The sequence below is a fragment of the Strongylocentrotus purpuratus genome, unplaced genomic scaffold, assembly GCF_000002235.5.
Source record: "Strongylocentrotus purpuratus isolate Spur 01 unplaced genomic scaffold, Spur_5.0 spur5_contig_867, whole genome shotgun sequence".
Taxonomy (NCBI): Eukaryota; Metazoa; Echinodermata; class Echinoidea; order Camarodonta; family Strongylocentrotidae; genus Strongylocentrotus; species Strongylocentrotus purpuratus.
The window spans coordinates 1,919,556-1,991,644 of NW_022145576.1; the positions used below are offsets into that span (position 1 = coordinate 1,919,556).

At 36.2% G+C, this 72,089-nt stretch overlaps 4 protein-coding genes across 4 annotated transcripts; 2 read left to right on the forward strand and 2 right to left on the reverse strand.

The window, feature by feature from the left end:
- Positions 1-1,518: 1,518 nt before the first annotated feature.
- LOC100889220 (DNA polymerase delta subunit 4) lies at positions 1,519-4,952 on the reverse strand. Its single transcript, XM_003726009.3, has 4 exons — positions 4,734-4,952; positions 4,258-4,344; positions 3,332-3,443; positions 1,519-2,451 (listed from the first exon to the last, which is right to left on the reverse strand). The coding sequence occupies exons 1-4, from the start codon at positions 4,885-4,887 to the stop codon at positions 2,427-2,429; spliced, it is 378 nt and encodes a 125-aa protein (XP_003726057.2). The 5' UTR covers positions 4,888-4,952; the 3' UTR covers positions 1,519-2,426.
- A 5,687-nt stretch (positions 4,953-10,639) lies between these two features.
- Positions 10,640-35,359, reverse strand: LOC585032 (rab GTPase-binding effector protein 1). Its single transcript, XM_784873.5, has 21 exons — positions 35,229-35,359; positions 32,447-32,584; positions 31,919-32,092; positions 30,191-30,317; positions 29,566-29,737; positions 28,546-28,668; positions 27,128-27,226; positions 25,868-26,003; positions 21,009-21,274; positions 20,057-20,423; positions 19,120-19,244; positions 18,074-18,196; positions 17,449-17,547; positions 16,945-17,043; positions 16,366-16,404; positions 15,483-15,584; positions 14,699-14,888; positions 13,862-14,028; positions 12,654-12,770; positions 11,709-11,822; positions 10,640-10,954 (listed from the first exon to the last, which is right to left on the reverse strand). Exons 1-21 carry the CDS (start codon positions 35,278-35,280, stop codon positions 10,790-10,792), a joined length of 2,994 nt encoding a protein of 997 aa, XP_789966.4. The 5' UTR covers positions 35,281-35,359; the 3' UTR covers positions 10,640-10,789.
- Positions 35,360-40,488: 5,129 nt separating this feature from the next.
- Positions 40,489-52,096, forward strand: LOC115920055. Its single transcript, XM_030974989.1, has 10 exons — positions 40,489-40,695; positions 41,446-41,851; positions 42,536-42,662; positions 43,816-43,923; positions 45,660-45,702; positions 46,094-46,329; positions 47,621-47,731; positions 48,681-48,908; positions 49,714-49,848; positions 51,839-52,096. The coding sequence occupies exons 1-10, from the start codon at positions 40,593-40,595 to the stop codon at positions 52,070-52,072; spliced, it is 1,731 nt and encodes a 576-aa protein (XP_030830849.1). The 5' UTR covers positions 40,489-40,592; the 3' UTR covers positions 52,073-52,096.
- A 653-nt stretch (positions 52,097-52,749) lies between these two features.
- On the forward strand, positions 52,750-58,944 carry LOC100890373 (glutamic acid-rich protein). The gene is made up of 4 exons (XM_030975436.1): positions 52,750-52,836; positions 53,823-54,059; positions 55,298-55,408; positions 55,929-58,944. Exons 1-4 carry the CDS (start codon positions 52,818-52,820, stop codon positions 56,663-56,665), a joined length of 1,104 nt encoding a protein of 367 aa, XP_030831296.1. The 5' UTR covers positions 52,750-52,817; the 3' UTR covers positions 56,666-58,944.
- Positions 58,945-72,089: the final 13,145 nt, after the last annotated feature.

Sequence of the window (72,089 nt, forward strand, 5' to 3'; positions counted from 1 at the left end):
AACACTAAAAACTTAGTGAGATACATATTTTACATAGATAATCACTGCTTTTAACGAAAAAATGTAGTAAATAGCATACATTTATTTGAGAGAAAGATGACAGCTGCATAATGTTATAAAATTTTTCAATGTGTTAAATCATATTAAAGCTTGTACATGTATGTGAAAAAGAAGCATAATATCTTAAACACAAAAAAACATCAGAAGCATATACATGTATATGATGTAGTCAAGCTTAAGTTTTCAAATATCTCTTTTTATATACTTTAGCACATAATCAAATAAAGCTGAAAAATGCAAAAGATAAAGAGAATAATACAATAATACAATAATACAATAATACAACACTGTTTATTAAGGAATACAAAATACATGAACACATAGTTTAGTTTTAGTACAATAAAAATATAATAAGTAAAAGCATTAGTAAATGCAATGAAACTTTACATTAAAATTAAACCTCAACAAATCCTTCAGATTAAAGAATACAACGAGCAGCTTAGATGGATGAATTTAGAATAAAACTCTATTTTATGCACATATTTGTTTCTGAAATATATTTCTTCATATTCTTCATAATTAATAATTACATGTACATGTGTATTCCAAGCCCTAAACTTTAAAACCATTTTAATACACAAAAGTTCCACATCTTTAAATTATTTCACCATACACTATATAAAATGTTTATAAAAATATCAAAGCATTGTTTATTAAATCTTATTGATAGAATACCTGCAATGCTCCCTATAATTCTCACAAAATTGCAAAGGTGCACAGCAGTAAAAGACATCCAAAAGTGAATAAATAGCTCTTTTATTGAAATACCCTACCAGATTAAAGGTAAAGACCAGTTTTTGAAATGCCCCCACCCCTCTCAAAAATGAAATGGAAGCTCTTATTACCAATCATGTGAAAGAATATGTTTTGACTAATACATGATGATACAAATTTTGCCGGGAAACCGTCTGCTAATTGATATATTTTGTAAATTATTATATCTATCCGGACTGGATAGACATAGGGTAGTCCAAAATATATATCTTTCTGTGTACAGTGCTTGTAACTTTACCAAGACTGGGCCAAATTTCTTATCAGTTTTATGATTTTAAAACCTTGCAGTACACACTAATACTTATATGCTAGATGATCAACCTTTTCTAATCGATTCCACAAAAATTTCTTTCACAATGCAATCGCATGACCAGAACTGGTCTATACCTTTAAAAGACAGTCATGTTACAAGACACATGATTGTGAATATAAAAATTTAACAGGCAATATAAAACTTGTATGAACAGTACAAAGTTCTGGGTCACTCTAAGAGTAATGCTGGGAGCAACTAAACTTTTAGTTTAATATTTCATTCTTAAAAACCTTTAATACCAAGTAAATTATGAACAAAGTGACATTCTATCTGTACAGGAATGTAACATTTTTATGTATTTTAAAGAAAACTCTCTGTTTATTTCCCACAGACAACCTAAAATGCTACTCACAGTACATAGAAAATGGCACAGATGTTATCAAATTTGACCAACACCTAATGTATGCACTTGAATACTATGACAACAATGATGCATGCACTTTTTATTCTTATATTATTCTTATATTATTATTAGAATTTGTTATTTTCAAACTGGGCAAGTGAAAGATACTTGGAATATATCAGACCTAAAAAAGAAATTTAAAAAATATTAAAAATCTGGTAACTATCCAGGAAGATACTGTATCTACTGTAACATGATATTCTTTGATCAATAAGAATGTTCTTCTAAACCATAAACAAATATCCTGTAATATGATAAAAATTAAAATGCTCAGTATTTCAGGAAAAGCTTAGAATTACAAGTGGCTTGTAATTCAATGCAGCATTGACCACAGTTGGCCTTCATTCACATTAAAAACTTAAAACTGCAATACTTCATGAGCATGTAACTATAATACCATTATCAAGTAGATAATATACATTATTGTGCGACACGACTTTGAAATAGTCCTCAAGCAAATATAATAAATCCATCCTGTCAAAATTGATGGTCCACATGAATTCAGTTAAAACTTGCTTTAGATCTAAATTTTTGTTTTAAAAGAATCAACCCTCAGCCTATTAAAGTTCCTTTGCTAAACCTGATTTTGGACAAAATATTTAACCCAGCGTCAGGTTTAAATTTTGGACAGAATATGATTCCACGAGTTCAAATAAATTTACTGAAAAGAGAGAAAAAATACCAATACCATGATAATGCCCTGAGATATCTCTACCGTAGTATCAGAAGGGTTTAGATGAGGCTTACGTGTAAACATTGCATTCAGATGACGGTTGGAATTTCAGTTCTTGTAGGTACAGTATACAGATGTCACAGAAGAGCCAATAGTATCTTTGGCACAGTCACACATGTGAACAAGGCTTCAAGTCTTGCCAATCATAGAGGGTAAGAAGACCAGGTGCTGAAAATTAAAAAAAAATAAAAATAATAATAACATAACAAACATCAATTTTTATGATTTATGAAGGAATATACATTTGATGCATGATTCATAGTGTAAAATTTATACATGAACAAATTGCAGGGAAAATGGTTTGGAATTTCAAAAAAAGTTTCAGGAAAATCAGTACAAAAGCCTGAGAAATGGCACTGTTGCACATGTATATGTTGCACATGTATATATTGCATATGAATTAATAATACAATACACACTGATACGATTTACTTAGCAAGAAACACAGGATTTATACGTCTTTCAAATGGCAGTGATTTGATAGAGCTTGAGAATTTGGCACCATGCCGATATTTGTGTTTTGGAAAAATTAAAATGATGCTGGAAATTGTAGTATCCATTCCACACAAAAAGGTACTAATTTCTTAATTGATCTTGAGTGGCTTTATATATCATCCTTTTGAGCATGTATGTGAAATAAATTTTATTCGCTTTTTTTCAAAATATATCAGAATATTTTATTCATATGTAAATGTAAGAATCAATTTAGATACTATACTGTAGCTCTCATATAAAACTTAAATATAATCAAAGCAAGAAGTGAAGAGACTGACTTAAGAAAAAGTGAAGAACAAAATTAAACAAAAGGAAATTAAAGCTTATCTGCCGTAGTTTACAGGAGGGATTACACCGCTCTGCAAGGTCACTGGACAGGTGGTTATCTCATCAACTCAGCTCTCAGTTAACATAAGAAAAAGAGGATCATGGGGGACCAATGGCCACCGATTAGGCATTGTTTGTTATATAGAGGGCGCAAGTAGCTACCAGTAGTGCAGTGGGTCTTTAAGGGAAGAAAATTAAAGAAGGAAAGAAAGGGTGTTTCACTTACTTTTGGACATAATCCTCATCATCTTCATGTTCTAAGATGAGATCTTTGATTTGAGGTGAAGGATTCTGATCATGGCTCTCTGCTCTCTCCCACCTCTCTAAACGAGTGATTCCTACAAACCAAGAGCAAATCATAAGCAATAATGATAAATATTATGTTGAATAAAGCACTATGCACACTAGGTGTGTGTATATATATATATATATATATGTATATATATATATATATATATATATGAATAAATATGATCCACTAGAATTCTATTTTTTTAAAGAAACAGGAATAGGTCTATCATTAGATTTGAAAATCAAATATTTAAACAAGTAATGGAGATTCTCAAATGAGAATATTTTAAATAAAATATAAATTGAAGGGTATACTGCAATAAAAATCAAATTGCCTGGTATGGTAGTCCTTCAAGATGGAGGAAATACCAAGTCTGCTCAGAACCATATAGAATGTTCACACAAATAATTGAGGTTCCCACATGAGAATATTTTAAGTAAAATAAAAACTTGAAGGGTATATATACTACATGCAGCTATACAATTCAAATTACATTGTTCTACTTTGCCCATTATGTCTACATATTTTGAAATTTCGTACTTATTTTCCATAGATCTACATTATATTTGTTTTTAAATCTTTGATTTTTTTATTTTTTCTTCTTGTGTGAAATCTACTCTTATAATAATATATGCCTGTATACAAAAAATTAAAAAAAGAATATAAACTGTTTTTCTATGTAAAATGTGGAATAAATAAAACTTCAAAACTTCAAACTTCAAATTGCCTGGTAATGTGAAGGAAATAACAATCTGCTCAGCTCAGAACTGTACGGTCACTGTATTGCAATTTTGTATTTCCTCTATTTTACAGAAATATCCTCTTTAATAATACATCATAACGCAGGGTGATAAACCTACCGGTGCAAGGCCCATATCTCCAATTCAGATCAAATTCTCTTAGTGTTTGGAGATGCTTCTTCCTAATCAAATCCTCTGCACTCTCAACTGAAAAAAACAACAACAAAGTAATATACAAAGATTAGAGGGCTTACTTTGAATCATCAGGTCATTACGTCTAGTCCGGAGTTTGCTTTACATGTCCTTTTTTCGAATGAAAGCAAAAGATCATGTGAAGATGTGAGGACACAAATTTTTTGAGATTTGCTGTAAGTTTATCGCAAAGTCAAGTGTCAGGTAAATTGGACCCAAACATTTGTTCAATTGTTGTATCTAGTATGAGAGGGGTTTATTTCACAAATATTATCTCCAACATTTCGTGAATAAAGATTTGCATTAGTTACAACACAAGTTTCATAACGCCTGCCCATTTACACTAGAAACATGGCAGTCCGGCCCAGCCCGCTGCTGCTGCGCCCCAAGCGTCGGGTACTCACCTTCGACTTGTGCCTCTGCAGATTTTCTCGGGCTCCCGGCAGGACTTCCAACTATTTGCTTGCCTTTTCCTTTAGATTTCTCAAGACTTCGCCCTGATCTTTGCTGGCTGAATTGATCAGTGATTAACTGCTGTGATACTACCTTGCTCGACATTTTCAAAAAGTTAAACCTCACTCACTGACTTCACTTGTAAATTGTAATGACAAATAGATCTAGTTGTTCTTGATAATGCGCTACTTCTATATAGGAATCCGGATGGGCTAATACATATGTAAACAACATGTCGTAACATGTGGCGTACGGCATTTAAATATAACAAATTAAGAAAATAGACAGCTGATTGGATTCCCTTATTGTAAAGCGCTATTGTATACGTTTTGCTTACTTTCAATCACAACTTTACAAACAAAATTATCAAATTACAATAACGTCTGCTGATACACGTATTTAAATGATCAAAATTAGTAGCCCGTATTGATTATCAAGCCTGAAGTCAGGGGATGAATTTCTATTAGTTCTTTAACAACTGTCTATTCTTTATTCTCCTAGTAGCGTCGTCTGCTAGTGGTCTTTTCAAACTATTTCGACGGATTTATTGTTGTTCCAAAGTACTAGTAAATTTCTAGATGAGTAAACATTTTACTCTGGTTGCTAGCCTAATTGTTGTAGTGATGGACTTTGATCATGTAAAAGTTCAGTGCATGTAAGTCAAATAGATAGTTAGGGACGCTTTTTTGTATTTTTTGTATTATGCGCTACTATAGCATTTTGTTATGCTTCTTAATTTTAAAATCTACTCACATTAGAAAGCTCCCCCCCTGTGTGCGTCTCTGTCCTTGCTCTAACTCTTTCTCTCTCTCTCCTTTTGGATCTATACATCTCTCTCTCCCTTGGGATCTCTCTCTCTCTCCTTTCGGATCTATATCTCTCTCTCTCCCATGGGATCTCTATCTCTCTCTTTCTCTCTCTCCTTTCGGATCTATATATCTCTCTATCCCTTTGGATCTCTATCTCTCCCTCTTTCTCCATATAGGTGTTTCTACTTTCTATCTCTCAATCTTAAACATTGTACATGTTTAATATTTCAAATCAATATTAATTTATCTCAATGAAAACTGTAAAAGAAAACACAAATACACACAAATAAGTACTGAAATTCAGCCCTTTCAAATAAATTGCAGTTTTATCAAGTATTTTAATCACTAAATCTTGAACAAAACCTGAAAGTGTAACATTTCCTTTACAAGCACAAGTAGAGTATTAGACAAAGCCTGTTGAGTCATTCAAACAACATGGGATGTTGATTGCATATCAAATTAAATAGTTGACTAGCACATTGGTCAATGGGTGAAGTTTGCTCGAACAGTCAATCTGAAAATCTGATTCCTAAATTCAATACTAATACTAAACACTGACATTTTAGAGTTAAAACTCAAATAAATTTTGTTTTGATGCTACTTATATATCAGACACTAGAGGAAAGTATCTGGAAACCCCAATATCAAAAGCAGTTAGTTTTCTTTTTTAGTGTACTGTAAAAAGGGAATAATAAAAACGATTATTTACATCTGTCATTCCAGTGTAATAAGCCCAGGACTACAAAGCCTGGCAGTTTGGATTTTCATCTTCCTACAGCACGAAGAGAGCAAAATTGTATTTAAAAATAAGTAGATAACTTAACTTTTACAGCACTTCATCTATACAAGTAGACATAAATGCTCAACTATTTCAATACCTGTAGGAAGATTTGTAATTTTTGTGAACACATGATGCGTAGCATCTATCTGCGTCACATAGTGCAACAAACCTTAATGTCATCTTGAGTGTTGATAATGACAGAATCTAGGATTTTACAGAATTTACCAAAACTTATGTAGATTTAACAGACTATATACCTCTGCTGACATACAAACTTGTAAGAAAATGTAAACCAGCACTTGTTGTCCGACCACATGTACAGCTCAAAACAATGTAATTTCAGGGAGTTGTGATTTCCAGCAAAATTGTTGTGATTTTGTTCACATTTTGCTGATTCAAACAACCAAACTTCTGTCAGATAAACACTTAAGGTTTACTTTTTCTCAACCACCAGTACTTAAGATTAATGTTAAAACAAGAATTTTACAAACTGTGATATTGAAGTGATAACAATTAGAAATTAAAATTTCATGGAGCAAACTACTTAATTTGAATACAGGTGTATTGTAAATTATTGTGTGGTGTCAATATCTACACATCACAAAATGAACACATAAATATTGAATTTTATCCTCATATTGATGCACTCATCGCATAATAGTGTGTACCAGTATTTAGGTTTGTAGCTTTGACAAAATGTTGCATATCGAACTACAGTAGTTTAATACGTAGCAAATCTGACCAATCAACATCTGTCTTTTTCACCAGGGTAGGCATGAACTGAATTATTACATCCAGGACATGCCCGCCCTCTCTTGTCTTGTTGTACTTTCACAGGAAGGGCCCCTTTTATATATATATATATATATATATATATATATATATATAAAAAGGTTTTCAGTGAGGCTACAATTTGCCAAGATTCAACATGATCCAACATGAGCAAATAGTCTCTGCTACTTGTAAGTAGGTACCTTACTGACTGGAAGAGGATAAACAAAGAAAAGAATGAAATATAATTAAAATATACCGATTGCTATATCTACCAGGGATCTCTAACAGGTAGACATTTGTATTTGTAAAATTGCTCATGTCTTTACTGTTCTCACTCCTTTCTCTTATAGTATGAACCTAACTACCACTTGATGGAATTATTACTGTTAAAGACAAGATAAAGGGTAATAAATTAAATAATGACAACATTTACCTTTATATAACAAACAAAATTAATGAAGGATGCTAGTAAGGATACATTATAGGGGTACTTTCCACACAAATCTGACTATTACATGATACATTGCACGTGTTAATTGAATAATTTACAAATATACAAATATACTGCATATAACATAATATATGATCATGCTAGTTAATAGTTTATATACTAATATTTACACATATCAACACTCCTCCTGTGAAAAGAAGATCATTATCTCTACAGATGACAGAGACTAAAAGCATCTCAGTACAACATTGGAAGCCGATCCAAAATACATGTAGCAAATTATTTTAGCTCTGTCAAAGTATAATCATACAAAGAAATATTTTGCATGATAATGACACATAGTATAAGTGACCTTCAGGTGCATAAAAGATGAAAGAGTTAAAAAAGGAAAGAGACTAATTAAGTAGATGACAGACATGTATGTGGTAACAACGGCTTTAAAAGGTTCTTACACTAAACAGCTAGAAGAATAATGGACATACATGTATATCAAGAAGTGAAGATTAATAAATACTAAAAAGTAATGAGTTTGCTGTGACGTATGCAAACAATGGTTGATTATTGAGGGAAAAGCACATAATATATAGTATAACAAAAATATCAACATATATATTATCAGAATACAAATAATACTGAGGAAAATGATTTCTCAAACCACACATACAAGCAGCACTGAACATAATCTTGAGATACATCTTTCTTAAAGCCTATCTGCACTAGTTTGGCAAGGAGGTATTAGACCTCACTGCATGGTCACTGACATGTGGTTCTCTCATCAAATCAGCTCTCAATTAACATAAGGAAAAAAGGGGACCATGTGGGACCAACGGTCACCGCTTAGGCATTGTATGCTATAGAGGGCGCAAGTAGCTTTAAGTAGTGCAGTGGGGCTTTAGAAGAAAGATTAAGTTTAATAGACATTCAAAATCATGTACTTGTAGTAACTTCAATTTGACAATTCCAAACATCTAAAAAGCATAGTCTGGATTTCTATGAATGTAAAAATCCCTATACATACATGTTCGATCATGAAAACCGTTTTGTGGGTATCTATTTTGTTTCGAAACTCTATATATAATTAGTAAGAGAGCATCCTAAGCTTGCAATTGAGGAGTAATGATTAAGTGGGCTTGCATTACAGAAATGAGGAATTAAATGAATCGATGCTGCAGCGTCTCATATAGAAGAAACAAATATTTTAATAGCAAACAGAAGGGCCAAGGGAGCTACACTGAATTTTATCCAGGAAACAAAATTCCGACATTCAATTCAGGCAAACTAAACTTAATAACTTAAACACGAATGGCATACACATGTCACTAGAAATAGATATGCAATCACATAACTAAATTTGGTAATGAATACATTTGCCTTTGAACAAAAATATCTCAATCAAACACACTTGGAAATATTTTATGACCAAAACACAACACATTACTAATAAAAGCTAGATTTGCTATAACCCTTCCTTTACCCTTCTTTGGTAGTAGTGATACTAATTTTGTTTGAAAATGGTCATTACTTTGTGTGAGGCAAAAATGTAAATACATGGATAACTGTTTACTTAAAAAGTACATGTGTGCCTATAACGCATTAAACATCTTCTGCATGAGTCTATATTGCTGTGTATATCTTAACATGCTGAATACCAACCCCGCAAAACACATTTCTTCGGGGAATGACTGTTAAAGCAAAATAAAATGGCATCCGACCGGTTGAAGGATACAACTTTCATAAAGTGTATTAGGTATAGTTCGGAGCAGTGGACAGTATATGACTGACAAAAAATGATCATACTTTTTCAAACATGAATGGAAGGAATCAATATGGCAAATTTTTGAAAATTTGAATATAAAGCTCAAATATAGTCAGATAAGTTAAAATATAATGATCATAATATTACTATATCAACTATTCATATCTATTCAAAATTCAACTTGATCGAAAGAAAGGACACTATTGAGAGACAGTTTGGAAGCAAACTTTGAGAAATTTTAAATTGAATTTTTAGATGGCAACGAGACATATTCCTCATAGTTTAATGAGGAGAACTTTTGTTTATATCTCAATTCCGCGATTAAAAAAAGAAAAAAAAAAAGAAAGAAATTGTTACAAAGAAATAATGTCTGAGTGGAATTCAGAGGTGAACACTTGGCACTCCATAAGCTATGTGTATTCAATCTGTTGGCAAAAATACGGCTGATAATGTTAATCTTAATTTTAGAAAGTTGTTTTCTTTGAAATTGTGCATAATATCGTGTGTGAATATCATTTATAGAAAGTGACTAGTCAGCAATCAACAAGTGATTCCTACATGTGCAAATAAGGGGAGTAATACTATTAAAAAAAAAGCAATTCATATAGAATTCATTGAATACAACATGACAATGACTTACAAATGTAATAATGCCGTTGTCTACACTTTTGAGAAGAAACCATATTTGATAAAGTTTCATTCTTACCACATATCTATCATCACATTCCAACATGCTACTCTAAATTCTGTATCTCTATTCTTACAAACCTGCTAACTTACAAAGAAAAAGCTAACCATTTTATACAGTGCGTCCCAGAAAAAACGAAACGGAGAATCATCGATGTTTGATCATAATTTATTCACGATTATAATTAATAAATGACACATATTTGTAAAGCTTAAATCCTCTTCTTTCATTTCTTTCATAGACGAAAGACTTCATGCATGGCTGATTGTCAACGAAACGGAGTTAAGTCTTTTATCAATGCTGCTGGTTGCTATGGCAGGCAGCCAGTGAAAACGAATTGGTTTAATGAAATTATGTAAATGCAAGCACTACTTTAGACACACAGAACTTTGTTATTCCTAGCTCATTTTTCCTGATTGATGTGTCATATGAAAGGGCAGCAACTGAACTTTCTAGAACAGTGATTTCTTTTTGAAATTCAGATACCGTCCGCCAAATGACTTTTTGGTTCCCTCTCTTCAAATTAATTTTAATCACTCATGCCTAAAATAAGCATCATATGAGTTGCATCAAACGAAAGAGGAAGATCTAAGCTTTACAAATATGTGTCATTTATTAATTATAATTGTGATTAAGTTATGATAAAACATCAATAATTCTCGGTTTCGTTTTTTCTGGGCCGCACTGTATATTCTATGTCTACAATAAGAATTCTACTGGTTCTATTTCTACTACTGGGCTGGCTCTGCTACGTGTTGTCCGGCGCTTCTTTGCTAAAGTAAGGTGCTGACTCGTTGACCAGCAGTGTATGGCAGACATCACAGACGGGCATCTTCCTCCTCCTCGGCCCACTCTCAACAGACTTGGTCACACAGTCTGCGCAGAACAACTTCCCACAATGCTTACAGTGGTTCTGGAAATTAAGGAGGAAAAATTACTTTTTTAAAAGAAGAAACGGGGCATTGTGGGGTGCGCCTGTAATCCAGCTAACAATGGATGTTACCAACTGATTCAGCCGAAGACGCAGGTTCGAAACTGAGTCACGTCTTTCGGATGGTGACGTTAAAGGACGGTCCCCAGACGTAAATAATCATATCTGATTGATACACGCCTGTAAAAACCCAGTTACAGACACACACACCGAAAAAGAAATAAAATCTTATTAATGAATAGCGAGTCTTGTTATGCAATTGCACACACACTTGGTGCCATGAACATTTTTCACCAGTATTTGAATGTAGCTTTAGTAATAATCAGATGTTTTGTAACTTTTGAATTTTCTTACAATTATACATATATATATTGTTTAACAATGCCAAATCTGAGATGCATGGCCCTACGTGTTATCATCGTCTGTGATATGGTGTAATATTGACGCCGTAAAAAATTGCCCTTCAAAATGATCATGAAGTGCCTCAAAAAGTAAAAATATTTGAGTGACCGGTTTTACCATACTCATTTTTCCCAATAGACTGTAGTGTTATAAAAATATCTTGATAATCCGAGGGGTGATCGGCTTGTAAACATCATAGAATTCTTGACTGACCTAAAGGTTTATAATTATGAATGCAGCATGAGCTAAATCATTAAAATCAAGGATTTTGTTTAGAATCTGAGACACAGATACCCAATTCTTTTAAGTCTTCAAATATTGCAACAGTTCTCACCTTTTTCTTTTTGCTTGATCCAAAGGCTGTCTTACAATTATTGCACTTATCAGCATCATCTTCATGCTGCCATCTGACCTCATTGTCTTTCTGTCTAATGATCTCAAGCTGAACCTACATAGGAATGAATACCAACACAACTATTAGCTTGTGGGACTACAAACACATAAATAAGGGTATAGGACTATAAACAATTTTCAGTGAAACTATTTTTTAGAAAGAAATATAACAGAAGATTATCCATGAAAATACTGTGATGCTCAATTTTTTTTAGTACAGACCTCTTTACAGAGTATTATCGTACTATACTGGGGGTGTGTGCAGGTGGACCACTGCACCGAGGTTTCCCCCTACTCTTATACTAATAGTGCAGTGGGTTCTTAACGTGCAAAGGTAGTGACTCTTCTCTACACGGCGCCTCCATTTATGTCCTATCCGAGGGACAGAGTGTTTTCCACTTAACATAACCTCCGCCTGGATGGGAGTTGAACCCGGGATCTTTGGTTCGACAGGCAGACGCTTTAGAGACTGAGCCAACTTGCCTCCTATATAGATCTTGGAATAATTGTTTATATCAATAATGACAAATTCAAGAACTGTTCTGGGACCCGTTTCTCAAAGCCTTTTTTTAATGACAAATGACAAAAATCAGTGACAAATCTGTTGATAACCAATCAAAAGCAAGGATTTCAGTAGCTTATAACAAAAACTGTTATTTGTCACTGATGAAAAGTTTTGTGAAACACCCCCGTGTTCTCAAAATGTCAATTATGGAATTAGAAGAAGTGTTAGGTGTTCATTCAACTTTTTTCTTCCAAGACGACTGTAATGTCATTGCATTAGAATTACACATCTCACCAAAATTTATTTCTAAAATTGCACAACTGTGGGGAGGAATTTATACTGAAATCATTGCCAATTTAGATAGATCGATCAGCCACTGACCTGTAGTGATTGTGATAATTTGACAAAATCTTTCTGCACAGCCTCTGAGTTTTCTAGCTCTAACTGGAGGTTCTGAACCTTGTTCCTCCTATCCTGCAAATCGGCTTCTATATTTGCCTGAAAGAGAAAAAAAATAATCATCAAATGACTTGACCTGTTCCTCTCGTAATAACTCAACATTCCATTTTATTGGTTTGTTGATTACAAAAGAAGAAAAAGATTAGATATCAAATATCTAAATTGGGAGAAAATCATCTTACTGCATCTGATATTTCATAAACAGGCAGAGAATAGCAAATCAAGTTTTACTTATTTATTTGTACAATAAGTAAAATGCTTACAACGTGATAAAAATGCTGATACTCCGTAAAAAATTATTCAATTCAACTCAATTTGTATTTATTTCATTTCCAACAGAAAGATTAATAAAGGTATTACTGATATTATTACAGAAATTATGAAAAAAATATATGTACATATTAATTTCTTCTTGGTAACTATACAATTACACTTTACACATAATAAAATTATTACAAGAAATTCTTAGTTTCTTAATTATTGATAACTGCCACTAGGTAATCTATTCATAAACTGGAAACAACACCATCACAAGGCTGGATCCCAAAATTATATTTGACTTTTGGACCCCCAAGACCTGACTTTAAAAAAAGGTTGAGTTATGATAGTAACAAACATAAATATTGAGCTATTTTTTTTTTTACTTCCATGGTGATGTCGTGGCAGCAATGTAACACAAATAAGGTTACCTTCGATGTGATGAAATGTTCCAGATATGAGAAATGATTATAATATTTTTGACCAAATTCTGATGCCACATTTTGAGTGTAATCCCATATCTGTGTGAAGTACTTTTCACTATATGAGAGTGAACTTAATTGAGTTTATTTTACATAATTTTGATGAGTTCTACACCTCAAAATACACAATAATTCTTACGTACTACACAATTCTCACTGCATTGTTGGCAAGTTGAACATGAGATGGCGCTGTGCAATACACAGTATGCTAGGGCAGAAAGCTCATCAGTGTATCGCTTTAACTCTTTATCTGCTTTTGTGGACCAATGGAGCAAACAATGGACTGCCACAGTCGACTTTCGTCACACACAGTGTACGTGTTTAATGTACTCTTAACAAAGTGACAAGCCAGGGTTTCGATCTATGGTGACAAAAAGAGGTAGGCTTTACCTTATGGGCTGACAATTCTTCCACCTGTTCTCTAAGTGTGGTGATGACCTCTTTGGACTTGCCCTGCATAGATTTCTTAGATTCCTGGACCTCTTTCAAGGTCTCTTCCACCTCTCCTCTGGCTTTCTTCTCTTTCTCATATTCTTCCCTCAAGTTCCGGAATACAACTAAAATATGAACGATTAAAAACAATATTAAATATTAAAATTACGATCAGGATTTTATGAGCAAACATATTGCATGATTTTTACATGGCAGACTGTCAACCCATTCAAAACTTGTCTTAAGACACATTTATTCAAAATTGCTTTTGATGATTAACTTACTCTGTTCACATTGGTGTATATTTCATATGTATTGTAATTTGTAGGTTTATTTGTAATGTTTTGTTCTTTTTAATATGTAATTGTTTATCATTGTATTTTGATTGTTATAGCACTTATAGTTAGAGACTTTGGCGGTAAGCCCTTTATAAGCACTGTTTGTATTATTATTATTATTATAATCATTAGTTGCAGGTAGATTCTGGTAGATCACAATTTATATATGTACCTCATAACTATACAGAGTTGTGATTGATTCAAATTAATCGCAATAAGACGGGACCCAGAAATCTACTGGTTTAAAATTTGATCATGAATTCAATTGCGTTTCATTAATGCATAAACTGCTCAATCAGGAAGCATTGCTTGAATTAACCAAAGAGGCGTTTAACTGAATTGAATTGAAGAACTAAACCTGATACTTCTGGAAAGACAATCTAAAACCAGAATATGGATGTTTAGAATTTAGACGAGACCAGACGTGGATCTCTGGTAACAATCTAGTCCTACTCACGTAGTTCTTCCTTGTAATCGTCCAGCTCCGTCTGGTAGGTGTCTTCCATGGTCATGCGTTGATGCTGCTCTGATGATAGCTGCTCCTTGGTGAAGCTAAGCTCGCTTCGCAGTGAGCTCTCGGTGTGGTCAGCATTTACTCGGACCGTGATGATGTCGTCACGGTACTTCATGCACAGATGGGAAAGCTCCTGTGCAGAGTATACATAGTCACAACAATGTTTTAATATACAGTGAAACTTGTCTATAAAGACCACCTAAGGAAGGCAAGAAAAGTGGTCTTTACAGGCAGGTGGTCTTCATGTACAGGTTCCTTTAGTTCATGTTTCAATGAGAAACCATTTTCAAGGGAAAACAAAAAAGAGGTCTCTATAGACAGGTGTTTTTTTCTATATAGGGGGTCACTATAAAAAGCAGGTTTGACTGTAGTTACAGTATGCAGGTATGCAGACATTTGTCATTTATTTCTAATTGCCCGATCCAGTGACAAAAAATGAATTCATGCTCATAAAAGTGATGTAATTTTGTTTTCATTGATGACCTAGCCTTGCATTCCATGATACGGTACACAAGTGGAAGTATTGTTTTAAAAAGACACAACAACTTTTCACAGCAAAATATTTGTTGTGATTGGTCGTTCTTAGAGTGTACCTCTAACATATGTGAGCCTGTGGTGTTGATAGCAAATCAAATGTCTTGATGTTACAACCTCATCACCATTCATGATCATCAACTTGCTCCATTGAGCCTTTTAAACTACTTATTTCTGATTCTATCCTACAAACCTGTGGAGATGTTGGCAAGTCGAATGGCTCACTGCTCTGAAGTGACTGATGCAACGACCTTTTGGCACTGAGACTGTCGTTCTCTTTCTGTAATTTCATTACCTGTAAAACAAACAACAACAAAAAATAAGTTTTTTTGCAGAAATATTTCATCATTAAAAATATAGGTAAATATCACACACATAATCATGATAAAATGTAAAACAGTCATTAACATTTCCATTTTTTATTTCATTTCTATAGTTTCTCAGCAGAAATAGATCTGGGCCGGTATTCAATTCAACACTTAGCATAAGTAAGAAATTTACTAAGTAAATGGCTAAGTTAAGTAATTTACATATCTCGTATTCAAATCGCATTTTAGACTTATACTTACGTAAGACAAAATCTAAGTAAAAATGTACTGATAAGCATTGTCACACGGTCCATCAAAAGTAATGCGTGATTGATGCATTGCAATAAATGCGCGCTGATAGAATTTTGTGCAGGTTATAAGACTGCGTAAGAAAACCATATGCCTGCCAATCAAGGCCTCCAGATAATTGACTTAAGTCTGGTATGGAGTTGGCTTAGATTTAGAGTTAAATACCAAAAGTGTGAATTGAATACCAAAATTGGCTTAGTATTTTATCTAAGCCAAATACTAAGTAAAAAGCTTACATTTTGTACTTAAGTATTGAATTGGATACGGGCCCTGGAGAACACCATAAATAAATCAAGGTACAATCTTCAGATCTGCATATAAAATATCAAATGAGACAACAAAATTGATAAGTTGGGTTGTAAATATCCGTTTTCACAAACCCAATTTTGATGCTGGCCAAAACTACAACCCAACAAGTACATTTCACGATATGACTCTCAATTTCCACTTTTGACTAACCTCTTGGTAAAGTTGTTCTCTTGACTCAATTAGGATTTGCTGCAGAGAGAGAGAGAGAGAGAGAGAGTGAAATTACAATGTGGAAATGTAACAAGCTCTTGGCTATGAAATCAGAGTTCCGGTTTCAAGTTGGTTTTACCTTCCTGCATGTACATGTAGAAGGAGAAAAAACTAAAAAAAATGAAAGATTGATGGAATCACAAAATGCTCATTTTTCTCAATATTCCTCATGGAAGATCACATAAGTATGGGTATGTGATCACATCTGACGAGCAATTGGAGGGAAATTTCTTAATTTAGACAGGTCTGAATAAAAGCATTCAAGAATGGTCAAGAAGTTATAACAGCATTGCAGAATCACAAAAGAGTTATTCCCGTCATATATAGTTCCCAAGAAGTGGTGTGAGTAATGATTTTATTGGGATTATGGTACCTACTCCTCCCCCCTAAATAAAAATAATAAGAAATGAATAAGAAATTTAAAAAAACAAGACACCTTGAAGGTAAAACGATGTCAACTTTCTTAAATTAAAAGAAAAACACACTAAGGCCTGAAAGAAGATATAGGATGAAACTTACCATTTGGGAATGTATCTCATTTTGTGATTTTGAATATTGGAGTCTAAGATTTGATAAGAGTTCCTCTGACTCTCCATTCTTGGTGGTTAGTGTTTTGATCTGAAATGAAGAAGAAAAAAAAATAAATCAAATAAAAAATAATTTATCATTGATGGAATACAAATAATACGTGTGCCAACATCATACATTGTTGTTGGTGTTTGATCTTTAAAAAAAACAGTGAAATGCTATGTTTAAAGTTGCATCATACCTTTAAAAAATATATTTATTTAAGCTGTTTCCTTAAAAGCTAAGTCCACTCCAAATAATTTGCTGTTTTGGATGCAGAAATCCAAGAGAAACTCTATATGAGGACATTTTATTTTGGGGAAAGAATATTATGTGGTGAACTAATTGTATACAAAATAGTTCACCACATTAACATAAGAAAATTTTCATAATTTTTATCCAAAATCCACCCCCTCCCCCAATCAATATGCCAAATGAGTGTTATTATTTGATTACCTGTATCTGTGCATCTTCTGCAGCATTCTTTAAGCTCTCCTCCAACTCTGAACGAATCTTCTGCTCTCTCAATACATTGTCTATCTCCTGCTCGAGTTGCTAAAGATAAAATAAAGAGAAAAATATACATTTCCTTTCTTATGCCATTCTGCCAAGCATGATATCTTTTACTAACCTGCTTTAGAAACCACCGGCATAGAAGAAAAAAAACACATTCTTGGTTTTCCTTGAAGTAACTATTACGGTGTTTCTCATTGAGCAACAAACCTGTACACAAAGACCAACTACATACAGCCAATTTTTCTTGCCTCTCCTCAGTGGTCTTTCTATACAGGTTGCCATGATAGTAAGAGTGATACCTGGCTAAGGGTTGAACAATACCCCAAGAATTCTCTGATCAAGCGTATGCGGTCTTTATATACACGTTTACAGGGGCAGTAAGAGTGATACCTGTCTAAGGGTTCATGAATATTTCAGGGATTCTGACTTCTTGGTCTGAAGACTCTCTTAACTGAAACATGGATTAACTAAACCTGCACTTAAAGACCACCTCCCTAATGCTCATTTTTGTTATCAACCCTGTGTGGTCTTTATATACAGGTGTGTGGATTAGAAAGAGTACTACCTGTCTAAGGGTTCTTGAACCCTCCAAGGATTCTGAATACTTGGTTTGAAGACTCTGCAGCTGCTGCTCATAGTTGGTACACAAGTCGCATGGTCTGCCCAGCTTCTCTCTAGCAAACCGAACCTGGCAATCAGAGTAAATAAACATGTACATGTACAATCAATGTTAACTGTTCATAACATATCAAAGATGCTACGAGTTATCACCAAAGACTCCTTGGGGCTGTTTCACAAAGATCCTAAGTCGAACTTAACTCTAAGTTGAACTTTAACATTATGGAGAGCCATAAGTAGCCTTAAAATAAAATATGTTAAAGAGCAAAAATTCAAGTATTTTAGACTTTTTATAAATTCCACATCAAGGACATGAAATTTCCTTGATAATAGACAATATGAATGATTTGAATCAACATTGTATGCCTTTTAAAATATCTTTTGCAAAATATTTTCATAGACCCTTACCGCTTTCCATAATTGTTACCTCCAACTTAGGATCTTTGTGAAACATTGTGCATTATCACACATATATATTACATATCATAGAAGTAGTAAAGTAACTCACATCAATGGAAATACAAGCATGAAATAGATTGATTTATATGTAGATCGCCATGTTTGTTGACTTATACAATTGATTGTACAATAAAAGCTCAGGAAGTTCAGTATCTGAAGAGAAATCGTTACAAGACACAATCACATACATGGATATGTGTAAACTGGAGTGAAACTCAAAGCACAGGTGGTGATAGGGCTCAAAATATGGTATTGTAGGGGGTATTCCTCACTTTTCTCAAAAGAAATTTATGTTTTTGATTACACTCAGACTTTCAAAATGAAAGGATAATATTGCATTATCTGATATATCGTTAGGTATTTGGTTTATATCCTACAAACTATGGTTACCAACATATAATTACCATTAGTTCGCTCAGGTTAAGTAAAAACTACACATTGTAAACTACATAATAGTGTCACTCAGTTATAACCACTTCTCATTTTTATATAGTTATCTTATGTCATTGCCAGGATTTCATGACAAGAACTGACCTCTTCCTGTAGTTTTGTCCATTCCGTATCACTGACGACCCTCTTGCCTGCCAGCAGGGAGTAGAGATCAGTCTTGGACCGAGCACTGGCTAAAACACTCTTCATCTCTTCAGATTCAGGGGTTCCTACGAGTGTGAGAATTACAAAAATATATCAAGTTTTACATTCACTAATTAAGACAAGAGATACTGTATGACTGCTTCTTTGTAGTTTTGTCCATTCTGTATCACTGACGACTCTCTTGCCTGCCAGCAGGGAGTAGAGATCAGTCTCACTGGCTAGAACACTTTTCATCTCTCTGTTTCAGGGGTTCCTATTTGTTAACATGAGAAATGACTGTTAAAAGACGATTTTGAGTTCTGGTCACGAAACTGCATTTCAAGCGAATGTAGCTTTGAGAAACTGAATTGTAGCTCATGCCATGGATGGGTTGTATGGACCTGAAACAAACAAATCTGAGATCATCTGTGAAAATCAAAGTCCCTTCAAAGTACAACTCATATTTGCACTTACAGGAGATTAATCTGACAGTCCTTAATTGGCTCATACTGTTATAGTCCTCTTGCAATCATTCTACAAACTCTTACATCAACCATTTTGAGGTATATACTAGGAACTGACATTAACATTATTTTTCTTGTAAAAATTAAGGCAGTTATGTTTGTGACTATAAAAAAGAAAATATATGAACTATAATATACTGTGATATCAACCTAATAATAATAAGAGTAACAGAATTTTTAAACAAAATTTCAGCCGATTTTCACCACTATTCAAGTAGGCAGTGCCTAACTTTCCCTCTACAACTCAATCAGATTGTTGGTTGTTTACGTACATAATTTGGATGCAAATAACCTGCTCTAAAGACTGCTTCATAAGAAAACAATACTCCAAAGGAGTGTGGTTTTGTAGATATAAAGAGAAGTGACTTCTGTACCTGAGATAGCTCTTTCCTGTGCCTCCGTTAGACTGATATTCGAACATAGTGATACAGAATCATAACTGGTGCCCAGCATATCAGACGTGTTGTGTCCACTCTGCGCGCCTATCTCCGATATGCTGCCATGCACCGTCGTCTTCGCTCCACCGGACGAATCAGTGGTGTCGAACTGCAAGAGCTCTTCCGGGTCGACGTTGGGGCCGACAAAGTTGATGGATGGGTGGAGCCTGGAGGGGGTGGAGCTGTTGGGCGTGTCCATGGAGGAGGGGACCAGGAGGGCGTCGTCGCTGTCCTCGATGTCGTCTCTGCTCAGCAGCAAAGACGAGTTGGTTTGTGCGGGTGGTACCTGCTGGGTAGGTTCTTGCTGCATGGGTACAGAACAACAAACAGAAACAAGAAAGATAACCAACAGTCTTTTTCAAGATTACACCAACAGTCCTTGTGAGGACTACACACACTCAAGAAAGAAAGATTACTGAGAGTCCTTTTCAGGACTCCCCAATCCTCCCCCTCTCTCACATGGTGCAACCGCAAGCCTACTGTAAACCCTTTTAATTACAACAAAACAATTGGATTCTCCTTTCAGAGACACCATAGAATAAAGACAATCTTGATCTCACATAAAAGACAGGTTTATTGAGAAAGCATGAATACTTGGTATCCAATTGTCATATTGCCTAATCTAGTATCTCCAAAACTGACACACAACATATCTATCACATGAGTAGATACGAGTATAACTTGTGGTAGCATTAAGTATTGCTCTAAAAGAATATAAAGGGTTCGACTATATATGACTTCAAAATCATTCAGGAAACATCCTTATTAGTTTTATCGACACCATTAGTTGCATAATGTCCCATCGCTACCTATTTTTTTTTGTCAACCCCCCCCCGACCCTCGAGGATCAAATCAAGATAAAAAGAAAGATGATGCCCTCCCTCCTCACCTCTGCAGTTTCCTTGGAATGTCTCTTCTCTAGGCTCTCCCGCTTCTCCTGCAGGACCCTGACCTTCTTCTCCTGCTCCTCGCGCTCCTGGTCCTTCTTCAGGACCTCGCCAATCTGTCTCTGCTGCTCCTCCGTCAGGACGCTCTCCATCCTCCTCATGTCCATCATCTGGAGTCTCTGGGATTCTAGGAACTGGTCGTTGGCCATCTGCCAAGTCTGCTGAAGCTGAGAGTGGGCTTGTTTCTCTTGCTCTAGAATACTGCACACTGCAGAGAAATTCATTTGGAATTTGAGTGCAGTCTAATTCCATATCATAATTCATGTAATTGATTATATAATTCATGTAATTAAATTACACTCATATTCAAGATATAGCAGTGGAACAAGACGAATGCTGAAGAGGAAGACATCAGGAACATTCAAAGGCCTTCATATATTTCCATTGAAGTTGATTGCCTAAACGCAATCATCATGTTTAACATGGCATACATCAAAATACATATCGTGGCTTTAAAGCCTATCTGCACTAGTTTGGCCAGGAGGGAATACCCCCCCCCCCTGGTTGTAGTGCGCCCTGAGAGGTAGCCACAAATCTCTGCTCTCTGTTCTGTGATGTTTGTCTCCTTTCTATGGAGTGGATTCTTGTTTCAAAGCCCAGTGTATGAATGATACAGTTCTTGTGATGCTACTAGATAATTTTTGGAGTCATCTAACTCAGCTTTAAATCATCAGTTTACCATAACATATTTGATTTGGATTCACCACTGGAAGTCACTGTGCCACCATATTACTTCCCATGCAGAGATAGTGAACCTCTATTGCAAATTGTGCCTTTTGTTGCCTATTGTGAAAGGGGAAAGTCAGACTACAACTAAAAGTTCTTGGAGGTTTTTGATCTAATCTACTTAGTATGATGATACAATGGAGTGGATTAAACTCCTCCGCCTACTATTATTGCTCTCGATTGTCAGGTATTTTTCAGCTCCTGGCAATGAACATTCCTCTGTTAGCAGTGAGAAGACAGTCATTGTTTCCTCAGAGCACCAAAAGAGGGAAAATGAGGTGAAGTACATAGGGGCACCCACTGCCTATTACAGCAATTCCACTGCCTGCTTCCAGTTCGCTATCCTATTGTCTGGTGACGTCCATCCGAATCCAGGCCCCACCCAGGAAGAGAACAACAGATACCAACACAACCAAGATGAGCCTGCCACTCGCAGACAAACCCGGCTCTGCTACGATGCGGACACTCTACATAGTCTCAACACCAGACCACATCAATTGATTAATCACCACGCATGGATGAACATCTGCAACCTTGGCATTAGACGCAATAAGAGGACCCACCGAGGCCGTAGAGCTCCGAGAAAACATGGGATCAGGGCTCCTGGAAGCACCCTCAACTCAGCATCACCACAAGATGACACTGTTTGCTCTTCCACCACTCCAGAGAACAACTTTGATGATATTGATAATAGTAATCAATCAGATGAACATGGCTTTTTCATTGATATTAAATTAAAAGGACTTAAAATAGCTCATCTAAATATATGTAGCTTATATCCTAAGATTGTTGACATTAGAGAAAAAATGGCTAATTACCCATTTGACATAATAGCCTTCTCTGAGACCCATTTGGATGAGTCTATTGGTAATGCAGAAATTCATATTGAGGGTTATTCTCTTGAGAGAAGGGACCGAAACCGTCAAGGGGGAGGAGTGGCCATTTACACTAGGAACAGCATTATATACAAACGTACTACGGAGTTTGAGTATTTTGACATTGAAAACATATGGATCGAAGTTAAATTAGTACACAGTAGCCCATTGATGGTCGGTGTGTTTTATCGTCCCCCAAACTCCAACACTTCCTATTCCGAATTGATGGACACATCAATTTCCAAGATTGTGAATGGTGGCATGGAATGTTATATTCTCGGCGACTTTAACTATAACATGTATAATAAGAGAGAATCAAGAAATGTTAAAACTTGGTGTAATCAGTATAACCTGAAACAGATAATTGACGATCCTACCCGAGTTACTGAGAGTAGTTCTACATTGTTAGACTTAATTCTAACTAATCGACCAAACAATGTACTTGATAAAAATGTTGTCATTCATGGTCTGAGTGATCATAGACTAGTGTATGTTGTTAGCAAACATGTTAAACCGAAAACTCCAGCTAGGATTATACATACAAGAGCTTATAGACGGTTAAACGTAACGTTATTTTGTGAAGCATTATTAAATGCTAGAATGGAATTTATGGAAGGAAATGATATTGAAATTGAATGGAATAACTGGAAGACTAAGTTTGTTGGTATTTGTGATGAACATTGCCCTAAGATTTCTCTGAGGGTTAGGGGTATGAAGACAAAATGGGTCACGCCTGAGTACACTCGATTGTGCTATGATAGAGATGCACTCAGGAAGAAAGCTGAAAATTCAAAGGACCGACGGGATTGGAGTCTTTTCAGATCCTGCCGTAACCATGTCAATAACCTAAGAGTTACTTTGAAAAAGTCTTTTTGTCATGAACAAATAGTTCAAAACAAAAGGAACCCTTCAGAACTTTGGAAGATGCTTAAACAAATTGCCCCTACTTCCACCAAAAGCGTTCCCAATACTTTGAACCTTGATGTAAATTGTGTTAATGAGTATTTTACATCTATTGGTAGTCTGCTTGCTGCCAGTCATTCCTCTGTTGAACATGTGATCTTGTCATTATCTCAGGACTCTATTCGATCTGTCTTTGAATTTGATTTGATTTCTGAGGATTTTGTACGAAAAGAATTGCACTCTATTCAGATTAATAAGGCAACTGGCCTAGAAGGGCTTAGTGCACGTCTCCTGAAGTTGGCCACACCCGTTATTTGTACACCTATTACTCACCTGTTTAATCTTTCTCTGCAAACCAGCCAAATTCCAGCTGACTGGAAGCAGGCACAAGTTACCCCAATTCACAAGGGTGGGGATAGGGACGATGTTAGCAACTATCGTCCCATATCTGTTATACCGTCGATTATGAAAATATTGGAAAAGGCAGTTAACGTGCAACTTCGAGACTATCTGTCAGATAATAATCTCCTAACCCCTCACCAATCTGGATTTAGGAAAGGTTATTCAACAAACACCGTACTTGCATTTTTGAGCAATTATTTGTTGACTAACATGGATAAAGGTAGAATAACTGGAATAGTCTTTCTTGACATACGAAAGGCATTCGACTCTGTTAATCATAGATTATTACTAGATAAGTTAAAACTGTATGGCATTACGGGACAAGCATTATCATGGTTCGAATCATATCTTGTACACCGGGCGCAGTGTACCTCCTTGCTAGGTAAAAAATCTGACGTGCTAAAGTTAAAGTCTGGAGTCCCCCAGGGATCTATATTGGGGCCCCTCCTTTTCACTCTTTTCATGAACGATCTTCCATCAGTCATCGAGCACGGTAAAGTGATTATGTATGCAGATGACACTGCCCTTATGTACAGTTCTTCAAATCCAAGGGAAATCGAAACATGTCTTAATCATGATTTGGATTGTGTGAGAAAGTGGTTAGAAAGAAACCAACTTACCCTGAATACGGACAAGACATGCTTCATGATTTTTGGAACACCGCAGAAATTGCTGAACTTGCAATACACACCAATCGCAATAAAAGTTTCTAATGTACCAATCAAGCAAGTTCAAAGTGTAAAATATCTGGGAGTTTGTCTAGACCAGCACATGACGTGGCAGGATCATGTGAAATACACTTCAAATAAAATTGCCTCTAGGTTGGCCCTACTTCGTAGAGTCAGGAAATATCTCACAATCGATAGTGCCAAACTACTTGCCAATTCCCTTATCCTTCCTTACTATGACTATTGTAGTGTTTCATGGAGTACTTGTAATAAAAGAACAAAAGATATCTTGATTAAGCAACACAAGCAGATGGCAAGAATTGTCCTGAAAATAAATACTTTGATTCCCACATCTGAAATGTTTAATACCCTGAGATGGATTGACATGGAAAAAAGATGGGAGTTCAATAAAAGTAAATTAATGTATGATGTTATGAATAATAGTGCCCCATCATATTTATATATGTTCACCCTGTCCGCCCATACTCATAGATACTCAACAAGGAATGCTGACAATTTGGGCGTCATTATTCCAAGAATTAAAACAGAATGTGGAAAACGTGCCTTCTCAGTTGATGGTGCTCTTCAGTGGAATAGCCTACCCCACTCAGTTCGAAATGCCCCGACCAAGAATAATTTTTGTTCTCTCTATTTTAAGCAGCGATCTTAAAGATAAATTTGCCTTTCTTTCTTTATTTATTGCTTTCATGAATATTTACATAAATTTCTCAATATAATAATTTGTTAAAATCTAAATAGATCATTGATAATAATCAGAGTATATTGTTATCGATTTGAAATTGCTCATTGAAATTTATCATTCTTACTACGGCTTTGTTTCATTATTCACTCTTACTCTTTACTCACTTTCTGTTATATGTTGCTATGTATTGATGTTTTCCATGATGTTTATATTGTTCAAGTAGTTTGTTTCTTCATATATGTTCATTTATGTACAGGGCCCCCTGGAAAACAGTACTTTGAATACTGACGGGGCTACCCTGTTAAAATAAAACGGAATAAATAAATAAATAAATAAATAAATAAATAAATAAATGGTCACTGACAGGTGGTTATCTTATCAATCAGGTCTCAATTAACATAAAGGGGACCATTAGGGACAAACAATCACCGATTAGGCATTGTTTGCTATATAGAGGGTACAAGTACGTGTGGCGATAAGTAGTACAGTGGGGCTTGAAGATAATGAATAGTTGATAATCTTACCATCTTTGAGTTCATCTCTCATCTGATCACCTTCATCCTGCATGACATGTTTCTGTTTACCAAGCACAGCCACGTAAAGCTCTAGGTCTGTCCTGGCGGCTTTCTCCGTCTCTAACACCTTGTTCAAATCCCTGATCTGCATTCAGCAGGGAGAGGCAAAGTGCAGGAAATCAATTGAATCTTGATACAATGTTAGCTTACATGTTATGCATACCACAGGGAGATAAATAATGATAATAAAATAAACAATTAGATCAATCTATTTAGCACAGCCACTATATGAATATAACCCACCGCACTGTGATGAAAACAGAACTCATAAAAGTTCTACTTTACAGACGCAGAATACAAAAATAAAATAATGCCTCCGGCTAATTTGTAGCGGAGGCATAACAACTATTCAAAGCTCCTGAAAACAAGTGGTTCTTCAAATTTTCTTATGTCTAGTGGCAGGTTATTCCAAAGCTTTGGAGCGACGCAACTGAAAGCACAATCTCAAAGAGTTACTTTTGTTTTTCATGTGAGGTAGCTTTAGAAGCAGCTTGTCCTGTTTTTTTATAAGAAGAAGTTAAAGAGAGGGGCAAGAGTTCATTGTGTTCTCAAGGAGTTCTCGGTGAAACGGGACATTACAATAGATTTTATGCAGTTCCTAACACTTATATAAATTTATTATAAGAATAACATGTTGTATCAAAGAGGTTAAAAAGTGGGACAGTGCTCTTTGTATTGTTTTCTCAATGAGTTCTATGTGAGAAAAAAAATGTGAGCTTTCCCATGCTTTTCTTTTCCTGACATGGACAAATATCATAGAAGCAATGTCACATGAAAAGGATCGGTCTTGAAATGCCCTTATATTCCTAATTTGCCAAATAGGATGAAAATATTTCAACAATTTAACTAAATTTTGATGCCTCTGGCAACACTTTTGTTGGCAGATTCATAGTATTTTTCAATATTGTGATGAATAACATAGTAAGAATACATTCTTACAATCGTTTTTTTTAAATGTTTTTGAAACCTCCCATTTAGGTATTTACGAATGTAAAAGTTTCTAGGTGTCACATGAAATAAAAATCTATTTCATGACCACCTAGCGGGGGTCTACTCACTATTTATAAGGACTACCATTTATAAAAGACCGCTATTCATTTAGTCACGCGTTATGGATAGCGAGCTTGACCCACCTAGCTAGCCGTAAGAGGGAACAAAGATAAATTTTCATAACATTGCCCTCATTCATGGCCGGCCTTCCACTCTTACCTTCTCATTGAGAATATCAATGTCATCCTTGGTGACCTCGTAGCCATAGTGATCAGGCGTTGGTACAGCATCACTGTAGTCTTTACTCCCAGTAGCTTTCTGTACATATCAAAAGGATGAGTGAGTTCATGAAACGTGACCATGCATATTAAGGAATGAATTCTATGACAAATCCAAATGTTGTATTTTACTAATTTTATGATACACCTTAAAACCCAAATCAGTTTGTATAAAAAAGCTGAGATCTTCACAGAAATAACTGCATGAAGTGGACACATAGTTACAATGTATGTTTTTTTTTCTTCCCTCAACCACGCCCCCCTTGAGTAAAAAAAAAAAGAAGAGGATTCAGGGGGAAAAAATGGCATCTACATGTAACAACATTTTCCCCTTTTGAGTAAGAAAATTGGGGAAAAATAGGGGAAGAATAGAGAAAATACGGGGAAAAATCAGGAAAATAGGGATAAATTCGGGGGAAAAAAAAATCAGGAAATTATCAGGCCTGTTTCTTTGAGGCATCTTTATTGGGATCAGTAGAGATAAACTATAAAACATGCTAAGCTGTAATCTATCTGATACGTACTACATAGCCATTCGGTAAGATAGCATGTTCCGACAGTAAATCACTTCTCATTGAAGGTTCTGAAGTTTGTCTACAGAACACATGGCATTTGGTTCTTGAGATACCATAGACTATTAAGGAATATAAAATACTTATACTGCACGAAAGTGAAACCAATTCACTTCATCATTTAAAGGGATGAACAACATTCAAAATGGAATTGTTTTACAATCAATCAAATTCAAAACAGAGCGTTGGTAAACAGCTCTGTATCTTTTTCAAATTGGAATTAATGAAAACTTGATATCAGTAAATCCCTGCTCAGGTCATGTTATTAAATTGGCCTTTCTATGATGTCAGTTCGTCGCAGGTGAGCAATTGTTACATATACATATTTAGTACAGAAGGAAGACAATATTCATTTGTGTGCAATAAAAATAAATGAACCACTATTCTCCAGATGACTTGGACACAGATATACTGTCTGTTGAGAGCCAGGAGGGCATTAACTAAATGACTTTTCTCATACAGTTTCCACCCTTCTTTCTCTCCGCAGACCATAAGATTGTGTCCCTTTTTTCATCCAGTAAGGAAAAAAAAGGTGTCTAATAACAAGTAAATATTGATTTCACATTTACAGAACATTTTTAAAAACTTTTTGTGTCTGTTCACATTGATGTATATTTCATGTGTATTGTAATCTGTAGGTTTATTTGTCCTTTTTTGTTTTGTTTAATTTGTAATTGTTAATCATTGTATTTTATTTGTTAAAGCGCTTAGAGACTTTGGTGCACTGTTTTTATTATTATTATTATTAATTATTATTATCGATTGTCAATGAAACTCTCTTCTTTACCTTAAGCCTTGCGTGTAGACGTCTGTTGTCACTGCCAACATCTGATAACTTTTGTTTGAGACTCTCTATCTCTCGCTCCAGGGGAACTACAACAGCTCGAAGCATCTCTGAATCTTTCTGTGCCTGAAGTGAAACAAAGATATAACAATGCTTTCTCACAATTCATGTTGTGCCTATACTGGAAAAAAACTTGATAACAATAATAATAAATAATAAATTTATATAGTGCAGCTTATATACAAAATAAGATCTCTAAATTGAACAAATACGTTTTTAATTTGGATTTGAAGACATTGAGAGATGGAGTGTCAGTGCTTCGTATTTCTATTGGCAATGAGTTCTTATTTTATAGTTCATTGTAAGTTAAAACAGGGATATGCTAAATATCTCTTTACATTTCTGTTTTGATTTTGAATACATAAAAGCTAGTTTGAATCTTCCATTGGTCATGTGAATTATTGCTGACCAAAACTTACCTACACATACATGTATTCTGAACTGATGCAAGCAGAATTTTATACTAAATTTTCTGAAATCACATATGATTGTAATAAGCACTATATAAAAACTGATTATCATTATTATTTCATTTATTTTCAAGTCCTATGACTGACCGAGCAAAGTAGAGGGGGGGGGGGGGGATTAAGAGAGGCTGATACCTACCTTGCATACCAGTACCGTACCCAATTCTATATTGTCTTAAGCTCACCGAGAGAGATTGGGGTCTGTAGTAGAGGGGTATGTGAGAGAAATATATGACAGGGGAGGGGGGGGGGGGGGGGGCCTTCGTGAAAATCCTGTGATAGGAGATAAGTAAACAAGGGGTGTAATCTGGGGGAGGGGTGTAAACAGAATATAATACTGTACTTTAAGCATACTCTATTCAAGATTGTCAAGTGTTGATGGAGAGATTGGGGTCGATGATGGGGGGGGGGGGGGTGAAAACTGTCTGTGATAGGAGATAAGCATACGAGGGGTGTATAAAGGGGGGGGGGGCATGAATAAAGAATGATACCATACCTTGAGCATACTCTGTTCCAGATTATCTTGTGCTGATGGGGAGACTGGGGTCGGTGGTAGAGAAGGCTTTTCCTCCCTGGTAGGAGATGGACTGGTGGTGGTGCTGGTCAAGTTGCGGAATGATTTTGTCATACTCGTCAGAAGGCCAGCACTGCCTGAAGACGTCATCGTTCTTAAACATAATGAAATTTAAGAAAATTATTTGTGATAAATATATCTGCAATTTAAAAAGAGAAAAATATAAGTAATTGAAAATGAAATAAAGTAGGAAAGAAATAAAATTCTTACTTCCAGATGTATTCAATACAAAGTTAAGTAAAATCATGACAGTTTCATCTCCATTCATGTTCATTCAAATGTGAAATTTGTATACAATCAATCTCAAGAATTTAATGAACTAGAAAAGGCATCTAATCAATAGTTTTATCAAATACAAACATGGACTGCTGGTTGGTAAATTTTTCAAACATTGCGTGAACCATGGTAGAATCGTGCAAGAGAAAAGTTTAAAAAAAGAAGCATTCTTTCCATTTTGAACTTCTTTAAAACTCCTTTTACCTTCAAATACATGTACATGTATCTCCTATAATGTTGTTTTTGTTTCCTTCTACACTTATTGACTTACTTCTCCCCGGCTGGATACTGGCTGAGTTCTTGAAGCTCCTGTGTGAGTTTGTCATTGAGTGCCAGGAGTTTGTCTCGTTCCATAAGGTACGTCATTGCAGTCTCCTCAGCAGTTATTGCTGCTGTATCTACAGGGTGAATACAATTTTTTTAATTTGTTTAAATGGTATAACACTTCAGTGTTATCCTCTTTCAGTAATTTTATATTCTTTTTAGTGTCACCAAATGGATTTATAAAGTCATCAACCAAAACCACATTTGAATTATCAGCAATAAGATATTGTTTACTACCCTTACTCATCTTTTCAGAGATGGCTTTGGGCACTCTGCATGTCAGCATGACATTCATAATTTGTTTTTATAGAATTGTACCACTGATCTAACTGTTGAATATACTTTCCAGAAGAGTGCAGATGAAATTCCAAGAAAAAAATGCATTTAAAAGCACATTACGATTATTTCATTATGAAATTATGATTTCAATCTTTACAACAGGAATTGTCTCGTCAAATGCATAGTGAGGCAATACTAATTTTCTCATGCCATCATTGTTCTTTGAAAGAAAAAAAAAATTCTCCAAAAGCCAGAAGGGCCTCAGTAGGCACAGTGCTCTTTCCTGTCATTTGTTATTGTTTTAAAAAGAAAGTTGAATATTGTATTGTACATGTCATGAACAGCGAAAAAAATAAATTTCTGTGTTTCACACATGTAAGTGTTGCCATAAGTGTGATATTCTCACTTTAATATTTAAATATTTCATTGTTTTATTATCAGAGCTCATTGGGAGCTTTCTAGGTCTAAATCGCTCACGGGTCCCTTGTACATCTTACACTGGTCATGAAACAAACAGTTTTCATGTAACAACATTTTTGTCTAGACATTCTAACTGAAACTTCCTCACTTGTGCATGTTTTCCAAATACACATTCACATGCAGGAGCAATAATTGAAATGGGCACATGTAGAAGTGAAATGGAAATGATTTCTGTAAAGGAAAGACTAGATTAGTCTTATTAGGTTTGGAGATAAAGAACGATTCCATCCTGATTTCCTGTGATCTCAGAGACCTAATCTCTGCTTAGTCATTCCACCTGATGTGCTATTTTAGGAATGACATCTAGTCTAGTAATGTGTGAGACATACAACACATTTTTTACATTATCCAGCATTGCAAGGAACCTTCATGTACAACATATTCTACTGCCTGTATATGCCTACAGGTATGTTTACCAACAAATTTAAGAAAATAATTTACAGTAAACAAAAAATACATATTATTGGCATATACTGGACATGTACATGTACCAACAATTAAATGTTATGCCTTCCCCAGAAAGAAATCTTCAAAATGCATTATTATTTATTTATTTAGTCATCTACATGTAGACATTTATAAAGTGAAGTTTTGTAGAAATAGACAACACTAAAATCACCAGTTCTGTACTTATGAGCATCTTTGAGAAATGTTTGCAACATGCAATATAATTAACATGGACAGACATGATTATATATAAATCTCCAAACATAATGAAGTCAAACTCAAAGATTTTCATTGAAAATTTAAAAAAGAAGAAGAATATAACCAAACCAAAAGACAAAAGTTTGAACTGAATACCAAAATTGGCTAAGTATTTCATCTAAGCCGAAGACTAAGTAAAATACTCATATTTCAAATTTAAGTATTGAATTGAAAGTGCATGTTGCATTTTAAAGAAATGGACAAAACTTACGTGAAACAATTTGTTGGAGTGATGCAACCTCGTCAGTCCATTTTTGCTTGATCTCCGCAATTTCTTCATCTTTGCTACTCTCGATGACAGATGCAGCTGTATTTAGACCAGCCAATTCTTCGCTCAATCTATCCTTCTCCTCTCTGATGTTATCCACCTCTTTGATCAATTCCTCTGAGGAAAGTTAAGAAAAAAATGCAAAGAAACATTATTTGGTCTTGACATTTTAATATTTCTTTGTCGTTTAAGGTTGGGAGGGGGGGGGGGGTATAAATAATGTTGCTAATTACAAATTTGATCTTCATTTCAAACAGGAGCTACTGATTAAATGTATCCATAATTTTTCATCTGACATCCTAGTCTTTCAAATTTTTCATCATTTTTCTAATTTTCTTACCTCTTGTTCCTTTACACACAATTTTTTCTTCTTCTCTTATGCTTGGTTGTAACAGAAATTAAATACCGGTAATAGGAGTTGCTTCTTGTTTTCTTGTTTGTAGGAAGATTTCTAATGTTCTGCCAACTTACGTTCTCTGGTCAAGTATAGCTCTTTGAACTTTGCTCTCTTTTGAGCGAAGTCTTCCTCTTGAAGTTTCTTTTCTTGCAGGACTGCCTGCAGGGAGGACTCCAGATCCCCTACCCTCTGCTGGACATTGAGTACTTCTCCTGATGAAAGGGTCAAAGGTTAAAGGTGAAAGGTTAAAGGTGAAAGGTTAAGTATCATTGTTTACAGTCATGAAAGCAGATGAATTAATCTGTATTAGAATGCGAGACAACTATTCACAAAGTTTTTGATAGGTTATGATAGGTTACCTGTCACAAGGAAATATAATCATTAGAATTTAAAATTATAGTTTCTATTGTCATAAGAATTTTGAATTACTCACTATACAATCCTGCTTTCCATAAGTTTTGGGCTGAATTTTCAAGTTTATAGAAATGTTTACAGATGTAGTAATGTGAGTCAAATATATATTTTTTTCTTCTCAAATGTGATTTTTGGCTACTGTATCTGTAATGTGTATCTCTATCAGTTCAGTCTCTTTAACTACCTACATACATGTACATGTACATGTACAAGTACCACGTTCATGAGAATTTTGGCTTATAACACACACAAAATCGCTTCTCAATGGTTGACATTGAAATAAAAAATGTGAGGTACTTTATCACCTTGTGTAGTTCTTCACTTAAAGGAGAAGTAACTCCAAATAATAAGTGTACATGTAGGGATTCTGAAAAATGAAATGAATTCCTGCCTTTTGATGTACAATAAATCTTACAAACATGTACAAGAGATATACAGTACATGAAGATTTCTTAGCATGATGTAATAAATGAGTTAATAGTACTACCAGTAATGCCTTTTAGCATAGCATGGATGCAGCCATTTTCTTGAAAATGTACAATGTATCATGCACCAAGCTTTAATTGGAAACACTTTTAAATTCAATAACAAAACCTTTAATTTTTAATAAGGGAAAATCATAGCCGAGAAGGTAAAAATTACATTTGGTGGAAAATATATAATCTGGTAACAATTGTAACTCATTTATTTAAAAATACTAAAATATAGCAGTTGAAAAATCTATTTCTAAATGCGAAACCTTCACCCCAGAACAGCACCAACTTATTTATGCAATTAGCGTTCTGGCAATTTGAGTACAAAGGATACATGGAATAGCAGGTGAATGAAATGCTTCAAACCACAAACACCTGGGAAGGAAGCATCCATCAATTTGAATACATTTAGTTGATAAACCACTCCACTCCGCATAGTACGTCATGCAATCAAGAAAATGGCGATGCCCATGTCTTGCTGAGAAACTGTACTTTATTTTTGCTTTATCCTGGTATGCTATTCTCATACACTTTGGTGGGGAATCTTGTGGATTGATTGGCAAGAATGCAATAAATCTCTCAAAACAACTTAAGTTATGCTTTGGGGTTAGTTCTCCTTCAAGTTTTTTACGAATGAAGTATGAGAGGCAGGTTCGGAATGAGAAACGGGGAGGGATATTAAACATTTCTAACACTCAATTGAAGTTGGACTAAATGGCCCGAATTCACAAAGCAAGGTTTGAGCTCAGACCGAGGTTTGAGCTCAAACCTCCTTTACAAACCAGGTTTGTAAAAAACGCGTAAAACGCGTCATATGACGTACGAAAACCAAGGTTTGTCGACAAACCTCCTTTGTGAATTCGGGCCAGTGTGTCCTAAAAAACGAGGATTATCCACATTTTTTTGTGAGTTTTTTTTCTTCGGTTTCACTATCCGCGTGCTGGCAAAAAATACCCCCAGGTTCACCATCTATTTTTATGGCAGGGAAAAAAAATACTTAAAAAATTTTGGGGGCTACTTTTAAAACTTGCTTGCATGAAAATAACACTCTTTATTTTGTTTGCATTGAACTCTATGCATTTTTGGGGCTCTTTTATGACTTTCGGGAAATCTTTTTGGCATTTTGGGGGCTAATGCGGCCCGAGCCCCTGTGTATTTGTTTTATGGGTTGTCCATCTTCCCGATAATTTATCGCTCATAACGTGAAAGTCTCTAAACAAAGTCGATGTGAAATGCACATGCACATGCACATGCGGAATCCACTTTCGCATCGCCAAGGCAGATCCAGCGCGGATCGGAAATAAGAATCCTGCGCGGACGATCCTTACTTTTGCAGACGCGTCTGTCCTGTTTATGAAGACGATCCTTATTCTCGTACCAGCGCCCCTACTGCTCACACTGTCACCAAAAAAAGTAGACGGTGAGCTGGGGGTATTTATTACGTGGAATCTGTTTTCGCATTGCCAGCGCCAGATCAAGAGCTCGAAACCCGCAGAGCGCCAAAGTAAAAAAAAATCTGCTAATATTTTCGCAGACTATTCTTATTTCCGCGGTCACAATTTGTGGCGTTTACAAGGATATCCTCGTTTATAAATGCGGACGATCCTCATTCTCGGACCACTTGCTGCACACTCGGCTCTCTTTCATTTCAAGCCCAATGCACATCAACATCATCAAGCATAGTCTCCACTCACTCTAAATTAATCTAGGTCTAGACCTCTACTAGTAATTAGTAACACACATCTCATCAATGATAAAGTCATGTCATCATGTCCTCACTTCACTAGCACTGCACTGGCTGTGTATTGGCATTGCAAGCAGTGACGCCTGTACTGACTATTAGTAATGTACTGTACGTAGCTCTGCTGTACTGCTCAGCTCAAGCCAGGCAAGCCCAGAAACGAGGTCCAAACACGATTGAATTTGATAGGCCATGGTCATCAAACCGACAAAATTTCTCCTAACTCACCTTCAATATCCATGTGGCGAGCTGGAAATGAGTTTTGCTCGTGACTTGACATCACAAGACCCAAGTTGTAAAACTAAATCACGACACAGCCTCCGGAATTCATCTGACGTAGCCTAGCCCGTATCCAATTCTGTGTGAATTTGATGATGCTATATGTGAGCAGAAATGATCAGAAACTAATAACGTTGCGTTGCCAATCTAAATGAAACTTCTCAACAATAATCTTATATATTGTAAAACCCACACAAAATTTAAAATCTGTAATTAAAATTTCAAAGTATAATCTTTTTCTTATAAAAATATTAATGTTGAATGTTTTGCTGGATTAAAATAAAGTTTTTATTCTGAATTTTTTTTGATCGACAGCACTGTAATCTTCAAGTTGTACCTCATGTGTTTTCTTTAGAATAATTCGTTCGTCTGTTGAATTATTGTGGGGGAGGGGCACGGGCACACTACCCACACACATTTGCAAAACGTGACTAATTTCCTGAGGGAATCTGGCTTATCATCCCTAAAAAAAAATGTCCACTGCTTGAATATGATTCGTTGTCCCTTGAACCAGGCCTAGCTATACTACTAAGTTTGTATTATATTGATAATAATATTGATGATGATAATAAAAATAATGATATCATATAGGTTAATAATAATGATATTAGAAATGTTAATGATAATAATAATAATAATAATGATAATGATAATAATAATAGTAATGATAATAGTAATAATGATAATGAAAATAATAATATAATAATAATAATAACAATAATATTCTATGTTTACATAATAGTTAGCACTTATAAAGACATATTACCAGGCACGTACGCCTATGTTAAAGTAATGGAAGACCAAAAAATGTGACCTTACCCCCCCCCCCCCCCCCCCCCCCCAATCAACGGAACGAAATATCGATCAGCCAAATTTTCAGGAATTTTTTTTTTTTTTTTTAAATGTGCTCTTCATTGAATTCATTGAATTTCCTCCCGGTCCCGAACAGAAAAATATCTATTATCTAGATCTACTATGAATAAATCATTATCAAAATAATTCCATAAATTGGGGGGAAAAAATTCAAACTATATGAGCGACAGTGTATATACCCACGCAAAAAATTAATATCGGTCTTCTCTATAATTAAGCGGCAGCAGATATATGAGTAAGGTGTTAATCAGCGTCTCCCGCCCTTGGGAAACTTGAAATACTTCTCTGTAAAACTATCAAATAGAAGATACATGTAAGTATCAATACTATATATTTACATATTTGTTGTTATTAACGTAGGCCTAAATACCATTGGGGGCACGGACCCCTCCCATCAAATCGCACCCAACAGCGAACATGAAAATATATATGAAAGAGAGAAAGGTAGCAATAGGGAGAAAATTAAGGGAACCTGAAGAACAATCTACAATAATCCATTCCACAGAAATAATTGGGTGGCCTTGATAATCCATCCACAATTGCAGTTTATAGTGTATTGACCGCTACCCCACCCCCCCCCCTTTTATGATGAAAGTAATAACTCCTCATTGGCTAAACATTTCATTATATAGGGCCTATACGAACGCCTTCTCTTTCACTTAAAGGGAGTCAACAAGAAAAAGAAAATCAGAAAAGTTTACTGGTGACAGCTAGTTAGAACGAAATCGGACAGAAATTAAGAAAGTTATGACATTTTGAAAGTTGTAATCAATATATACGTATGGCACTTCAAATTGGCCGAATCGGTAATGTCACTGCATGTGATATATAGAGCCGGGCAACGTGTATTGTTCCAATTAACAGTTAGAGCCCCACGCGAGAGGATACTTGGGGGGGGGGGGGCAGAAATTAATAATGGCCTATCTTTGTACAGGACAAAATAAAGAGTTGTCTGTGGCTATACAGTGCGTCCCAGAAAAAACGAAACCGAGAAGTATTGATGTTTTATCATAACTTAATCACAACTATAATTAATGAATGAAACATTATTTGGAAAGCTTAGAGTCTCCTCTTTCATGTGATGCTACTCAAGTGATGCATATTTCACGCATGAGTGATTAAAAGCAATTTGAAGGAAGGAAACCAAAAAGTGATTTGGCGGGCGGTATCTGAATTTCGAAGAAAAATTCACATTTCTAGAAAGTTCATTTTTTGCCCTTTCATATGACACCTCAATCAGGAAAAATGAGCCAGGAATAACAAAGTTCTGTTTGTTTAAAGTAATGCTTGCATTCTCATAATTTTATCAAACAAATACGTTTTCACCGGCTGCCTGCCTTTGCAACAAATAGAATTGACAACAGACTTAAAGGTACTATGTCCCATTTGCAGGCCAAAAAAATGAAAAAGTTAAATTCCAACTGCATTTGAAAGATAATACTAATTTAGAACTTCCCTAAAAAAGGTGGGGCTTGAAAATGTCTTCAAGTGGGAAAATAATGACTATTAGTTGTCAAATCGACTTTAGGGCTATAGAGCCCAAAAGTAATAGTCTTGATTTTCAGACAATTGTACCGAATGGTCATACGTTTTATGCTGCGCAAAGATTCAATCAGTTTAATCTTGGCCATCACAAGAAGTGGGTTATTGATGTAGACAAATGCTCTTGTACCCTTTACAACTCTTTTCATGTATGTTATTACCAAGGAAGAAAAAAAAGCCAGTCAGTCACTCAAGCGTCTGACAGTGAAGTCTAGCAAGTAAACGGGTTTCCTTGCATAATTTGAATATGAGGACACTGCTAACGTTTAAATTTCACAGATAGGACATACATGACATATTCATAATTCCTGCAAAGTTCTACAGCATTTGAGGTTGGCTGCAAAAGGGACATAGTACCTTTAACTCCGTTTCGTAAACAATCAGCCATGCATGAAGTCTTTCGTCTCCCCACGTTCCCCCCAAAATGTCCGAGATTGGTTAAACTTTTTAGACCCCTCCCCAGGACGTCGATCAATTACAAGTATGTGCCCCCCCCCAAAAAAAAAAAAACAACATCAAACTCTGGCTACGGCCCTGATAGTCTCCAAATACTTGCACATAATTATGTCACAATTTTTGTTTTTTTCTACATGTCTTCTCCGCTTGTGTTATTTTTATGTTATATATTGAGACATGTATTATATTTCAACTTCATATATTTGTTTTTCTTTGAATATTCTTGATTGAACTTGAACTTGATGATCCCCTTTTTCCTTTCCCTGGGCCTTTCTTCTTAATTTCTGTTATATTCCAGTTCAGTGACTCATTATGCGTCTTATTTTTTCGTACGCAAGCGAGCCCAGATTCACCTACCTCGGAAACAGGTTTTTTTTTTTTTTTTTTTTTTTTTTTGGGGGGGGGGGGGGGGTAAAAAAAAAAATTCTTACATGCAGGCCCCGCTGAACGTTTCTCTAGTAGGTGGAAGTGGGGTGGGGGTGGGGGTGGTATTTACGATCAGGTAGAGCGTAGCGTAAATTGGCGTGGGGTCTAGGGGCAAAGCCCCGCGGGGGATCAAGGGGTGGAGCCCCCAGAAGTTCAGGGGGTATAGGAACTTACTAACGGTCAGGTGAGCATATGTTGATACCTTATTTGTGACACTGGCAGGTCACAAATTGGCGTGGAGTCCAGGGGGCAGAGCCCCCGAAAGCTTAGGGGTTTTGGGCAATAAATTACGGTCAGATGAGCATATTATTTTAACTTATTTGTGACAATGGCAGGATACAAAATGGTGTGGGGTCCAGGGGGCAGAGCCCCCAGAAGCTCAGGGGTGTTATACACTAAATTACCGTCAGATGAGCATATTTTGATACCTTATTTGTGACACTGGCAGGTCACGAATTGGTGTGGGGTTCCAGGGGGCGGAGCCTCCGGAAGCTCAGGGGTTTTTGGCAATAATACGGTCAGATGAGCATCCAGGTGCCCGCCTCAGGGCCTTAGGTGAAATCCAGGGGGCAGAGCCCCCGGAAGCTCAGGGGTTTTATGCAATTATTCTCGGTCAGATGAGCAAATTTCGACACCTCATTATTATGTGAGAAAGGCAAGTTACTATTCTATTTTTCTTTCTTTATGAATTTGCCATTTTCCAACAAACGCATAAAAAAGTATAATTTTCTAAAGATTGAGGAAAATTTTTGGAAAATTATGTGATATAAGCAAATTTTTTAAATCACCGGTGTCGAATTAAAAATAAACCACGTTTGAATTATATTTGGGGGCATATGTCTCCCCCAAGCCCCCTCCCTCATCAGTACGCCAGTGCCCCCGATCTACACCAACTACCTTTCCTCTTTCTCCTTTTTTCTTTCCTTTTCTCTCCTCTTTTCCTTTCCCTTTTTTCCTTCTCTCTGTTTTAAGTTTGAAGGGGGGGGGGGGGGGGAGGCAAGGGGCTTTTGGCCCCCCCTCCGATCCACACGTTTTTGGCGGGATTAATCGCAACTGTTCCCCCTTCATTTCACCCTTTTCTTTTCTTCTTCCTGTTTTTGTTCCTTTTAGCTCTCCTCTTTCCCTTTCCCTCCCCCATTTCGGGGGCGGGGCGGGAGGGGGGGGGGGGGAGGAAAGGGCAACTTGCTGGCGTGAAAATTACAACTGACATCCCTCTTCTTTTCTTTTCTTCTTCCTATTTTTTCCTTCCCTTTATCTCCTCTTTTCCTTTTTTTTCCCCCTTTCCTACCTTCTCTTTTATTTCTTGACGGGGGGGGGGGGGGGGTAGGTAACAGCTTGGGGGCAAGGCCCTTTCGGCCCCCCCCCTGAGCTCCTTCGTTTCCCCCTTTTCTTCCTCTTCTTTCTTATCCCTTTTATCTCCTCTTTTCCTTTCCCTTCTCTCTTTCTCTCTCCCTTTTTTTGCGGGGGGGGGGCAGGGCCCGCTGGCCCCCCTGGATCCGCGCCTGTTTGTATGTGCTGATTAAAGTTGAATATTCGACGAAGTTTGCTCCTCTCTTCGAACAGGGCCACGATAGCTGAGCCCCATGCCTCAAAACTGTTTAAAGATAAAGGCATTTTCCTGTTTCAATCTGGCCGGGCGGCGTCGTCCGGGGGCGTTTTATTTTTTCGTACCATAGCGAGCCCAGATTGTTGCTTTCTTGTTGTTTAATTGGATCATGAGTTCATAATGGAATCTGGGCTCGCTCGCCTGGATACGAAAAAATAAAACACCGGGCGCGCGGGCGGGCGGGCGGGCGGCAGGGCGGGCGGACGGGCGGGCAGGCGGGCGGCTAGCGACCCGCGTCTGCTTAAAATTTATTTCAATTTCGTTGGATGTCCTCAAGGATACCATGAAATTTATATGTAGCTCGAATTCGAGGGTCGAAGCGAAGAACGAGAGGACAAAGTGAAATTTTGTTATAAATATTCTCGAGGTTATTCTTATTCAGAAATGTAAGATAGACCTACTCAGCAATCATGACATCGAAAAGATCAAAAACTAGCTCGGAAACAATCAGAGACAGACCGAACTTCTGTTTTACGTGTGGTTTTGTTCCCAGGAATATTGATGAAAAAAAAGGTATGAAACTGTTTTGTTCTAATTTAATGGGGACAAATATCAGACTGGGCGAAGTTCTAAAGAGGTCAGGAACCAAAACGGGCAATGAACGAACTTGGTACATGAAGAGATGCTGCTCGAAGTGTACGTTGATACAGAACCGTAAGTTTACTTCAATAAAATATTCTATCTCTACCCTTCTATTTGTAAAACCAATTTCTTTTCTGTTTTTCTTATGTTATGATTGTTATTCTTTTTTTCTCCATCATTCATCTTCATTTCTATCTTTGTATTTTCTATTATTTACCACTTTCTCTTGGTCTTGCTGTCTTTCTATTCAATCCTTATGTTACTGTTTGTTAGTCTTTGCTTTTCCTTCTTTCACTTTATGAAGTTAAGTAAGTTATTATTTGTTTATTATTCTAATATTATTTTGTTTTTTTAAATTTTATCTTTCGTCATGTTATTCTTTGTTTTCCATCTTTTCCATTCTCTTCTAAGTTCTATCTAGATCTAGATCTAGATCTAGAGTCTATTCTTTATCATTTTCTCTTTATCACTTTCTCTTTCTGTCTTTCCTTATGTTATTCTTTTTTTTTCTTCTGTCATCCTTACGTTATTCTTTGTCTCCATCTTTTACCACCTTCTTTTTTGTTATTCTTTAAAAAAAAAAATTCTATCATTTTCTTCCTACCATTCCATTGAGCAGTTCTCTAGCTTTTCTAGACTTAGCCATGTCTTTAACTTTCTACGTCTTCTCCATCTCTACAGAATGGGACAGAGCAAGGAGAACTATAGAGAGTCTGAATGTACAATGGACAGAAAGAACATCTCATTATCTGCCCACAGTCAGTCAGCCCGCAGAGAAACATCTCGAGTTAAAAAGTGGCCTCCTGAAGTTCATCAAGGCTTCAAAATACACAAACGCCTTCAAGCTTCTGTTGGGCAAGAAAGCGGTGAGGGAAGTGTGGACCAAAGAAATCGCAAAGACTATCCGAAGAGAAGTCAAAATGATGCGGAAGGAACGCCTCTATCCGCCTTGCGCCATTGGGAAGCAGCTTGATGAAAAGCAATGGAAGCCCATCTTCCGTCACATAAAAAAAATAGCCCCAGTCTTCTTTGCTGTGGTTGTCGCTTCCATGACAAAAAATGAGAGGCAGGCAGACAGGATGTTAAGGTATATCTAATTTTCTACTCCAGGGTTGAATTGTGATGTAAATTTAATTGATTCTTGTAAGACCATTAAAAAAAATATACATGTTTAGCATCCCCGCCCGCTTCCTTTTTAGGGGCCGCCTTTTTTTTTTTTTTTAAAGTTTTACATTTTTATTTTGGTTAAATTTTTTTTTTTTTTTAAAGAAAAAAAAAGAAGGAAAAACACTGCTAAAATAGATCTATTTCTGATTTTTAAAAAAAATAAAAAAAAAATGTTGGCGGCGATCTTGATAAATAGCCCTGGCTGTCGAGGAAAATGTACCAAGCGGCCATTTTGAAAGAAAAAAAAGGGCCTCCTCCTTCCTATTTTTCGAAAAAAACAGGACGCTAAAGATGTTTTTTTTTTATATTTGGCCTAATTGTACTTGCTGTGCAGAATAAGGGCTAATCAAGTTAATGAAATTAATCTTCAACTTTCAGTATTACATGTAGTTGTATCGGTGACAAAGGTGTGTTTGATATATGATTTGAAAAAATTGACCAAACAATCAAATTCCTGAGTGTTTAGAATTAAAGGTAGAATCAAGCGTACAATGTCCAAGCCATATCAATGATTTATTCCAATTTTTTAAAGTTGACCTCAACATGTTAACAATAATTGCTTGTTGCTATTTAAAGTGGTTATCTCTTTGGTTACTTTGTATAGAAAGGGCAAGGAACATTTTAACTCTCGGATAGGAATGATGATCAACCTCCCTCTGGGCAACAAAGGGCATATGAGATATCAAGGTGCAATAGCTGTCAATCTGTGGCATCTTGGTGCTAATGAAGGGGTAAGTACAACAGAACCTGTGTTTAAAGACCGTTTAAGAGGGGGAAACAAGGACAAAAGCAGTCTTTATGGGCTGGTAGTCTTTATATACTGGTTCTTTAATGAGAAGAACTGGGGCCGTTCCTAGAAACCGTCATAAGTCTAACTTCTTGACTATCCCATTGAAACATGTGTTGTAGAATTAACACGCGTTTCAGTGGGATGGTCAAGAAGTTAGACTTATGACGGTTTCTAGGAACGGGCCCCAGGTCTTTGAAAAAAAGAAGTTTAGTCTTCATAGACAGATGGTCTTCATATACAGTACATGTCGGTAGTGTTTATAAAACAATGTGGATCTATGCCATTTATTCTGACATTTTTGTCAATAATAATTAAACTGGATGAAACTGAGGTGTTCAATGCACTACACTGTAGGTGCCAGCTTTGTCATTCACACTAATAGGTGATCTAAACTGCCAAAAATGTGTTCTATCATTTAAAAAAATTATATTTTTTGACATAATAGTATGTCAAAAATATAATTGTGCTTCAAAATGATCATGAAGTGCCTGTAGTGTTATAAAAACCGTTAAGAAAAAGAAAAATAAAATTTAGATTTTAATAATAAATATCTTGATTATCAGATAGGCGATCAGCTTGTAAAAGTCATGGAATTCCTGACTGACCCAAAGGTTTGCAATTATGATTGCAGCATGAGCTAAATCCAGGATTTTGTTTTAGAATCTGAGGCAATGTTACCGAGTCACTTTAAGTAAGTCACTATGCTTTTTAATAAAAAATGATTAAAATATGTTTTTTTACGTGTAGGATTTATTGTCTTCGTAACTTTCAGGGTTAAATTAAGTGTACCAGTCACCTGAAAAAATACACCCTGCTATGACCCCTCAGCACGGCATGCCTCAGGGTCATATCAGGATGTAACGTCCCCTTGAGCCTATAGAAACAACTAGCCAGGTATGCCTCTCATAGCAGTCAATATATCTTTACTGTTCACTAACCTTGTATTTAAATTGCAATATCTCTTTGTAGCTTATTTCAAATACAGTATAGCGACATGGTACTACTACCCCTCACATGAAGAGCAAAACATGTTTGGGTTTTGGTGATTGGTACATTTTAAGGTTTATATAAGTCTGTATTTTTCTGTTACACAGATTCTGAAGTTTCTGCATCGTCTGGGATTAAGCAAACTAAAGAGGGAGACTCTCCAATTAATCCAAAAGAAGAAGAATCTTGTGACGGAATGGTGTGAAAAAATTGAGGTAACTTCTTATACTGTAGCAATAACTGCATGCAGACCTTGTGACCCGATTATGACTGGACTTTAGAAGAAGTTACAACTTCTAGACGAACCGGTAAAATGTCCATGTAAAATTTCTCAGCCGGCTTCCTTTTTGTTTGGGGGTGGGGGGGGGGGGGGGGGGGGGCAAGGGCAATGCCTGCTTTTTACGCCTTCGCAACAAAGTAGCCGGAGGCATGTTTTCAGGTTGTCTTGTCTGTCTGTACATCCTGTTCTCGTGATCACGTTCTCCAGAACTGATTGATAGATTTCTGTTAAACTTAGGTCATGTATGTATCTTGCAGAACCAATGAACTGATTAGATTTTGGTGTCATGACGTCAAAGGTCATTAGGCACATTATGTATTAAAAAATAGCTTATGATCGCATTATCATTAGAACTAATGGACAGATTACTCTCAAACTCAAGGCATCTATGTATCTTGCAGAGCAGTTATTTTTTAAATGTTGAAAATGGTTGGTCATCTTATGAATAAGTCGGGCAACCATATTGATAAAAAAGTGGGCCTTTTTCTGCGTAAAACAGAATGATAAACAGAACTTTAAAAAGTTGTTTTTATGCCTCCGTTACGAAGTAGCCGGAGGAATTATGTTTTCGGGTTGTACGTACGTCCGTACGTCCGTATGTCCGTACGTCCTGTTCTCGTGATCGCGTTATCTCAAAAACCGACTGATGGATTCCTACCAAACTCATGTCATGTATGTAACTTGCAGAGCCAATGAATTGATTAGATTTCGGGGGCACGAGGTGAGGGTCAAAGGTCACAGGGGTCATTATGTATGCAAAAATAGCTTGTGATCGCGTTATCTCAAGAACCGACTGATGGATTCCTACCAAACTTTGGTCATGTATGTAACTTGCAGAGCCAATGAATTGATTAGATTTTGGGGTCACGAGTTCAAAGGTCACAGGGGTCATTATGTATGCAAAAATAGCTTGTGATCGTGTTATCTCAAGAACCAACTGATGGATTCCTACCAAACTTAGGTAATATATGTAACTTGCAGAGCCAATGAATTGATTAGATTTTGGAGTCATGAGGTCATAGGTCAAAGGTCACAGGGCTTATTATGTATGCAAAAATAGCTTGTGATCACATCATTAGAACAGATAGACAGATTACCATGAAACTCAGGACATGTACGTATCATGCTGAGGCAATGAACTGATTAGATTTAGGGGTCATGAGGTTAAGGTCAAAGGTCATGTGGCTCATTATGTATGCAAAAATAGCTTGTGATTGCATTATCATTAGAACCGATGGATGGAATACCATCAAAGTCAAGACATGTATGTATCTTGCATTTGGGGTCGTGAGGTCAAAGATCAAAGGTTCATACATGTATATGAGAAATAGCTTGTAATCACAATAACCTGTTAATGGATTACAATCAAACTTGAATTTGAAAATTTTCTTCCGCTTTTTGGTTTGTAAAATTGCTCTATGACGGAGGCATCACTTTCCATCTAGTTCCTCCTTAAATTGTAAACTCTATCTGACTGAGGTCCCTTATGGTTATATGAACATGTAACTAGTTACAGTCAGTCCAATATAAGATGAAAATCTTTCGCACTGGAAAGTCAGGTAAATGTTTGTTCTATGGGGATTTGAGATAGACCTGAATGGTTTGTGTAGTGGAGGTGGCATAAGGCATAATATTACCATATTTCACCTTTTGTCTTATCTCTCCTTACAGAAAGAAAAGAACTGGTCTAAAGGTGATACAAGGGACAATCTGCGTAAGTATTGACTTTACCAAATGGATGAACAGCTAGTTATACCTTTTTTTCAAAGCACAAACAAAGTCATAAATTCATCTGCTTATTGTTCCTTCTTAGGCATTCCCACACCCCCGGGGTGTTCCCCAAGGATCTATTCTAGGACCTCTGCTCTTTTTGATGTCCATGGGTTTGCTCAGTTACATGTAGGTCATCCACGTTCATGATGACGTCATGCAGATGATGTATGCTGACGATACGCACCTTTACATAGTGATAAAGAAAAATGATGCTTCCAGTGGCATTTCTAAACTCAACAATTTTTTTTTCTTCTCCGGAACTTACCCTCCTCTCTAACAGTAATAATTATGTTGACGGCACATCGCCTCTCTCATTTGATCTCCTTTTGAAGACCCTGGCTTTTCGCTCATGGTCAGGAAGCGCTATGACAAGTACGAAAGCAATGCCAGAAGCACCCAGCCGAAACCGGGCAGGCAGTCAAGACTGGTCAGCAATGGAGTCGCCGTCAAGAACAGGATCTCCTTTCGCGACCTCCAAGAAGAGGCTCCTAAGAAAGCCTGTGAGCTCCCTCTCACCGTCTACCTCCCCAATCAAGGTGATTATGAGGAGCTACGGATGAGGATGCAGGTAAGTGTCAGAAACACTTATTTTGATGCTGTTCATGGAAGCCGCTTTAGTATGATTATATCACAAGTATGCAATGAAATGACAAATATAATGGAAAAAGCACGAGAAAAGAGGAACTAACTTGAAGCGGAGCTTCTGCTTGTCGAAGTGTTAGTTCCTCAGATGCTGTTTTACAATAAAACATTAAAAAAAAAAAATGGGGGGGGGGGGGAAATGAAAAAAGAGGAAAAAATGGATTTGGGATCTAGAACTAGTGAAATTTCATCACATCAGTTGTATATAAAAAAATTGTATCATAATGAGATATCATTGAGTACTGGCATGCAGCTACATGCTATACATGTATGTAAACATTAAAAAGTACATTTTATTTCTTGGCTTTTTTATTTCGTACCTTACCAGTGACCAGCTATTGATCAGGGCACCTTCTAATATTATCCCGGTTTCTAAATTCAATTCAATTTGATCCGATCCGATCCGATCACTAGAATCCCTAGAAACATTTAAAAAGAATCTAAAGTCATATATATTTGCATGTTATTTTAGTTAATTATATGTTGAATGTACATCTATGCATTTTTTCTTCTTTTCTTTTCTCCCCCCCCCTTCTCATTTTTTCTATGTATCTCATTCTAATTCTATCCCTCTGCACCTCAGAATAGTTTATTAGATCGACTGCGCATAATAACTGCTGTATTATTACGTTCCTATACTTCACTGTAAACTCTCCTTTCCATAAGGGAGCATTAATTCATGCCAGTCACCTGTTTAAAGGCATGTACGTGCATATAGTGATGCTCACTTCCTTTGGGGTATACCAGTTAAAACCTGGGTGAAGGGAAGCAATGTGAATAAAACGCTTGCCTCAAGGACACCTGTGCTGTGCCTTTGCGTTCTCGGTCGAGTGTGTAAACCTGTCGACTATACATGTAACACCTCTACCAGTTTTCATCTTATTGATGTCTACCATAGCTCTTCAATATTCTTATTTTTATTTTTTTGTGATGGTGGATATATTACCTGACTGCTAAGAAAGCATAAATGCTTGTAAGTAAGCAACCAGACGGCCGACGACTTTGGGTCCTCTCCGAGGTACCTGGTAATGAGGATTAATGCCTTACCAAAGCGCACTAGCGCATCGTCTTGGTTTCGAACACGGGTCACCGAATTATGAGACCACTGCTATCGCGCCTCGATGTTGGAAAGGATTTTCTCAGGCACTTTTTCCCCCTTGAGCTCTGTTGAAGCTTTCTCTATGTAACAGCACCTGTTTGTATTTTCACTGATGCAGGTGATGGTGGAAAGGATTCTTCAAGCTAATCTCTCCTTGTTTGCTAATCAGCCTGTGACTGGACACATACCTCACGAGTACTCCTCGCAATGCGCCGAACAAAGTGAATATGTAAGTGCTTCACATATTAGCAAGTCCAAGGAGTTTGGTCATTTGCTGTACTGCACATTGACAAGAATAAGGTCAAGTAACCATAAGTTCACATGGGGAGTGTCATTTCCCTTGTTATTCATTCTGATTTACGCTGTAGCAGGGCTGCCATCATGTTACGATCATGGGGTAATCTAAAATCTAAAGGCAGGAGGCATTATGTTTTTGGGGTGTCCGTCCGTCCGTACGTCCCGTTCTCGTGATCACGTTATCTCAAGAACCTATTGATGGATTCCCGCCATACCTATGTCATGTATGTATCCTGCAGAGCCAGTGAACTGAATAGATTTTAGGGTCTTGACATCAAAGGTCATTGGGCTCATTATGTATGCGCAAATAGCTTGTGATTGCATTATCATTAGAACAGATTACCATCAAAATCGCGACATGTTTGTATCTTGCAGAGCCAATGACCTGAATAGATCTAAGGGTCATACATGTATGAAAAATAGCATCTTCGAACCTGTTAATGGATTACAGTCGAACTTAAAATTTAAAAATTGCTTCTGTTTTGGTTTGTTAAATCGCTCTATGGGGGCTGGAGGCATCGATCATTTTGGACTGCTTGCAGTGGAAGATCCATTTTGTTGGTCCATACATTTATTCATTGATATGGCCCTCATCCATCTAAGAAGTTACAATACAAGCCAAAACAAAATAAACAGAAAAACCTTCATGGTATTTCTTTTTTCAGCATTCATTGTAATAATGTCTGTGGTGCAATGCATAAAACTTCTCAAGTAATGAACATAAGCAGATGCAATGGTAACACTGCCATAGTGCCATCATCATTGTCATCATCATCATTAATTTAATTTAATTAAGGAACTGTACATTAATCTTGATCTAAGGAGACACGAACGAACGAACAATCATCAATATCATCTAAATTTATTTTTTTTCTTCGCAGGTTGATCTTGGCATCATTGAGGGTAACCATATTACATCCGACCAAACCTCAGACCTGTTTCAGCAACTGGAGGATCATGCCCCTAAGGGCTATCCTATCGTACTGTACGGACATGAAGAGATGGTAAAGCACGCCAGTACAGCCCAGGTTTCCTCAACGAAAGGCACCGCCAGGCAGGCATTCATACCGGTACCGCAAGATAGCAACTTGAGATCCCTCTTCATGAGGGTAAGACAACCAGGATTAAATGAATTATTGATGATGATGATGATGGATTATGATAATGATGATGATGATGATGATGATGATGATCGTATTGATAATGATGGATTGTTATGATGATGGAGATGATGATGAATGATGATAATGGTGATACAGATGATGAGGATGGTGATTATAAAGATGCTGAGGGGGATGATGATGAAGAAGATGAGGGGGATGATGATTGTGATGGTGATGGTGATCATGATAATTGAGATAATGAATTCAAACCAATACAACATGTTAAAGTTGGTGGGTCTGCAGTTTCCATGTGCAGAAGGTCATAATTTGCTGACACCAGACTTGATGGAAATACCATTAATGAGTGTACAAGTCTGCACATGGCAAACTCATAGTCCACACTACAAATACCCCTTCTTCTCTCGGAGAGTCTTCGGGTGGAGCAAATAGCAGATAAGCACTTTACCATGTGGGGATAAAGACAGAACATAAAGTTTGTTGGTCGTGAAACTGAAGGCTAATCCAGGTGATTGGCACATTCCCCATGAGACTCAACTTTTATGTGTCTTTAAGTCGAGTTTCTTTGTTACTAGAGTAAGGCAACCTACAATTATGAAAAATGAGATTTGACATTCTATTGTATATAGCTGACATGGGGAAGGGGGGGGGGGGGGGGTGTGGGTGGTAGAGGTTTAATATAACAATAAGAGAGGTTAATTTAAAGACCCAAACCCAACCCATTCCCCAGTTCCACCACATGCAGGTACATAGGTATGCAAATTTTAAGTTTCAAACTTTCCATGAATTGCAGGACATCATGGCAGACCTGTACGCTCCAACGAGCCCGACGGAGAGAGCCACCCTACGGAATCTGATACATATGTTTGGTTATGATGGCATCAAGGACAAGTACTCTCCTCCCCATAGTCTTGATGACTTCTTACTGGTATGAATCAAGAGTATTGAAAGAAAAGAGCCTTAAAGATAAAGACCAGTTCTGGTCATGCGATTGCATTGTAAAAGAAACGTTGTGGAATCGATCAGAAAAGATTGATCATCTAGCATATAAGTATTGGTGTGTACTGCAAGGTTCTGGAATCATCAAAATGATAAGAAATTTGGCCCAGTCTTCGTAAAGTTACAAGCACTGTACACAGAAAGAGAAAGATGTATATGGGACTACGCACACATGCGCGACACATGTGTATTATCTATTTGGTCCCAAGAGATAAACTAATTTACCAAATATATCAATTAGTAGGCGGTTTCCCTGCATAATTGTTATCATGTATTATTCAAAACATATTCTTTCACATGATTGGTAATAAGAGCTTCCATTTCAATTTTTGAGAGGGGGGCGTTTCCATAACTGGTCTTTAAAAAGGGCTGAAAGTAGCCTAAGGTTAATGGTAAATGATTTTTATGCCTCTGCAACGAAGAAGCTGGAGGGAGGCATTATGTTTTTTGGTTTGTCCTTCAGTACGTCCCGTTCTGATTGATGGGATTCCCGCCAAACTTGGGTCATGTATGTATCTTGCTAAGCCAATGAACTGAGTAGATTTTGGGGTTACAAGGTCATAGCTCATAAGGCTCATTGTGAATGCGAAAACAGCGGATTACCATCAAACTCATAACAAGTATGTATCTTGCAGAAACACATTATTATATTGATTACAAAGAAAAACACATGAACTATACTTATATCACAAAATTAGTAATACTTTTTTATGCCTCCGTTACGAAGTAGCCGGAGGCATTATGTTTTCGGGTTGTCCGTCCGTCCGTCCGTCCGTACGTCCGTACGTCCGTACGTCCGTCCGTCCGTCCGTACGTCCCGTTCTCGTGATCGCGTTATCTGAAGAACCGATTGATGGATTCCTGCCAAACTTTGGTCATGTATGTTACTTGCAGAGCCGATGAACTGATTAGATTTTGGGGTCACGAGGTCAAAGGTCAAAGGTCACAGGGCTCATTATGTATGCAAAAACAGCTCGTGATCGCGTTATCTGAAGAACCGATTGATGGATTCCTGCCAAACTTTGGTCTTGTATGTATCTTGCAGAGCCGATGAACTGATTAGATTTTGGGGTCACAAGGTCAAAGGTCACAGGTCACAGGGCTCATTAGGTATGCAAAAAGAGCTCGTGATCGCATTATCTCAAGAACCGATCGATGGATTCCTGCCAAACTTTGGTCATGTATGTATCTTGCAGAGCCGATGAACTGAATAGATTTTGGGGTCACGAGGTCAAAGGTCAAAGGTCACAGGGCTCATTATGTATGCAAAAATAGCTTGTGATCGCATTCTCATTAGAACAGATTGATGGATTCCTGCCAAATTTCGATCATGTATGTATCTTGCAGAGCCAATGAACTGAGTAGATTCATGGGTCATGAGGTCAAAGGTCATGGGCTCATTATGTATCCAAAAATAACTTGTGAACGCATTCTCATTAGAACTGACAGATGGATTACTATTTAACTCAGGACATCTTGCAGAGCCAATGAACTGAGTAGATTTTAGGGTCATCAGGTCAAAGATCAAAGGGTCATATATGTATATGAGAAATTGCTTGTAATCACGATATTCTGAGAACCTCTTAATGGATTACAATTGAACTTGAATTTGAAAAATTTCTTCTGTTTTGGTATGTAAAATTGCTCTATGACGGAGGCATCATTTTCGACTGCGCGCAGTCGAAGTTCCATCTAGTTTCTAAAAACATAATCAACATTTTTTTCCAGAGGCGATACTTTTCAACATTTGCCCTCCATAATATTTCCTATAAAAAAATGTTGAATATGTTTGTTTTCTTTTTGAGTATATAAAACATAAGAAGCTAAATTAATTAATAGATTTTTAAAAACTACATATTTTGAATTTAGATAATCACATTGCTTGCATACCATTATATCACTGCTCCTTTTTCTTCCAGTTTGTGTGCTGTGCTATGGTTGTTGGTTTCGCCCTTGAGATGCTGGTTAGCAATGAAGATGAAATGAGTGACGGGGAGCCAGAGACTCTCTTGACCAGGGTGTCAGCCGAGGTCGTAAGGAGGGTGTGGCATCAGATGCCCATGAACCAAGTAGCTGACATCGCCAACGCCGAGGTCGGAAGTAACGAGGGATCCGATTACAAATTCTGCTTTTGCAAAGAAGGTACCGTATGAACTATCTCTCAAAAATAAAGATCCAGTCAGTCTCTGTTTATCACTTTTATCAGAAATTGAAAAAAAAAATCTAAATTATGTGCTGTATTTTTTGGTATTTACATAAACCGTACATGTATTTACACAATTTGAGGTAAACTTTAACTAGATTGTTGAAAAGTAATGTTCTGCAATTTGCAGGAGGCTTTTATTGCTATGATCAGGGTTATGTCATTTTCATTTTGTTTCATCAAATACATGTATTAGAAATAACGTCAGATACAGAGTATAATTATTTGAAGATATTTTTTGTATGTCCTTTTAATGAAAAAGAACCATGAGGGAAGCTCGATTAGCACATATCTGTGAAAAACTGTAGTTTATTATAGGACAAAACCTTATATCATGTATAATCTTTTGTCTCAGCTCCAAATAAGTCCAGGCTAAAGGACATTTATCATCAAAGATAAACTTTTCCCATCATCTCCCTTCATTGGCAGTAAAGGAAGGCGAACGCATGCTGGAGTGCAGCAACATCAACTGCCCGAATGGGAACTGGTTCCATGAGCTGTGTGTCTCCAATCCACAGGTGAGCGATGACTGGTACTGTAGCCCCACATGTCAATCGTTGCGCGGTGGACAGTACTGCGTGTGTAGGATGAAGACAGAGGAGGAGCTGGTCTGGACCTGTGCCAACAAGAGGTGCAAACGCGGGAGAAAGTTCCACCATGGTTGCGTGAGATCTACTTTGCCAGCTCCCGAACAAATGGACATCCCTAACCGAGGTGAGGGGAGATGTCAAGGAAGGGAGCAGGGTTCAAACTAATCACATTAATACACATTTATTTAAAATTGCTTTCGCTGATTAATTAACTCTGTTCACTTTGATGTATATGTATTGTAATTTGTTGGTTTATTTGCACTTTTTTGTTTTGTTTAAAATGTAATTGTTTATCAGTCTATTTTTGTTTGTTATAGCGCTTAGAGACTTCGGTGGTAAGCGCTTTATAAAATATAACTAACGTTTTTATTATTATTTATTATTATTATCATGAGCGGCAGTTCATTTACTTGAACCGTGGTCTAGTGGATAGGTCCCCAGATTGTGGATCACAGGGTATGGGGTTCAGTCATGTCACTAGTATCTATATCACAAGACAGTAGTATATATATTTGCCACTCTCAACCCCGGAGAAGTGATTGCTTGTAGAAACCATATTAAAGAAAAAAACACTTGATGTGACCATGGCGTAATAGGTTTCTGTCTTTACTTCCATCAGTCAATGGTCATATCAAAGAAATTCATCATGTTTGGACGAACCGAATGGATAAAAGACTTCTATAGTTTGGGATGCATCTCATGAAATTGCTTCTAAACACTTTCACAGATTCGTGACAAAGAAATTTCCATTTGATATGTAAATAATTTACCTTATGAAGAACAATTTAATGTTTTATGGTCAATTGTGAAGATTTGTCTAACCTGCTTTAGAGACCCCCTGTCTACAAAGACCACATTTTTTGTTTCCCTTGAAAATGGTTTCTCATTGAAACATGTACTAAAGGAACCTGTCTACAACGACCACTTTTTATGTTTCCCTTGGGCAGTCGCTACAGACGGGTTTGACTGTATATATCTATAAATATAATCAAAATAAAATGAAAAACAGATACACTAAACTGGTTAACATACGTTAACAGTTATTTGGTGGAAAACAGAGGCTTACTAGTCAAAAAGTAATCATAAACATTGTCTCTTATCATCCTTCAGGTCAGAAAAAATGGTATTGCTCTGCACAATGTCGGAAGGGTAAGAATGTTGATGAGGACAGGGAGCTGAGGTACCTGGAGGCGGTCACCTGGCGATGTCTCTTCAATGAATGCATGAGGGATGCAGAGAGAGAAGGCGATGGAGAAGCTCTGATGGGGTACTGGAGAATCTACATGCCGGAGCTCTATAAGAGAGGCCATGCAATGTTCTTCCTTGTTGCGCAGCGACTTCTTGCGGGTAAAGCGATACTAGCGTTTGAGTGTTTTTGTACCTAAAGGCTGCATAAACTATTCAGAAAATTATTTTTGTTTGCTTGCAGTAATGATGAAAATAAAATAAATTTAACAGATTCATGATTAAAGGGATCGTTTAACAATGTTAAATCTGAGATGCACGGCCCTACATGTTATCAGTGTCTGTGATATGGTGTTATATTGAAGCCCTAAACAAATTTATGATTCAAAATGGTCAAGAAGTGCCTCAAAAAAGTAAAAACCTTTGAGTGACCGGTTTTACCATACCCGTTTTCCCCAATTGACTGTAGTGTTATGAAAACTGTTTTGCAAACACAAAATTTGATTTTGATTTTTAATCATAAATATCATGATAATCAGACAGGCGCTCGGCTTGTAAAATTTGTGGGGTTTCTGATTGACCTAAAGGTTTATAATTATCACTGCAGCATTAGCTTAATCAAGAATTTTTTTAAAGGATCTAAGACAAAGTTACCGGATCCCTTTAAGTTGAATTGCATGAAACACAAGAACCAGGTTCAAATTTTTAAGCTTCATCCTGGACTAAAACGCATTCCAGGTGCTGATTGCTCCTTCAGAACTGTCTACAAAGAGTCTGTAAAGATTTCCAACCGACCTCTAACAAATTATCCGGATAAAACCCTTCAGGCATTTTAAAAGATTCAATTTCATATTTATTTAATTTATTTAATTTCTAACAGAAAGGTAAACAAAGATATTACATTTTTTTCATACATAATTCATTTTTTCAGGAAACTATACAAATAAGCTTTGCACATAATACAATTATTACAAGAAATTCTTAATTTCTGAGGAAATGGGGAGATCCACTAAAAAGCAGTGCTTGAGGTTTGTGGATCCCCCAGTGGATCCCCCAGACATTGAAATGGTACATGTATTCTCTAAAATCCTCTTGGTGGCAGAGAGCTGAATGAGATTGATAAGACATCAACAGCTCCTGCATATGACTCCAGGCTGTTAAAAAGCATACAGTCTTCAAAAAGATGGACAAAAAAAAGTACCGGTACAACAAAATTGACATTACATGAGTTTGTCACATAAGTGAGGTGAAGTGATACTGGAGGAATCCTGATGATAATGACAAGATTGATTCTCTGGAGGATCAATAGAATATATTCTTTACTTTATTATTATCCTTAACATGTATTTTTCAACCAGTTGCCTATTGTTATTTTTGTTATCATTGTAATTTATCTACAGGTATATCTGGTTGTTATGAACCTCGCGTCAGGCAGGAAGTGATTCACAATAGGACCATGAACTTTGATGGCGGGGCAGGGAAGAACTTTTCTATGGACCTCCAGATCACGGGTAAAAAACACAAAACAACAACAGCAACAAAACATGTCAAGTAATGTGTGGGTGGGGTAGAAAAGAATTTAGTCTTAAATTTGTGAGTTATTCCTAACAAAACATGAATTCCTCTTAATGGTAAATGTCACTTTTTTTTAGACTGGAGAAATATCTACTTTGGTCTTTAACAAAATTACAGAAAATATATTCTTTTACATGGTACGAGTTTGGGGGCAATGAACTCCAAAGCCATTCTATCTATCTATTTCCAAGGACATATCATATTATACCAGAAAGGGTCTAAAATCACAGATTATGATGAATGTGTCCTTTGTGAACCTGGCCAAACCATGGGTGAGATGAACAGCAATCCACAATGAATGCTCAGTTACATTTCAAAATAGAAAGAGATCATCTCAAAATGCAAATTATGCAACACTGCTTGCAATATGTATCTCAACATTTTAACAATTTGTACATAACTTGAGAACGATACATAATGAGTCTAGCTTTTCATTTCTTGTTCTTGTTGGAGCAGGATCTAGTAAGCGAAGCAAGGAGGCAGCCGCGTTATTCAAGAAAAAACCCAAAGGAGATGAAGAAGATGATGAGGAGGACACTGTGAAAGCAGCAGGAGATCCCCTCACCAAGAAACGGAAGCTCGACAAAGATCATGGAACCGGTAATGATGGCGACACCAGTCTTCCCGTACCCAACCGATACGCGCTCTTCAAAGGGGATGTGGCAGAGTTCCAGAAGAAGTTCAGTGACGATGAACTGTTCAAGGAAACTCGAGGACGTTGCATCCCTTCCCTGATGAGCAAGTCGTTTGATCAAGACTTTACAAAACATGAGATGGTGGGTATGAAGAAACACCTGTTGACATTGATTAAGGAGTATGATGAGGGGCCCGCATCAGGGAAACGTTCAATCAAAAAAGTTAAGCCCAGGAAGGAGGATTTTGAGTCCAGAGATTATGAGGCTCTTTCCAGTGATGATGTAAAGGAGGAAAACCAAAGTGAAGATGAAGAAGAAAAAAGTGATGGTGAAAACAGTGAAGGTGAAAACAGTGAAGAGGAAGATGAAGACGGAGAAGATAAGTCCAGTAATGATGAGGATGAGGATGAAAATGAGGATGATGATGATGATGATGATGGTGATGATGATGATGATGGTGATGATGATGATGGTGATGATGATGATAATGATGATGACGATGAACAAGAAGAAGATGACGATGAACAAGAAGAAGACATGTCTAGTGATGACTCATAGTGGTACTAGCAAGATAAAGATAAAGAAGATAGATTTAGCCATGACGAGGATGACATTTTACCAATAATAAAGATGATTATGATAAGGGGCATGATGATGGGAAGGAGAATGCTTCTACTGCTTTTTGGTGAATGATGGTTGTGAGAATGAGGATGATTATGAGGAGGAGGAGGAGTAAGATGGTGAGTGATAATCTGTAGTGATGATGGGATGATGCAGTAGGATAAATAGTGGGAGGATGAATATAATAATTTTAGTGATGGTGAGGAAAGTGAAGAATAATCCAGAATATTCAGATTTTTTTTTTTGTTGTTGTTGGTGCTAAAGCCAAATTAAGCTCGTTTTATCATGTGCCGCGATTTGAGAGTTTACGTATTGCGTGCGTTAAATGGCTGCATGATAGAGCAGCGGATTTTTAATCACTTTTTGGTACAGATTTACCACGTATTGCCACTAACACTTCCGCTGCAAGTGCAATTTCTTATTTTTGATTGCATACTGCGCTAAAAATTCCTAATTCTTATTTTCAAATGTTGGCAGGTATATGTGTTTAGTGATAACTTGTGAAGATAGAAAGATGAAGATAAACTACATAAATGGAAAAGTGGTGATGATGATAAGGAAGAGGAGGAAGATAAAGTCATGTAATGCTGACCACTAAGGGGTGTTTCTTATATCGGGTAAAGTTTGTCTGACCTAGCTGCATTCCCTTCATATTCACAACTTTTGCTTGGATTGAAACTAATACTAAAATAATACACTGATCTAACAGAGCTTTGAGTTGATTTGTCATGATTTATTGATTCAAAACGTCTTTACAGTCGTAACAAATAAATTAGGATTTTTTTCTTACAAGGACTTAGATCAAAAAGATACACTGTAGTATGTACGTACATATCTTGCAAATAAATACAATGACGATAAACTTTCAACATACCTCTGTAATTTCGAATTGATTAAGATTATGGTAGAAAATTAAAATACAATATGAACATCTTTGGATGAATTATTAATGGCTACGGGTATTCTGTGAAAACTGTAAATGTGATTCAAGGTATAATTTTTAAGTATTCGTTATTATTTTTAGTGATTCAAAAGGTTAAAAAGGTAAAGGAAAATTTGATATCCAAGCATTAAAACAAAGTTTACTGGTAAATCCTTTTTTCATGAAGAAAAGAAGAGGTGTTTAACCACTCTATCCTATCTTTTGTTTAAGCTCGTCATTTATTTCATATAACCTGGAATTGGTTCGAGATTAATTCTGTCAATAAATTAGAGTATTCTTCTATTTCAGTCTTGTAAGACTTTGGTCAGCAGTCGAAATGTGTAATGTAGCTGCAAATTAAACGAAACAACTTTTCCATTTAAAAACACTATTCATATGTTGATAACCTTAACAATACTACAAGTAATCAAATACATACTGCAGTGTGAAAGGGGAAAAACCATAGAATTTGTCCTTTGATGTAAATTTAAAGCAAACCTCTGCATTGAGCATAATTCGTCGCTGTTTTCACGAAGTGACGGTAGCGAAAAAAAATTGCATTCACTTTGCGTTACAATTTTCCTCACTACCGTCACTTCGTGAAAACAAGGACAAATTATGCTATACATTTTAGATTCATATATCTTGTTTTAATGATATACATGTATGTATATCCATAGTGTTTTATACAGTCCATAATTTTTTTGGTATCAGTTGTAATCACTAGAATTGGATTTGAAGGGAAGTATCCAATCCTTGGAATATTCTGTAGTTGAATTTTCCTCGGTTTGGTTTATGTTTTGTCTTTAGAAAGTTTCTAATAACCTTCAAAAGAAGGTGTACTTATCAGTGATCAAAATGTGAAATTTTAACAGAATATGTAAATTTCTGCATAAAATAGACACTTTTACACATTCCATCAAGATGAGTTATCAACAAATACACCAATATTGTTACTTTTCCATTTCTTGTGAAAATTATGTTAAGAGCTAACTTGAGGCAAGAGCTCCAATTTTTTGCAAATTTTTGTCCAGTAGGGGACCAGGGGGGTGGGGGTGGGTGGTAGCACAGGGGGCCTGACTACCCCCCTTCCTTGCGGCAAAACCAAATCTGTAATACCTCTTTGCCCAAATTTTCCTTATATATGTAAACATATATATTTATATTATACCTAGTCATACAAACTTGTTGATCTATAATGGGTGGATTTGACTCATTTATGTTTTTTGAAATATTTGTGTAAATATTTGTATATTTGTATAATAAAACTTTGGTATAAGTTCATGAACCTAAAGTGGTATTTGGGAAGCTGTTATTGTTTGTACAGTAGTGTGTCTTCTACAGATTCTTTTTTTTTGTGTGTGTGAAACTTGGTTGTGATTGAATTGAATCAATCGCAAGTCCTCTAATCAATCGCAAGTTTGCAGTCCCCTATGCCGTATGTACATAGTTGCGATTGATATCACTCACAAGAAAGATGCATATTAATCACAACTTTTTATAAGACTGAGCCCTGATGAATATTTATTGTGGGAGCCATCAAGTCTTTCAGTTATCTCTTGCGGTTTATTTCAAACTTTACTTGACCTTTCTGAAGCTATTCATCATGCATTGGTGGAATACCCTATTAAATTAATTTAAAGTACTTGCACCATAATATTGATCACATATAGCACATTGCCTGGTTTCTTTCAAGTTCTGGCAGCTAGTGAAATGATCACACAAAACAGGCTTTATCCTCTGTGAATGTCGTAGATTGTAATGTAATGTTTTGTAGAATGTGCTTTCACCACTACTCTTGCAATAAATTTTCAATCTCAGCACTTGCACTGGGATCATCTTCTGCCAACTTGCATTTCTAGAAAGTTTGGGGCTATTGACAAGGATGAATTGTGTGGGATTGTTTTGAAATGTGTAGGTGCAATTAATAATCATCATAATCATCACAGCCATCACAACTAATTATATTGTTACATTATCTGCATTATTTTCATCACCGCCAGCATCATTATCACTATCATAGTATATTTTGTAAAGCGCTTAGAGACATTTGTATTAAGCGCTATATAAAAATTAAATATTATTATTATTATTATTATCATCTTTATCATCATTTTCATCATCACCACCATCATCATCATCACCATCATAATCATCACTAGCAACACCAGTAGCATTAAAGATAAACTTTAGTACTGGTAATGCGATTGCATTGTGAAAGAAAACGTGTGAAAGGATCAGAAACAGTTGATCATGTAGCATATAAGTATTGGTGTGCACTGCAAGGTTCTGGAGTCATCAAAATCATAATAAATTTGACCGAGTCTTGGTAAAGTAACAAGCACTCACATAGAAAGCTATATATGGGACAACACACATCGTGTCGGGGCTAGTACTACCTTGATTTCCTTGTCTTTCTATGCTTATTACTCAGCCAGTATACATTTTCTTCCAAAATTGTTTGGCACATGTCATTTATTTGTAATCTTGAACATTCAGTGTAAGTTTCGTTTGATTCTGTGAGAATTTTTTTTTTTTTTTTTTACCAGTACTGGAGTTTATCTTTAATGTCATACTCTTCCTCTCATTTTCCAGATACCATTTGTCAGTCAAAAAAATGAGATATTGTCTGAAAATTCAGCAATAACTGTAATTTAATTTCTGAGTATAGTGATTTAAAAACACAGTAACCCGGAATGAAAGGCACATACCATTGCATCCAGTGAATCAGTAAACTGTTCACCTTAAAATGTCTAATTGTAAGATAATTATATACATGTATTCGTTATTCAGAAACAACAGACATAAAGAATATACATAACTATCAATATCGGTAACTTGAAAAAAGCTTGAGATTTGTAATTTGATATTTTTTCAGAAATCTATTTGTTTCATTTAATCTGCTAGATCGCTACGCTCAGGTGCATAATCATATGTCAGCTTATAGTTTATACTACCCCGTCATCTCTATGAAATTTCATTTTGAATCTCGATTCTGAGTAAAAACCTATTACAAACCACTGCAGTATCTATGGTATTATTTAGATCACCAATAATATAAACGAAATTAGCATAAATTAAATCCTTGTATCGAGAGATCACACCGTACATGCTTTTAATGTCCTTTTGAAACACTTCTTCAGTTTTGTTATACCTTAAGATGTTTTCGTGGTATTGATGAGATGGTTACTGTAAATTGTGCAATTGTTTCCATCAGTGATCTTCATCGTCAGAAAAAAATAGATATATTTTGGACTGATGTCCGGCAATTCATTTCAATAGTTTAAATTATTTTTTATTTCACCGATAAAACTTGTTTTTCCTTTGCTTTCCTTCACTTTCCTTCAGCTGTCCTTTCTAATAGTATTTTTAGTTTGTGTTGGTACAAGATGCAAATTATTCTCATATTAATTTACTGCCTCCACCATCTTTATGTACCAAGTCTTAATTTTAAAGGAAGCTGTCTTAAAAAAAAAAAAAAAATCCATGTAGGATTTTTGAACATGCAGCTGTGCCAAATTTAGTTAGATCACACTCTATTGCAATGTATTCATTCTATACAGATTTGCATAGGTGTTCGTTATTGAATATATTGTATCAATGTTTTTTTAAAACATAGATGGAAATGAGTTGAATAAAGCGAAATCTAGCTATATATCTATCAGGCTATAGTTCATCCAGACGTTGGACAAAGCCCTCCTCATGAATTCCATTCTCTTCTGTCTCTAGCTATCCTAGTCCGTTCCCATGTATGATGTTATATCATCTCTCCATCTTCTCTTCTGCCTTCCTCTTCAATATAAATGTCAGCATTTCACATTCTCTCTCCTCCCCCATCCTCTCTTCTATTTTTCTTTTTCTTTACACCAAATACCATTTTCCCCTATACATATAACTTTCTTCTTTCTCTGTTTTTCTTTGTTTTGTTGTTTTTTCACGTTCCAGTTTGCTTTTTTCCTCTCGATCCCTTTGTATATACTTTCATCCCCTCCTTTTCAAATTTCAAGCTATCCCTTTTGTAAATATTTCCCCCATATTTAATCATGTGTAGTTTTGATAACTTTGAAACATTTTTAAAAGTGAAACATTGATGGATTATGTTATATGGGGACCTTGCTCTTACAAGCCCAGCTTTTCTAAGGTCTCCACTTTCTTTCATTTGGATTATTTATCGACTTAAAATTGTTTTTTCTTATGCTGTTTTTTGTTCTATTATTATATGTAAAAATGTTGAGAAAGAAAGAAATTAAATGAACCTTGAACCTTGAACCTTGAACCTTCTCTCTCCCATCCTTGGTTGCCATTCTGTTAACCCATTGACTGCTTGATTCTCACATTCCCATAGGCTTAGTACAGGAACTACCCGGTTCCAGTATGGAATGGGTTAAACGATTTGTCCATCTATTGTCCTGAAGTCTTGCTATATGCCCAGCCCATCTCCACTTTGATTCTCTGACTTTCTCCATGATGTCTTTAACCTTTGTTTTCTGGCGTATGGCTTTGTGATTGATTTTGTCTCGCAGAGATAAATGCGACATCTTTCTCTCCATAGCTCGTTGAGTAGTCACAAGCTTCTGTTCCAGATCCTTTGTCAATGTATTTCTTGGTACCACCAACCCACTACTACTCACCCCACACATAGATTTGCATGTAATATCTATATATGTTTTTGTATGTGTTATTGTTTAATTAAAAAAAAACACTATTGTATTTTGATATTGTAATTTTAAGCAGGGGATGATCCCCGATAAACCTCTGTGGTTTTTGATCACCCCCTCTGCAGGTTCATCTTTTGTTGTAATGCTTTCATATTTGGTTGTAATTTATACTGTCTTTTATGAATCTGTGGAAATAAATGAAATTGAAAAATTGAAATTGAATGACCATGTTTCTGATCCATATGTCATAGTTGTTAGAATGCATTGGTTGAACATTCTTCTTCTTAGTGACATGGGTATGTTTTTATCGGTCAACATGTCTTTGCATCTTCCAAAGTTCATCCATCCTGCTTTTACTATCATCATAACTTCTTTTGTGGTGTCTTCCATTTTTCAATTTTGTCCCAGATACTTGTCACTGCTCACTCTCTCTAGCGTTCGACCTTCTATCTCGATGTTTTCATCTGTGTCATAGTTAGTCATATATTTAGTTTTATCTTTGTGCATAGTTAAGCCAATAAGTTTGCTCTCCCTGTTGGGACTTGTCAGCTGGTCTTCCAAGTCTTTGATTGATGTTGAGATCAAGGCCACATCATCAGCGAAACGGAGATCAGTAAGTGTTTCTCTATCAATGTTTACTCCTCCATTTAAATGCGACTTTTTAAATACTTCCTCTATAGTGGCTGTGAATATCTTTGGAGATAATGTGTCTCCTTGTCGGACTCCTCTCTGAATCTTGACCTCCCTTGATACATCATTATCAATGTGAATTCTGGCTACTGCGTTGGTGTAAATATCTTCCAGGATGCTCACATTATCACATACCCTTCTTCAATGTTAATCTTTCGTAGGGCCTCAAACATGTCTGTGTGTTCGATGGAATCGAACGCCTTCTGGAAGTCCACAAATCCGAGGCATAGTTGAAGTTGGTACTCATTTGCCTTCTCAATGAGTTGATTTATAGATTGTAGGTGGTCTGTTGTTGAGAATCCAGCTCTAAATCCTGCTTGTTCTCTGGGTTGATTTGTGTCCAATATATCTTTGATTCTATTTTGGATTACTTTGGTGAAAATCTTGTACAGATGAGTAGAAGGCTGATTGGGCGATAGCTTTTTTTTACATCAGCTTTGTCACCTTTCTTGTATAAAAGAATTATCTTTGCCTCTTTCCAAGTGGTTGGAATCTGTTGCTTTTCCAATATCTGGTTGAACAGTGTCAGTAACTGTATATTGTCTCCTCCCCTCCTTGTTTGATAATATCACTTGTTATTTCGTCATTTCCCAGTGCCTTGTTGTCCTTCATACTGTTTACAGCTTTCTCAACTTCTCTTTGTAGTACTGGCGGTATGTTTGAGTTTCTGGATGAGATATCTCTATGATCCTTCTGTTTTTTTTTCGTTGAACCATAAAGTTCCTGGTAGAAATCAGCGCATACTTCTAGTAGCTCCGATCTCTCAGAAGTTATATTCCCATCTATTTAATTCAATTTGCTCTTTCTTGACTTTTTGCATTCCATCTTTTGTATTGTTTTCGGTCCCCTTCCGCTTTCTAGAGTTTCTAAAATGACTTTAGAATGTTTTCGTCTTTTCCTTCGACGTCGTTTCTTTTTCACCAATTTCACTATTTCTGCACACTCCACTATTTCTGTTGTTGTCTTGGATTCTTTCAATCGCATTTCCTTTCTACTTTGATCTAGTTCCTTTATTTCTTTGTCCTCTTCTGATCTTACTATCTTTCTTTTCTCAGTTGGGGCTTCAGATCTGGCTTCTTCTAGCATATATTGCTGATGTCAATTAACATATCGCATCGCTCATCAATGTCCATATCCTCCAACTTTAATCCATCAAAGCGGTTGTGAGGCTTTAGTTGGAATTCTTCTTTCTTTTCCTAAAGCTTCATGATGTTGATCCGTGTCTTCCTTTTATTTTGAATGAATCTATAAGGCTGGCTAGTTTCTTGTTGGTACTTATATTGACTCTGACCATTCTGTGATCACTTGAAATATCTACATTGGTGATGTCTCCACAGTTCTAGACTATATCCCTCGCTAGTATAGAATCTATCTGGTTTTTATCCCCTCGCCTGATACATTAGTCGTTGCTAGGTAGAACAAACATTATGGCTTGCCCTAATATCTAACAAAACGGAATGGAAAAATAAATTGAAAAGGTAAATTTGCGAAATTGGCCAGGAAATTTATGATATTTTTAGCAACCTTTTATACACGTAGGCACAACATGCTCAAGGATAAAACAAAATCTTTATTAACAAAGATTTTTCTATATTTTTGCATAGCGTGATTGTTATTTTGTTGAGTGCCCCCTAGCACAACCTTTTAAACACCCCCAAAGTTATAAATAATCCTATTTAACCTCATCAACATAGACAACACCACTTCATCGACTCACATATCACTATCGCTATAATATATATCTATCAAACTATATATCAAATGTTTTATTGTCATGGGAATAAGATTCCATGGTTTGAACTCGTACTGAATAAGAAGGCTAAATAATTAAACCTCCAATCAAACTCATGAAAGGATAATCGTAGAAACAACTACTGCATAACACTAATTGCAACAATTATTTTGTACTTTTATGATACAATGTCTTTATGCGCTTTCTAAAGATTTTGGAAAAATTGTCACCAGAAACCATCAACACCGCAAAGTGAATTCAAGAAATAAATCCTTCTAGGTAGGCCTACCCACTTATATAGTACATCCGGGTGTTGAGTGGTAAATGTAGATTAATGTTTTCGAGAGGATATCGTTGCTGTGTAGGTGCTCGTACCCGCAACCTTCATATGCTCAATCAAGTATTCAAGGTACTCATTTAGGACACCTCTTAGAATGACGCGGTGTAGTAGGCCTTAGGTTGAGTGACTAGAGACTCCGGCTTGGTTTTGTGTTGGACCAACTGGAGCTGGAGCGACTCGGATCAACCTCATACCAGGCTTAGCTGCACTTCCCTGACAAAACAAGAGATAAATAACAAAACAAAAATGGTAGATAACATCAAAAAAATAACAAAGAAAAAAAGAGAAGTAGAAAATAACCATATGATTGCAATAAAAATAAAACTGCATATTATTCGATCCTGCATAATAAAATATTAATAATACTATAAAAGACCACGACATCTCCACACACAAATGATTGTTTGTGAATATAACAATTTTATATTTTAATTGAGCTAACATATTTTTTTATATCAATTAATACCATACAATGACAATCTTCACACATTCAATTTGGGGGCAGCATTTCACTTGACAAACGCCTTTGTTATACAAAACTTCGTTATATATTCGCCCGAAAAATTTATGACAAAAGTGCCATAATCACAAGAACATGGCCGTGTCATTTCAGTTAACATCATAAAAACAAAGATTCTCATACAAGAACACTAATTCACACGAAAGATAACATTTCGAGGCTTATGAATAAGATTAATTAGACTTTAAATTCCCCAATATTTTCCCTCTCTCTTGCACTTTCATTTAACATTGTAATAACAAAGATTGTCATATCGGCACACTAATTCATGCAAAAGATTGCATTTTGAGGCTCATGAATAAGATTAATGAGACTATAAATGTCCAATATTTTTCCCTCTTTCTAGCATCACTCACATATTACAGAGACGTCCCCTAAAAATTATGTTCGTTGCGCGTTTTGTTCGAATCAGAATCGAGCGGTTACACGCATGCGTGTACAAAAATGCTGGGCAGACATACGCTATTATTGCGCTAGAAGAAAAAAAAAGAGATAATTATTGCATAATTAGATAGAGTGTAAACTTAAACTTCATTTACTTCAGTTGTTGAAACTGTACTGGGATTGGTGTTCGAAGCCCTGCTTTCACGAGATTTGCGAACATGTTCTCTGATGGCGTTTCAAACCTGTGGTAATAATAACAAATCACAATAATAGAGACCTTCTGTTTGATTTTATGTTACTAAATCGAAAGCTTCATATTGTGTGCACTGTCAGTCTTGCCTGTTTCGAGGAGTTGCACATATTTAATGTGGACTATCGGACATTCGCAGTTTTGAAGAATTTCTTTTTTTTTAAATAGGCGGTTGGGAGATCAATATTCGAATATTTATTTTTTATATAGCCTACTTCTAATACCAAATCCACGATGAAATTAACTTGCCTTTATACACTAAACACGAATTACAAGCAGCATATTGTGGGGCGTAAGATTCACATTTTTGCCTGTTGCATCATAGCTATCTTTTCTCTACGATAACGCCCATCTTTACTTCTTTACAGAGCGAATTCGAAATAAAATTGTTTTGAGTGTCTGATGCCAGCTATGATTTCATTACATACCTCCGAATTGAGAAAGCAATAGAGCCATGCGACGAAGAACCCCTGCAAGGAAACAACAGACATAATCTACTTTAGTACGATACATGCACAGCACTAAACTTAGATATGAACGTCTCGTAGTAGTAAAACAAAAATGAAAAATACAAGTAAAAATGTTGAAGGCACATATGCCCGTGCATGGTTAAAATCAAATTTGAGTACTGATCAGACCATTACATCAAGAAGGCAGAAATTATCTAGGACCTAATGTGCGTTGATTGCCTATGAGGTTTTTGAAAATAACAAACGAAGAATTCTTGTCAGATGGAAAATCATTGCACACAAACATGGTACGGCACTACAGAAATAAGTAGGATCAAACTTTGGTCCTAAGATATGATATATTCAGTTATTTGGAATTTGAGAGAAATGACGTAACATTTTCAATATGATATTTTCCCTTATTGTGAAGTGGTATGTTGAATATTTCAAATGATTTGTTTTCACTTCTACAAAGCCTAAGAGCTCAACCTTCTCTTTAAAGAAAAGGTAGGATTATCTTCGTTTCATCGGCCCCGCCCTCTCTCTCTTTCTTTTAGTTTCCATTTTGTTTACATTGAAAATTAAAATCATCATGTCACTGACATCAAAGTGTTGGATTACAACGCCAGGTTAGCACTGATAATAGAAGATACCTGAAGAGAATTAAGCAGGTTAAAGGTGATTTCCAAAGCCTTGACGTGAGGGAAAACTGCCACTACAGGTGTCAATAGCCAAGCGATACCAAGCAGGGGGGAAGAGCAACAAAGTGCTCCGAAGTCCAGCTCTGCAAAGCAGTGACAAAAAGAATTTACACAGTGATTTTTTTACAAACATATACAAAAACATTGGAACCCACACGCACCTATCCAAATCTATACACAAGTTTAACAAAATACCCACACACACAACTATCCAAACCCAAACATACACACACATATCCAAACCCACACACACACACAAACACTCCCTCTCTCCCCCTCACTGTCTCTCTCTCTCTCTCTCTCTCTCTCACACACAATCCCTCTCTCTCTCACTCCCTTTCTCTCGCTCTCTCTCATTATGTCTCTCTCTATCTCTCTCCACACCCCATTTACCTTTCCGAGGAATGAGATTCTGTTTTCTATGACGGCTAGGAAAAATAATTCGTACCTGGCATCCTTGTAAATTGTAAAGCGGAATCCTCATTCATTTTCATTTTACTAATGAATAAGTAATGAACAAAATATAATGTATATCGAAACCCCACGACCGATTAGAAATTCATTATTAATAAGTCATACTCCGATAAATCACTAAATTATACTGTAACGTGATACAAAATCGAAATTAAATTGAAATGAATATGCGGGAAAAGTAAGGGTATTATTAGCATGTTGTGTGCATTTTGTTGATGCAGCCGTGTGCGTGGACAGGGGCGTTTGTTAGCGTTGAAGATTTTACTTACTTGAAAAGATTTCCCTCGGATACCTCCTTTCTGAAAATGACACTATCGAAAAGAATCAAAGAGTAACCTGTCAAAGGGGCAGCTGTTTAAACAGCTAAAAACCTTAAAAAACAACAATGCTCATAATGCAAATGTATTATATCTTGTTTCTTTTGAAAATCAAAGTACATTTTATAGGACCTTTAAACTATTATTACCACTACAACTTCTTCTACTACTACTACTACTACTACTACTAGTACTACTACTACTTCAACTACTACTAATACTACTGCCAATACTACTACTACTACTACTACTACTACTACTACTACTACTACTACTACTACTACTACTACTACCACTACTACTACTTCAACTACTACTAATACTACTGCCGGTACTACTACTACTACAACTACTGCTGCCGTACTACTTCTAGTACTGTTACCATCACTTCTGATCATACTACCACTACAATATGTGCCACCACAGCTACCATCGCAAATGCAATCTCTATATACGGAATGCACTTGACGTTATTTCATAAAAATAGTGATGAACTAACTGTGGGAAATGTAATAGCGTTTAGTTCACTATAAAGCTAGCAGTACGGAGAGAGAAGGGGGTGTGAGACAAAGAGAGAGAGAGAGAGAGAGAGAGAGAGAGAGAGAGAGAGAGAGAGAGAGTGTGTGTGTCATTGAGAGCGAGGGAGAAAAAATGAAATAAAAACAAAGTTATAGAACAAAATCGGGAGAAGACCTAAATAAGGATATACCGTGTGAACCAAAAAAAAGTTTACACCTAGAAAATTATTAATCATTTTTAAAGTCATCTATGAACAGTAAGTTATTATACATCTTATGAAAGAGTGTTTATCCCAAATCATTTGGTACCATTTTTGTGTGGTATGTGTTCACGCTTGGTTGAACAGGAGGCATTGTTTGCGAGAGTGCAAAAATCGACTTGCGCCAAAGTGATGCCTACAGTATGTATTATGTTTGGATTAGCGGAGTGAGAGAATGAAATGAATGTATCAAATGAAATGCATTGCATGTGCATTTTGCATATTTGATATGTGTGGCATGATTAATTTTGTTAGGGATGTTATTTGGATCTGCAAAGACCGAATTAATACCCTAATCCCAATTGTTTTATTCAAACATCACATAAACAACTTTGGCGCAAGTCGTTTTTGCACTCTCGCAAACAATGCCTCCTGTTCATCCATGCGTGAACACATACCACACAAAAATGGTACCAAATGATTTGGGATAAAACATTCTTTCATACGATATATAATAATTTACTGTTCATAGATGATTTTTAAAATAATTAGCAATTTTCTAGGTGTAAACTTTTTTTGGACTCACACTGTATAGAGAGAGAAAACAAAAAAGAGAGTGTGTGTGTGTGTGTAAGGACGAGTGTATTTGTCTTTAAAGGCGTGCGCGTGTGTAAGTATGAGAGAGAGCGAGGGGAGGAGAGTGAAATGAAGTGTGGAGGAGAGACAACGAAAAGACTTTACATTGAAGTGACACGCAGAAAGAGAGGCCGATAGAAAGATCGAGGGGAAGAATAAAAGAAAACAAGAGTTTGAAATACCTTTTTAATAAAGCTTGATTTGAATTAAAAAGAAGAACACAAAGTAATATGATTGATAACAAAGTAAACCTATAGAGCACATGAAAGACTGATATAAAGAATTGTATATAGAGACAGAGAGTGGAGGGGGGGGGGGTAATAGAAAAGAAAGTATTGATATGTTAGTCAGACCACCAAACTGATTCCGACTCCAACCGACTGATTCTTGGCCGATGTGGGGTAAGGAAACTATTTTTTCCGGTGTCGGACTCGTTGGTGTGGGTGGGATATCAATTAGAGATATACCATTTATCGCATCAATACGTCGCCTGCAGTCAGGCACTTCGTTAAACGAAAACATAAACAAATGCCAGTTTGATACCATGGTGATAAGCGCCTCACATCATTTCAGCAGACTGCATCTATTAAACTCATGTATTTTTCTCTCATTTTCCTCATGCTCTCATTGAGCATTTCGCAAATTAAACGTACCAAGAAAAAAGCGTTTTTAAAGCAGAGCGAGCTAAATCACCTTCATCTTGAGTCATTCCTGGGTTCTTCTGTTTTGATTTTCAATTGTATGCGTTAAATGAGCAGATTATTAGAAGGAAACTTCCAAATGAAGTCCAACGAGTTCAGTCTGTGAAAAAGGGAGAAAAACACTAGTGACTTACACATTTTGAGAGGAAAGGAGATGACCTCACTTGACTCTAATGGTTCAAGATTTGTCTCAATATACTTCAAAAGTCTTTAACTCTATTGACAATATCGATCTAAGATTGGGATTTGTGAAAGATAATCATCATCATGGCTGATTTACCTTTGAGTGGACTAAGAATATTCCTTGCCTTGTGTGGGTTTTATTCCATGGTGAGTAAATGAAAAAATAATCCTCTTATTTCTTCAAAAACTGAAATTCAAATGGTTTGTTGGCAATACAAAGAATGTCATTCCTTGAAACATAAATGAATGAAAATAAAGTATATCATGTTAAACATTTGTTACATTTCATTATTTTTTGTTACGAATAATCGTCAAATGCATTTTTAATATAATTGTATTTTGTAAGGAATTTAAATCCCTATTAATTTTGTATATCCTTATTCACGAGTTTTGTCATGGTAAAACATTTAACTATTTCTATTCTACTGTTCTTTTAATAATTATCCCACATGTCGTAATCCTGTCATTGGTATTATTCTTTCCTCAAAAATCCCTCATAATGGGGCCGATTAGAAGAATTGAGAAGGACATATAATAGAAAGGAAAAGAATGGACGAGATGATGATGGAATGGAGCTTTATACAACACTTACACGACACTATATTTGGTTTATGTATTCGGTTGTGATGTGTACACCATTATGAGGTATTATAAGACACTGATGTCTGGACATACTGTTGTGCCACGAGCACTTCTGTACAATGCTACTGTTTTCGACGCAACTCTCAAAAAGTTCTAGACTAGAGTAAAATATGCCTTAGAAACTAACAATCGTACTTTGCAAAGATATTTTAATTGATGTTACTGTGGTATGTGAATGGTTCATTGGAACATAGGTTAGTCCATTTGTATAAGATGGTTCGAAAATTGTCTTTTTTCCCGATAAAGTGCAGTGTTTGTATTCTATCGCTAATTCAGAGAAGATCAAATTTCATATAGATCAGTTTTGAACTAGGATTTCTAGTTGCCGAGGGTGCTCCTCAAACTACATAATGGTATTTCAGTTATGTTGTATATATTCGTTACGGGACACAAATTAGTTATCACTGTTAAACCTAGCTCATGTTAACATAATGTGACTTCTAGTATTATATTTGTTCACAATATTTTCTAAACTTTCTATCACTGAAAAAGGTACATGTCTGACGAAACTTTGCTTGTTTCAAAGTATTGGGTTTTCATTACATTCAAAATTATTTTAGATAATACACAATTATTATTCATATCATTCAAAGTAAGATGTATTCTATCCCAATATAGAAGAAAAGGGGTATTCTGTTGGTTGGAGGGCAAAAATTGATATAATAAATTCCATCAAGAAAACATATATTTCTGCTAAAGAAGAATCTGATTGGTTAGAAGAATGGCAGAGGAGATTTCTTTTGTTATGAAATGGTGCAAACCATTCATGCGGAGTAATGATACTCTGTCGACCGGGTTTAGATTATGCAATACATCGATTAGTGATTTAGATTGTTTTATATGTACAGCCATACCTATTAAAGATAATGATTATACCATGGTGAATATCTATGGTCATGTAGTCTTGTTTAGGCGATGGCAATTTTGGTCGGGGCAAAGGTCGTGTTAAGAGCTAGTCGGCGTAAACATGGTAAGGTCGACGTAAAGGTCGGGGTAGTGATCGTCTAAACGAATCCCAGACAACTCGCCACAAAGACAACCCGC

Bases quoted from the DNA above. Each gene is read 5' to 3' on its own strand.
- LOC585032 (XM_784873.5), bottom strand. From the start codon at position 35,280: ATGTCAAGTCACGAGCAAAACTCATTTCCAGCTCGCCACATGGATATT. The intron at 17,548-18,073 runs GTAGTACTCTTT...TTTTATCTTTAG, and splicing joins GTTCAAGAACCCTTAGACAG to CAACTCGAGCAGGAGATAGA. The intron at 10,955-11,708 runs GTGAGAACTGTT...CTTAATTTCCAG, and splicing joins GATCAAGCAAAAAGAAAAAG to AACCACTGTAAGCATTGTGG.
- LOC100889220 (XM_003726009.3), bottom strand. From the start codon at position 4,887: ATGTCGAGCAAGGTAGTATCACAGCAGTTAATCACTGATCAATTCAGC. The intron at 4,345-4,733 runs GTGAGTACCCGA...TGTTTTTTTCAG, and splicing joins TGCAGAGGCACAAGTCGAAG to TTGAGAGTGCAGAGGATTTG. The intron at 3,444-4,257 runs GTAGGTTTATCA...CTTGGTTTGTAG, and splicing joins GAGATATGGGCCTTGCACCG to GAATCACTCGTTTAGAGAGG.
- LOC100890373 (XM_030975436.1), top strand. The intron at 54,060-55,297 runs GTAAAGCGATAC...ATTTATCTACAG, and splicing joins TGCGCAGCGACTTCTTGCGG to GTATATCTGGTTGTTATGAA. The intron at 55,409-55,928 runs GTAAAAAACACA...TTGTTGGAGCAG, and splicing joins TATGGACCTCCAGATCACGG to GATCTAGTAAGCGAAGCAAG.
- LOC115920055 (XM_030974989.1), top strand. From the start codon at position 40,593: ATGACATCGAAAAGATCAAAAACTAGCTCGGAAACAATCAGAGACAGA. The intron at 40,696-41,445 runs GTATGAAACTGT...CCATCTCTACAG, and splicing joins GAATATTGATGAAAAAAAAG to AATGGGACAGAGCAAGGAGA. The intron at 46,330-47,620 runs GTAAGTGTCAGA...TCACTGATGCAG, and splicing joins AGCTACGGATGAGGATGCAG to GTGATGGTGGAAAGGATTCT.